The sequence below is a fragment of the Schistocerca gregaria genome, chromosome 1 (assembly GCF_023897955.1).
Source record: "Schistocerca gregaria isolate iqSchGreg1 chromosome 1, iqSchGreg1.2, whole genome shotgun sequence".
Classification (NCBI taxonomy): Eukaryota; Metazoa; Arthropoda; class Insecta; order Orthoptera; family Acrididae; genus Schistocerca; species Schistocerca gregaria.
The window spans coordinates 734,299,987-734,372,075 of record NC_064920.1 but is presented as its reverse complement, the minus strand read 5'-3'; positions in this window follow the sequence as shown (position 1 = coordinate 734,372,075).

Here is a 72,089-nt window from a genome sequence, read left to right as displayed (position 1 = left end):
TGCCATAGTCGATGTCTTGAAAGCAACTCTCAAAGATTTGTCAGATATAAGATTATTGGCGAAATGTCTTCAGGGCCTACTCAGAATCCTAACGAGTCCATCAGCAGCATAATCTAGGCCAGAATTCCAGTGTTTGTATCAATTAGTATATTGCATCTTAGTGTCTTTGAGGCATTGGCAACGTCCAATGAAGGAAATGTTGCAACGTGTGAAAGACTGAAAGGCCTGCTACAAACTGTTAGTTGTTTCGCTGTGGAACAAATATTAAATTTAGAAAAAGAATGACTAAGGGCATCATAGAGAGCCGTCAGAGACCTTGGAACAAGGGCAAGACAGCGCAGACGAGCATGCAAAAGAAAATTGTAAGATGAGATGCAAGAGGATGCAGACGACCCATCATATGGAGTCGGATGCATTGACAACTTTTATGCTGTTTCATGAGTTGTGTTTTTTTACGAATAAAGTGTACTTTTTCTCAGCTTCTACTAGCCAGACTTTGTTCAAAATTACCGGGTATACGCAATGGAGTATTTTAACACTGTTTTCTTATTTTTTAAATCTGAAAGAAGTTTGTTAGAGTATTACAATGAAAAGGGTAGACCATTTTTATGTCGACTTGTTACAAAAATAATTACTATCTAAAAACCAATTAATACTTTTAGGACTTCCTCCTTTAAATTGTTTAGAAATGTAGAACATACCAGTCCTATGTCTTTCAAATTTTTATTTCCAATAATTTCTGAGCCTCGCGGGGTAACAGTGCGGTGTAGGGCATCTTGTCGCGGTCCGGGCGGCTCCCCCCGTCGGAGGTTCGCATCCTCCCTCGGGCATGGGTGTGTGTGTTGTCCTTAGTGTAAGTTAGATTAAGTAGTGCGTAAGCTTAGGGACCTATGACCTCAGCAGTTTTGTTCCATAAGACCTTACCACAAATTTCCAAATAGTTTCTGAAAAAAAATCCATTTCACTTTGTTTAAGGTAGAAATTTTCCAACCTTCTCGGCACTCCTTAACAGTAACTAAGCACATGTACAGAAAACGGATCCCCCGGCCCAGAAGCAGACATGACGCAAATGTAGCATAATATACCCCCTCAGGCCTCGATAGCGCCCTAAATTCATCGAAAAGAGAGTCCACATGTTTCTTCGGGTATGCCATATCCATTTGAAGCACGCATTAATTATTAGATTCCATAGAGCTACTAAATTGCAGGGATGTCGCTTACTACGTGTCACCTGCTGTCCCGGACAGTCCTAAACATGCCTGACTATTTGTCAAACCAGTAATGCGAATACGGCTGTTGACAACTTACGAGACGGGAGTGTCCACAGCAAACTTATCATGCTAAAGTGCAAGAAAAGGCAATTCTTGGTCTCCTAAAATGTTAAAATTAATATCCTGGTTTATGTTCGCGGAAACTTGATTGACTGGGCCAAGACACGGTACAAAAAACACCTCAAAAACATCACAGAACCACCTCCTGTCTGAACTCCCCCCCCCCCCCCCCTCCCCCGGCCTAACATGCGTAACAAACCACTCATTGGGCCGTCGGTGTACCCGACGCCTTGTAGCGTTTGAAAACCGAGAAAATGGGGACTTTCCTGACCACACTGTTCGTCTCCAGGCAATTACTGTCCAAGTTTTCTATTATTTGGCAGCTGGGTGACGTGAGTCTTTATGTACCACTGTCAGAAATTCTCTTTCTCAAGGTACCCGACTTCAAATGTCCGTTTCATGTTGCTTTCTTCACTGTGCTCTCCAGAAAACCTGCGTTCAATGGTGGAAGCAATTCCTGTCAGGTTTGAAACCTACTGGTCGTTTCAGTTGTCTCCAGCTCTACAGCTTAAGAAACTGCCGCTTCTGCGCCACGTTGCATGAGTGCGGGTGGTAGACTATCAATTGTAGACATGTTATACAATCGGCGGTGATACACCAACAGAGAGAGACCTATGTTTCCTGTTACACAGTATCTTTATTTTTTCAATTTCGTTACCTTCTCCCAAGCTGTCTCTCCTCCTTCTTTCCAATCGTTTCCTATTCGGTCCATTGATTAACTCTTCATCTTCTTTTTAAAAAGTTCAGCAGTGTGATGATGTGATATGTTTTGGGACTGTACACTGACCTGTTTACAAAAGGAGGAGACAGTTTTGTTAATGTAATGTTGATTATAACAATAATAATAATAACTGTGAAAGACGACCTGCTGTTAGTTCTAGAGTGTAGGCCATGTGTAAAAATAGAAACAAATAAAACAAAATAATTTTGGCGGTGTAACTTTTCTCACATATCTGTTTCCTTGTCAGTCCTATACATTTAATACTTAAGTTCTCCAATGTCTATACTCGAATTGTACACATTTTGGTCACCGAGTATCAATGACTATGGCCACTGTGGTGGCTATTCTGTCACTGAAACTTACCTTTTTAGGACATCTGAACATTAAGGGCGACTCTCAAGAATTATCTCAAGTCTCACACAGAATCGCTTGAGTGCTAGGTCGCAAGTTCAACGTCTAGTAAGGCACAATTGGAAGAGTTGTGTTAAGAATTTTGATAGAAAAATACAGCTTCTAATGGCTCACCATATGCATCAGGAAGGCGACAGAGAATAAGTGGACATCGTCGACATTCATGATATGTTCAAAACAAACCATTAACTTTCACCATGTACACCAAATGATAAATGGCGCGCCACAGTGATCACAAAGTTTCGCACCGTCGAGATCGAAGGCAAACTCCTTGTGAGTTACAAACCCTGCAGGACATTCAGCTAGGTATCCAATCTTAACGAATGCGTGTAGAATCATACTGGCGTAACGGGGTGAAGAGAACTGATGGAATGTGATGGCATGCAACCGATTACAAAACAGTCTGTCATGAAACTGGATATCCTTTAAGACGTAGCTGCAGATAGTGCGATGATTTGTTTTATAGGCACGGGGAAAAAGAACGCTGAGAGGGTCATGATACGAATTGCAACGTCGCACATTTTTCAGGAGGGATAGTTTGCTCTAGATGTGCATGTTTTTTATACGCAGTCCACGAATCAAGCAAAGGCAAATTATTTTGACCAGCTATTGGCCTAAAGCAATACTCCTACCATGGTTGTAGTTCTCTTAAGCCCATTTTCCCACTCTTGCTTGCTGTGACGTAACTATCCCTACTGCTCTTACAAGATCACACACACGAGAAAGAATTGTAGGGGCAGAGCACCTTCAACTCCTCGCAGCACAATAAATGACTTTCCAGCCAATTTATCACCCAGATTAATAGACGCCGTGATTGTATACGAATGCGTGAAGCCATTAATGCGAGTTGATCTTGATGCAACTCTCTTGGTACCTCTAATCTCCAGGATTTGTTTCATACGCGTTTCCTCTTCGAATTCCGATTAGTTGGACTTGAAAACGAATTGTTTACTGAACAATGGGATAAGTTTGTTTAGCTCATCTACTAGTTTTCGTGCCGATCCCGCAGTTTGCTGGCATCATCAAGTTGACGCTTTGTTTGAAATGTCGTAATCTTACGTCTCCCACTTCTGTGGTACTGTTAGATGTTATGCAACCATCCACCGTTTGCCTTGAAAGAACTGTAATCCAAGTCGAGCGCAATTTGATGTGCGTAAAGTAGAAGGGCATTGTCATGAACATCCAGTAAATTGCATCGAGATTCTTTAAAACGCACTAACACTAATTTTTGTAACAAGTGCGCCTTATTCTCTCTTGAATATCCGTAGTTTTTATTATGCGTGCTGCGATCTTATTCGAATCTGTTCCTTTTTTTTCACTATGCTGCGGGTGATCATGCATGTATATAATTATGTTTCATACGGGTTCGTTGAACAACGATTGTCCTTTACTACGTTTCGTTGGAGACGGAGTTTGTGGCTCCCTGTTCGACAAGAATCATGAACTACATGGCTTGACGCCTGTTTCAGTCTCGTTTTCCCTTGTTAAGCACTTATCGTCATCATTGTACTCCTCATTTACATCGACCGCATTGTCGAGAGTATACGACACCACAAATTCCACTGACTAATCCTGCAGAAACGCTATTTCATCTGTCACTTCTTCCTCACTCTTCGAAATTCCTTGAGTTCCTTTCTGACGGTATATCAGTTCCGGCAACGGTTGTTGTAGACATAATGCAATGATTGCTTTGTTTATCGTGGCCATTAATCTGCTCTGTATCAACACCACTAGCTCTGTAGCTCTGTTGTTACTCGTCGACAAAGCAGTTCAACTACGCTCCGTAGGCTCATGTTGTGCTCACCGTTGGATACCTCCCGTCCCGGCCCCTGTTGCCATTAGAAGCCAATATTGTTGCATGGCAGACTATGTGTGGGACGTCGAATGCCGTAAACATTATAAATATTATTGCCCTTTTGCGACCTCGCTCTCTAGTGATTTCTTGTTAGCCAGCCAGTAAGTTTTTACGTCTGTCCTACTTTCACCGATTACTGAACATGGGGCAATGTATTGGCAGAGAGAGAGTCTCCGACACTGAGTCATTCCTAGATATCGCCAGTGGCAGATAACTATACGTCAGTGTCAAATCTCAGGGGCCGGCTGTTGTGGCCGAGCGGTTCTAGGCGCTTCAGTCCAGAACCGCGTGATTGCTACGGTCGCAGGTTCGAATCCTGCCTCGGCCATGGATGTGTGTGATGTCCTTAGGTTAGTTAGGTTTAAGTAGTTCTAAGTTATAGGGGACTGATAAAACCTCAGATGTTAAGTCCCATAGTGATCAGAGCCATTTGAAACAAATCTCAGGGTCCACGTTTATGTTCTGCATGTTGTTCTAAAGCGTCCCGCCAAAAGTGGCTGCATCAGATCTCCAATTTTTTGGGAACAGGCAGCGCAAAATCGAGATTTCTATTACTTATACATGAGAGACATCGAACAAAAAAGTGCAAGTGTAATACAAAGAAGGGAATATGTACTCAAAAGTTGAAAGTTACTAATTTAGTTGCGCGAAAGGAAGTAAGAAGTAACGAAAAATGAAGGAGAAGATGAATAAAAGAAAAAAGGGAGAACAACAGACATTGGGATAGTCATTACGAGCAAAGTCAGGCATTGGAGGAATTATAATGACAGTCATGAAATATAAACTGACGTGGGAGGTGCATACCCCGAACAGAAAACCAACAAACACAGACATTGTTATTCGTTAAGTCCTCCAAACATCCCAACTCACAGAAACAAGCTGAATTCAGAGGATTTCTTATGCAGAGGACAGAAATTCGCTCTTAGTTCTGTTGGTTATGAGATAGAAATTAACAAACTCAGATCCGTTTTACGGAACAGTGGCTATTATAAACATGGAATAGGTGGACTTTCACAACAAGGAACAAGAAACAAAAGCAAAGAGACTGAAATAACCACCATCCACAACACCAAACAAAAGCCATAGTATATAATAGCACTAAATTTATAGATCAAAGCAGCTAAGCTGTTTAAAAACACGGATATCAGCATCACTTTCGTTACGGCCAATAAATTAAAGGAAGAAAGTGGGGTATGACATGTCACAACCATCTGAGAAACTGGTCAAGTCAGGAACTTATAAAGTTCCTAAACCTACCGTCCAACAACCTTGACATCCACTTATTGGATAATCTTAGAACATATTCCGAGCTTAAACATAATGAAGTATTTCGAACGGAATGACCTCCTCCATACCAACCATCACGGATTCCGACAAGACCAATCACGTGAACTCGCACTTTACTCACGAAACCCTCAGAGAGCCATGGATCAAGCCACCCGGGCAGATTCAGTATTCCTCGATTTTCGAAAAGCATTTGACTCAGTACCACATCTACACTTATTATCAAAAGAACGATTGTATTGGGTATCACGCGAAATTTGTGATCAGATTGAGAATTTTTTGGTAGGGTGGACGCAGCAAGTTATTTTGGACGGAAGTCATCGACAATGTCGAAATAACTTCGAGTGTGCCCCGCCGAAATGTGTTTGGTCAATCTTAAATATTACGATATTTCAGCGCTTGTGTTTTTCAGAAATATCATAAAATGTACGGTTATATACGTAACTGATGTGCGGCCGCACGTTGTAGACACATGGTTGACGGCATTTGGAAGTTTCCGTCTGACCATGATGCATACACGTATATCTTAATTGTAATGCGGCATTCTACGAGTCGGCACGGGGAATGTCAGTAGTTTGAACGTGCTAGGAAAGCTATAAAATCTGAAAAGGGGATGCTAAGGCTAATGCGGGCTGGTGAAGTGAAATGGAGGGAAGACAGGGATTTCTACTCACATGAGTATAGAGTAATAACAATAGCAGCACAAAATGATGTGAGTACGATTCGCTATGAGTAGAAAGGTAGGGCAGACAGAGTGTTACTGTGAACATTTCAGTTATAGGGTTGTTCTTATCAAAATCGGCAGCTAATCAACACCGACAACGGCTGTTCAGGTATAGATGCCGACGTCGCTAGCAGAAGTTGATAAGAAAGAGAAAGTATATGAGGATATTGTGCAGGTAATTCAGTACGGCCGCGCGGGATTACCTGAGCGCTCTTAAGACGCTGCAACCATGGACTGTGCGGCTGGTCCTGGCGGAGGTTCGAGCCCTCCCTCGGGCATGGGTGCGTGTGTTTGTCCTTGGGATAATTTAGGTTAAGTAGTGTGTATGCTTAGGGACTGATGACCTTAGCAGTTAAGTTCCATAAAATTGCACGCACATTTGAACATTTTGAATTCAGTACGTACTTGTAGATGAATAATAGTCATGGTGGATTGGAATGCGATTGTAGGGGAGGGAATAAAAGAAAGGGATACGGGGGAATGTGGGATTGGTAGTAGAAACGAGAGAGGAGAAAGAATAATTGAGTTCTGCAATAAATATCAATTAGTAATAGCGAATATTCTGTTCAAGAATCACAAGAGAAGGAAGCACAGGGGATAGGCAAAATAATGTGAACACCTGTACTTACTTGGGAATGGTTTATTAATACGGGGTTTGCACGTAAAGCAGCTGCGGTTCTTCTTTGAATACAGGCATATAATAATTGTATAGTCTCCAGTGGAGTGTTATGCCACTTTCTCTTCGATCAGGACCTCTTCTAACCCCTGTAGTGACGAGGGAGACGGAAGTCCGCTCCGGAGTCAGCACTCTGATACCTCCCACAAGAGTTCGATAACTACAAATGGATTCGCAATTGCGAATAACGTCTACCACCAGCTGTAGAATGGAATGCACGCATGTCCAAAAGAAGATTGCATCGTAATCAGAATAATACAGGCACTGCAATATCGTAGAGTTCGATAATGTTCAAGTCGGGGGACCGTGCTGACCAGGGACGACGCTGCATTTCAGTTGGAAGCTATTCATACCACAATTGCCTGTCCTGGCTGTGTGAATATGTGCATTATAGTCCTGAAATACGGCGTAATTGTTGGGGAACAACATTGGAATCATCGGGTGTACCTGATTACCTAAAATGTTCACTTAATCACTGGCTGTAACACGGCCTTTGAGAGTAAAGATGGGACTAGCAGGATACCATGATATGGTTGCCCACACCATCACACGTCCACCTCCATGCTTAACCGTTGGAATCAAGTGGAAACGTTCACTCGTCGAACCATATGCGTGTTTCCACTAATCAGCCGTCCGGGCTTTATGCTCCTGACACCATGTTTTACGCTTCTTTGCGTTGGTTGTCGTCACTAATGGTTTCGGTATAGCAGCTCGTCCATAAATATTCGCATTATGGATTTCTGGTCGGATAATTTCGATAGATTCGGGGTCTCGAAGGTGGCTATTGAGCTCTGCAGTCACTTTACTCACAGTAGTGTTGTTTTGACACAATTCTTGTTAGTGTACGACGATCTCGGACATTTAGTTTTGATTTGCGGCCACTATTACATTTACACGATGACGTCTTTCCATGTTTTATGTAGGCTGTCATGACTGTTGAAACAGTTGCTCTAGGAACATTCAATAACTTGGCTGTCTTGGTTGCTGATGATCCAGCTAATGTGCCCCACACAATCTGCCCTCTTTGGATCTGTGTTAGGTGTGCCGTTGCACGTCGACCTAGGCCTCTGGATCAAATACGAAGTGAGCGCTACTCGTAAACAATCTGCAGTGATGCCCAGTCCGTACAGAACATGTACAGTCCAACGAAACACGTGTCTTACTAGCTTTGTTGATCTTCAGACTCAACCACCACATTACTACTTTTGTTCACATTATTTTGCCTATCCCGTGTACGTTTGGAAACGGCCAGGAGACACGGGAAGATTTCAGTTACATTACATCATGGTCAGGCAGAGATTCCGAAATCAGATATTCGATTTTAAGGGGTACCCAGGAGTAGATATAGGCTCAGATCACATTTCAGTAATGATGAAGAACATGCGGAATTTTAAGAGACTAGCCAGGAAAAGCTCTTATTTCGCACACCTCGAATGATGTCGATATCGAAGAGATGATCAATTCTAAAATAGCTGTTTACTACTTTGCACCTATATAGATGAGATAAATAAGTTTGTTAGTGCTCTTTAAATCTCTGCAATATCCAAAATTGTCAAAGGCATGTTCAGTGGAATTTAAAGCTGTAAATGATGCTTTCAAGTTACCAACTAACATCTAAGATGCGACTAGTGTTGTCCAATGGCGCCACCGTGCACCAGAACAAAAAAGTAGGAGGAACTTCATCCTGAACATTGCATCGATCAGAGAAATGTTCCAGATGAAGTAGAGTTTAGTACATCGGTCAACGGTGACTCCAGTGTTTACATTCCGCCGCCACCTCAATATGGGTGTGTTTTCTCTTGAGAAATAGTTGTTTCGTAACTCGAGGAGTGAAGGCCTCAATTGTCAGATGCGACAACAAAACACAGCTTTTTTAGGCACGTCCTCACACCCACATAATGCCTTCGCTTTGTATTTCAAACACTACAGTGTCGTGAATCGTTTGACCTGCCACCAAGAGGCCACCGTCGTTATAATGGTTGCTGGCTGTTTGCGTTTTGAATATACGTACTGTTGTTGGTTTAAAGCTTCGATGCATTTGAACTGCGTTCACTCTCCTGTTTCTGCAGGCAGCGACTAGGATATAATGGACCCCGATCATTAAAAGTGGAGTAACTTTGAGGTTCGCCGATGACGTAATTCTGTCAGAGACAGCCAAGGACTTGGAAGAGCAGTTGAACGGAATGGACAGTGTCTTGAAAGGAGGGTATAAGATGAACATCAGCAAAAGCAAAACGAGGATAATGGAATGTAGCTGAATTAAGTCGGGTGATGCTGAGGGAATTAGATTAGGAAATGAGACACTTAAAGAAGTAAAGGAGTTTTGCTATTTGGGGAGCAAAATAACTGATGATGGTCGAAGTAGAGAGGATATGAAATGTAGTCTGGCAATGGCAAGGAAAGCGTTTCTGAAGAAGAAAAATTTGTTAACATCGAGTATAGATTTAAATGTCAGGAAGTCGTTTCTGAAAGTATTTCTATGGAGTGCAGCCATGTATGGAAGTGAAACGTGCACGATAAATATATTAGACAAGAAGAGCATAGAAGCTTTCGAAATATGGTGCTACAGGAGAATGCTGAAGATTAGATGGGTAGATCACATAACTAATGAGGAGGTATTGAACAGAATTGGGGAGAAGAGGTGTTTGTGGCACAACTTGACAAGAAGAAGAGAGCAGGTGGTAGGACATGTTCTGAGACATCGAGGGACGACCAATTTAGTATTGGAGGGCAGCGTGGAGGGTAAAAATCGTAGAGGGAGACCAAGAGATGAATACACTAAGCAGATTCAGAAGGATGTAGGCTGCAGTAGGTACTGGGAGATGAAGAAGCTTGCACAGGATAGAGTAGCATGGAGAGCTGCATCAAACCATTCTCAGGACTGAAGACCATAACAACAACAACAACGTGCCTATCAAAAGATACTGTCAGGGTCAACTTCACAAAATGGGCTGCCTGTGGTGGACAGGAGGCAAGTTCACTGGCATGAGAAAAACGACACCCTAGTTTAGTAAATGAGGAATATGTTTCATCAATTTCATTCTGGCAATGAACACCGATTGACGTGATATCTCTTACAGACAGGGGAGAGTCCTCAAACTTTCCTTTCTGACACTGACTAATCGATATCCACTGAACTGATGTTATTTTAGAAGAGCATTATTTTAGAGAAGAAATTTGTAAATTTAAAATGGAGCTGGTTAGAATTTCATTAAAATAATAGCCACAGACTACTGAGCAATTCCATACAGGATTAAACAGCAAAATATTAGATATTGTCAACATAAAGCACATGTACTCGCACAAATTACATTGGCCTTCACATGCGATGACATGACCAGTGTGCAGTAGTGCACGAGGAAAGCATCTTCCTAAGTGTGCATAGCTATTTAGAGTGCCATATTGCATCAGGGAGCTTACAATAGGCATGTGATAGTATATATTGCCAGAGCATAAAAGGAATGCAATCTTATGTTTGCATATTTAGCAAACAATGTTCTAAAAAGAATTGTTCTCTTCTACTAATCAGGGTTAAGGAATCCTCAATAGAGAAGCTAGACCCCGTTTCTGGACAGGTGCCACTGATTTAGCACACGGGCATGTGGTTGGACATGACCAAACTGAAAAAAATTAATTAATTTCGTATCTCGGAATAGAATGAGAATTGATTATAGGTACAAGTATTAAACATGTTCAGAAAGTTGAGTTCTATCCATTCACCGGCCCCTGTGGCCGAGCGGTTCTAGGCGCTTTAGTCTGGAACCGCGCTGCTGCTACGGTCCCAGGTTCGAATCCTGTCTCGGGCATGCATGTGTATGATGTCCTTAGGTTAGTTAGGTTTAAGTAGTTTTAAGTCTAGGGGTCTGATGGCCTCAGATGTTAAGTCCCACAGTACTTAGAGCCATTTTTGAGTTCCATCCATTCAGTAACACTGCAGGAACCTTCAAACACTCTGATGGACTTGTGGCTGGAATGAACAAATTGTGAAAACAATATTAATTTCAAATCTTGGAACAGAATACAAATCGACTATCCGTACAGTTATCAGTCAGACTCACAACGTGGTGTAATATCCATTAAAACTCCTTCAGCAAAATACGGAAATGGCGTGCAAGCACAATAAGGTGTGTGATCACAACGCTGTCGTGGGAGGGGTGAACAAGGCATTGGGTGATTACTCAGTGTGGCAGCATCCGTTGCGGGTATAAGTCCGTTAGTGTGTGTTGTTATACAGCGGCGATGTAAGAATAAGATTGTAAATATCATCCTAAAAGACGTTTGGAAGACCAGTTGTTGATGATTAATAGCGTATCAGTGTTGTAATTACATTCAGCATTCACTGTTTTTGTCCCCATCCAATAGTATCCCATGGTTTATTATGTTTCTTTTTTTTTCACCAGTATCATGTACGGTCCATGATCGATATTGTTTTGAAAACAGCTGCATCTCCAGCTACCGATCGTTCTTTTTTGTATAGTGTAATATACGAATGCATTGCCACACACTCTTTGAAGTCTCTCAAGAAATAAAAATCATAACAGGAGCTTTCAGAAAGTGTTAATAGCTTCGATAAAAATGCGATACGAAGGCAAGTTAGCAGACAGGAATGACAATTTTTGGAGAATCATTAAACTGTTGGGAGGTAAAGGAAGGTCCATTTACTATTTGGACGAGGCATGGTCGAATGCAGGACATATCCGAAGTAATGTATAGGTAGATAACGCCACAGAATCCTCAAAAACGAGTTTCTTGCCCGATTATCCACTGAAAACTACGGCTCAGGGGGTAAATTGAAACGTCTGATTGTCACGCACATTGGTAACAAAGCAGGTTTCCCCTAAGTCTGTTTGTGGGATTTTGAATCCAAAAATGGTGGAGATTATCACGAGAAGACGAGTGCCGAAACGTTCAAGAAGTGTTTTCAAGATGTTCTTCCTTAACTTCAGGAAAACGCAGTTATTGCTGTTGATAACGCGTTGTACCATTCTCATAGAGAAGAAAAAGTTACTTATGCAAACTCCAGTAAAGAAGATATATCTGAATAGTAAAAATTTAAAATATCGCTACTGAAGATTGTGTGTTGAAAAAAGAACTACTAGACGTCGTTAAAAAACACGATAGCGCACAACGAACATGTAGTAGATGAAATGACTAGAATGAAAGGAAAACTGTTCTTCGAATTCCTCCAGACCAGTGCGAATTAAACGTCATCGTGTTAGTTTGGACCATAATGAAGGGCTACGTTGCTGAAAAAAAAACAACAGAAAATACTAAATGCATGATGTTAAAGAATGGTTAGAATAAGCAGTAAGACTAGGGACTGCAGAAGTGCGGAACAAATGTGTGCTCCATGTGATGGAAAAATTTGAAACTCTAATGTGTAAATTAGACTGCATTGTACAGGGGAGAGAAGAGCGTTTTGTTATAAATCTTAATGAAAATACACACATCAAAAAAAAGTTTTGCATCACCTCTGTTCCGAGAGTTCTGGAACCTGTACAGAAAATTGGAATATAGATCAACATAAACATCATTTCCGCCCGTCTTATTGCTAATGAAAACCACAAATTGCGTGCTGCACTACCACACAGCGAGACCTTCAGAGGTTGTGGTTCAGATTGCTGCACACACCGGTACCTCTAACACACAGTAGCACGTCCTCTTGCACTGATGCATGCCTGTATTCGTCGTGGCTTACTATCCACATGTTCACCAAGGCACTGTTGGTCCACATTGTCCCACTCCTCATCGGCGATTCGGCGTGGATCCCTGAGAGTGGTCAGTGGGTCACGTCATCCATAAACAGCCCTTTTCAATATTTCCCAGGCATAATGAGATTTTCACTCTGCAGCGGAGTTTGCGCTGATACGAAACTTCCTGGCAGATTAAAACTGTGTGCCCGACCGAGACTCGAAATCGGGACCTCATATCAGCACACACTCCGCTGCAGAGTGAAAATCTCATTCTGGAAACATCCCACAGGCTATGGCTAAGCCATGTCTCCGCAGTATCCTTTCTTTCAGGAGTGCTAGTCCTGCAAGGTTCGCAGGAGAGCTTCTGCAAAGTTTGGAAGGTAGGAGACGAGATACTGGCAGAAGTAAAGCTGTGAGTACCGGGCGTGAGTCGTGCTTCGGTAGCTCAGTTGGTGGAGCACTTGCCCGCGAAAGGCAAAGGTCCCGAGTTCGAGTCTCGGTCGGGCACACAGTTTTAATCTGCCACCAAGTTTTTTATCCCAGGCATGTTCGATAGGGTTCATGCCTGGAGAACATGCTAGCAAGTCGAGCGATGTCATTATCCTGAAGGAAGTCATTCACAAGACGTGCAAGGTGGGGGCGCGAGTTGTCGTTCATGAAGACGAATGCCTCGCGAATATGCTGCCGATATGGTTGCACTGTCGGTCGGAGGATGGCATTCTCGTATCGTACAGCCTTTACAGCGCCCTCCATGACCACCAGCGGCGTACGTCGGCACCAAATAGTGCCACCCCAAAACAGCAGGAAACATCCACCCTGCTGCACTCGCTGGACGGTGTGTGTATGGCGTTCAGCCTGACCGGTTTGCCTCCAAACACGTCTCCGACTATTGTCTGCTTGAAGGCATATGCCACACTCATCGGTGAAGAGAACGTGATGCCAATCCTGAGCGGTCCATTGGGCATGTTGTTGTGCACATCTGTACCGCGCTCCACGGTGTGGTTGCAACGATGGACGTCGCCATGGTTGTCTGGAGTGAAGTTGCGCATCATGCAACCTATTGCGCACAGTTTGAGTTGTAACACGACGTCCTGTGGCTGCACAAAGCATTATTCAACATGGTGAAGTTGCTTACAGGGCTCTTCCGAGCCATAATCCGTAGGTAACGGTCATCCACTGCAGTAGTGGCCGTTGGGCGGCCTGAGCGAGGCATGTCATCGACAGTTCCCTTCTCTCTCTGTCTCCTCTATGTCCGAACAACATCGCTTTGGTTCACTCCGAGAAGCCTGTACATTTCCCCTGTTGTGAGCCCTTCCTGGCACAAAGTAACAATACGGACGTGATCGAATCGCGGTATCGACCGTCTAGGAATGGTTCAACCACAGACAATATCTGGTGGAATAACTGAAAATGATAGGCTGTCGGACCTTCCCCGTCTAATAGACGGTGCTCATCTATGGTTGTTTATATCTTTGGGCGGGTTTAGTGACATTTCCAAACAGTAAAAGGAAACAGGGGTGATGCAAACGCTTTTTGTTGTGTGTAATTCAAGTGCGACGTAGTGAACTTTGTTTTTTTCTCCTTGAACAGTAACTGGTATCGCTATTAAAATCACTTGTGTTTGAATCTGATATGATGGCTGCCGGATTTTTTACGCAACGTTTTTCATAACATCGTAGCCCAAATTTATAATACGGGTTCTTCTCAAGGTATTCGTGCTCGACTGTGACGTCAGCCTGGCGGTCAAATGCACGGCTTGCACAAAGGATTTTAGACATCCCTGCGTATTAAGTGATTATTGAGTACTTACACTGGAAGAGTTAGTGATTGGTCATGTAAAATTGTTTCTGTTTCGACCCACCTCTCGGTCAATAGGCTATCACAATTTATAAGAATCTGGATAGTGTGATGGACATGAGATTGCGCACAACCGAACTGCAGAAAAACCGTTAATTTCAAATCTCAAAACTGAATAAAAATTGACTATACATGCACGTATTAGATAGACTCATAAAGCTGATTTCTACTCATTTAATCGTAGTATAGGAACCCACACATAGTATAATGCACGGTGGTTCACGATGAGCAAACTGTGGAACAAAAGAGCTAATTATTTCACCACAATCTTGCGTTAAAAATGGAAACCTATACGTTTAGTTGGCAGATACAAAAAATACGACGATTTCTTACAGATTTAAGAACATACAGCATGATTTCTAACACTGCTCAGGTGACACAGATGCAAAATCTTCGAAGTTCCCTAACATACGAAAGTATTATGATTTTCAGTCGCTTGTTAAGTGCATTTACCTTCTTTAATGTTCCTTAGTGCAATGATAGCTAAGTTACTTAGAGAGTAATTTAAAATACGCTTGGTTCTCTTGTACTACTGGAGGTCATGGTCAAAACACGTCCTCCGCACGAAGTTGCATTAATTAATGCACATACATAACTGAACTCGATCTGACTACTGAAGTCTCTACTAACACTCTAACACTGAAGAAAGAAATCGGTGATCAGAACATTAACTTACTTAAATAGCATTCCAGTACCTTCATCATATCATTGCAGAGCGAATTGTAAACGCATCTGCCTTAGCTAGTACCCAAGAAAGAGTAATAGCCAGTGGTCTACGATTTAAAGTTGTGATGGATGAAGGTGACCCACGAGGATCTGTGCACCCTCACCAACTTAAACGGGCCACGCTTGATCAGAGCAATCCGTCATGTTTGCACAGCTGAACTTCTCTGCCTATCCGCTACATCCAATAGACTGGCAAACCTGGACTAGCAGACTATCAATTCTCATCACTCAATCCACATTTTATTAAAATTTATCATGCATTCAGTTTTACACATGGTATTAAGGTAGAAAGATAATGATGGTATTCTCTATAGAGTGGTAAAAATAAAGAAAAAGATTATTTTTCATCCTTTAGTCTAGCTACAGTCGAAAACAGGCAGACATTAATTTTGAACAACTCGTTAACAGAACAATGTATGTGAAAGACATGTGATCGATCCCTTTCATTACTCTCTTCCTAAAGAGAATAAAATGAGCCAAGAGTATTCTTGCTTTGGAAGGCTAGTACCAAACATCATTATAATGTGTTCTCTCGTGGCAGTTTTACCAAAAAAATCCTCATGAAGGGTACGAAAACCTTAATATATTACAGCGTTGTCTAAAATAGAACCAACATAATTTTTAGGACAAAAATTATTAATATATATAACATCAGAAAAAGTAAACATAAAAAATATCCCTTTTCTTAAATAGAAGTCGAAGTTTAACATTGTTACCAAAAAGCGATGCAATAGTAGAATTAAAACCCTCCCAATGCTGAGAGGACGGCGCGCCCATCCCATCCACAACAATAGGGGGGGGGGGGGGTTACTGAAGGGGAATGTGTTCGTCGAATAGATTACCAGTAGCAATCTAGGATTAAACAGCTTTGCATAGCCTCGCTGACCGATCTCCCTATGCATTCGAAGAACTCCCACACGAGGTGCATACCAGCTAACTCTTCACAACTGAACCTATACATACTGGTGTCTTTTCGCTGTTAACGTTCAACTAACATCGCCAGAAAAACGAACCCTAGCTAGAATCGAAATCTACTGAACTCATTCGTGAGACATTAGTGTTATCAACACCAAGTACCGTCGGTGAATGGAACAAGTTTGTTTCCAAACAAGATGCAAAACGAATATCGCTGACATTTGCATTGTTGGGCAGAAATTTTCAATGCAGTACAGATACAAAAAGACAAAAAGCTTTTCAGTCCAAGCATACTATAAGAAACGCGCCAGGGATTCCAAGGTAAAAGTGAATAGGTTCCGCGATAAAAATTGATGTTACAAAAGAGTGCCATTTTCCTGCAACATCCGTAGTTATATTAGCTGTGTTCGGGTTCATCCTGAGTAGGATCAGACCTGTATAAACGGCATTATACAGGCTGCAGATAACGGTGTTGTAAGCCAATCATAGGCAAACCGCGGCTCGGGAACTACGTGCAGCACTTAGGTCCCTGTGAGTGTGGCTCTTGCACAAAGTGTCACGTGCAGGCAAGTCAAAGACCTGGAACTGCTTTCAGCTTTACCAGTAGCAGTTGAAGAATGTTGTGACCATGATACTGTTTCCTTTGTACGATTTATTTCATGTCCTAAAGAAGAAATTTTGGGATTACTGCACTCAAAGACAATACAGCAAAGGCTGCAATTGAATGCATTGAAAAACATCATATTCCACTAGATAAAATCGTGTCAGTTTCAACTGAAAAGTATGGCTGGAGTAAGAAATGGGTTTGCTGTTTTTTTTTTTTTTTGTTTTGTTTTAAATCGTCGCGAGTTTCTTACCATTGCATCATTGCATTATGGAATTGGTGGTTATGTATGTCAACATTATATCTACAGCTCTTAATATTGCCATTTTAATGATTGTCTAGTTGAAATAGTGAATATGCAACTCTTCTGCTTCGTAACTAGGTACGTTCACAACAAGAGGTAATAGTTTGAAATGTTTTGAATCCTTATTAACTGAAATTAATGGATTTCTCCTTTCGAACGGCGTTCAGAGTCCAGTAGTAATGTACGACCAGTGGAAATAAAAAATTTACAGCATGGTAGGCCGTACGTCTCATCTAAAACTGCAGGGGAAAGGAAATACTATTTTTTCAGTGTTCTAAGAAGTTATTTCATTCGAAAGCAAATTGTCTCTTTTTGTTCAAATTTTTGAAGGAGAAACTGATTCACTTTGCAAGCCTGCTGAAGCATCAACAATAAAGTAATCCTGATATTAACATTTGCTGTTTCAAAACAACACTTTCAAGCATGGAGGTAGCTTTCGCAAACAGGTTTCAGGAATTCATAAAAAGCGGAACGTCGTTGCCTTTTCTTAAGGATCGTCCTAATACTAGAGTAAAAGTTTTTTCCCTTTTAATGTTGACAGTGACATATATGAAATGCAATTCGCTGACTTAAGAAAACAGAGAACTGAGGAGTTCGATGTTTGAATGTCTTTATGCTTACTCAGGTATGTTAGAGTGATTTTTTAACAACTGGAACAGTATTCCTGACTGATATAATCAGCTGAAAAAGCTAGCGTTGTGCATGAATCGTATCAAGGGTGAATTGAGAAGCCGTCTTATTGATGAAAATCTGGGATTGTGCCTGAAATAGAAAACTATAACACAAAACTTGGCTTCCAAGGAAATGCAAGGCCATTTTTCATCTTAGTGTTTGTCATTCATTCTCGTGATCAATTTTTATGGATACCTTAAGATTTAATGTCATCAGTAAATATTCTGGCTACTGAGTAATGTGGTATTAAGTCTATTCAACGTATCTGCAGTTTAACTAATACTTAAAACTGTAAGTAAATTTTGTTAAGTTAATTTTAGGGAGCTGTGTGGAGTGAAAGGAGATGTGGTGTCGAGAATTGAGAAAGGTATATAAAGGCGAAAAAAAGGAGACATGCGAAACAAGTAATCAACAGAACTTTAGATGGGAGAGTTGGAAAGCGTTGATCTCAGCAAATGTATCTCAACCAGACTATGGAAGTTTTTAGCAAAGGCCAGCTTAAGAGTATTAAGTTAATAATAATGCACCTACCAATACAGTTTAAACAAGCTGATTCTTAAAAGAAATTTCAGCAATTATGCTATTGGTATTTGGCTATTTTAACTAACGAGTTTGCCTACCACTGTTTTAAGCAGTACGTGACAGTACAAAATGTACTCCTTAAGTATGTGTCTTCTGATCTGGTAGAGAGACGCCTTGTGATGGCCATTTACGTTGCATGTTGCAATAATTAGTTAGACTGTAACAATTGGCGTGGTATTACAATGCTGTCAGTGCTCAGTAACGTCTTCACCATCTATTACCTTAAACAGGATTAATAATTCATGTCAAAATGGACTGCGTACGGACCAGGTCGGTTTTTGGGCATAATAATAATAATAATAATTATTATTATTATTTTTCAGAGAACCGTGTACCTGGCATTCATTCCTTTTGAAAAGGTCTTTGACTCCGTGAAGCATCAAGTGCTGTGTCAAGTGTTGCGGAATTATGGTGTATCACAGAAAATTCTGTACATACTTAAGGATCTCTATGATGGCTACATACGTTGTTTGTTCCACAAGGGAAATGTCACAGAGCCAATAGAAGCAACAACCTGAGTGCGGCACGGATTTTGTCGTCAACACTATTGATACTCGTCGTCGACTCAGTTACGAGAAGCGTCACAGGCGGCAGGAGAGGAGGAATCCAATGGAAAATCCATGAACGGTGGATTTGGACTTCACCCCCAAGACATAGTTTTGCTAGCTCAAAGGCTGCTAGGTATGAAAGATAAATTAAAGTGTCTGAAAAAAGAAGTGGAATTTGCCGGCTTCACATAAGTATAAGTAAAAAGAGAGGAAATGAGAGGAAATTCTGGGATCATGGAAGAGACCCTGTTGGTGTTGGAGCAGTAATTGCAGCTCTTTGGCTTTAGATAGTGTGGCGACAGAAGATGGTAGAGGCGGAGAACATATGAGGAACTTCATAAAGAGGGGAAACTGCTGAATTTGTAAAGTTTATTCCGATGTGGAGAAACAGACACACCACATGTAAAATAATAATTTGTATTTTTACTGCAAACGTGAAGCCTGCACGCCAGCGGCAGTCAGTAACTACACAAGAATACGAGGTGTTACCCAAAATATTCTGGACTGGTGCTGCCATTTGTTGAAAACCTTACCTTTGGGCTAATGGTCACCATCACCCTCGAAGTAGTTCACATCGGCACTTCCACACAAGTCCCAGCGCTTCTGCCACTGGTCAAACGTTTTCTGGAAGTCCTGTTCTTTGAGGGTGTTTATCAAGGCCAGCGATGCTTCTTGAATCCACTCTAGAGTGTCGAACCGACGGCCTTTCAACTTGAGATTCAGTTTTGGAAATAGCGCGGAGTCGCAAGGTGCCATATCTGGTACGGTGGGTGGGGTACAACCGCCGTGTTGTTTTTTTTGTCAAAAAGGTCCTGGTGAGGAAGGACGTGTGACAGGACCCGTTGTCGTGACGCAGCAGCCAGTTCCCTTGACGCCAAAGTTCGGGCCGTCGTCGCGGCACGTTTTCACGGAGCCCTCGCAAAACGTCACAGTAGTAGGCGGAATTAAGTGTTTGGTTGGGTGGGACGAATTCTTGGTATCAAAGAAAACGGTGATCATGCTCTTCACTTGGCTCTTCACCTGCCTCGCGTTTTTGGGTCTTGGAGAGACTGGACTCTTCCACTGGGATGATTGTTGCTTTGTCTCTGGGTCATAACCATAAATCCAGCTCTCGTCGCCGGTGATAACCCGTGACAAGTAGGTTGGATCATCAGATGCGGTCTGACGAAGGTTCAAGCACACTTCAACACATTGTGCCTTCTGATCGACAGTCAAGATCCTTGGCACAAGTTTTGCGGCGACACGATGAATGCCCAATTCATCACACAACATTCGTTGACAAGTCCCGTAAACAATACCTACTTCAACCGCAAGGTCTTGAATGGTTCGACGTCGACCCGCACGAACACTTGCTGAAATTTGGCAACAATGTCAGGCGTTGTGCGGCTAACGGGACTTCCAGTGTGAGGCATCATCTTCGGCTTCTGTACGGACTGCCCTGAACCGAGTATGCCACTCAAACACAAGCGTACGGCTCATGCACTATCCCCAAACACTTGTTGAATCGTAGCAAGGGTCTCCGTAGCACTTATCCCGAAATTCACACAGAATTTGATATACACGCCTTTTTCTATTCGCAGATCCATCGTAAAACCGCCACGCACCAAATACCAAGTACCCTGGGCATATGAAAGCAGATACGTATAGAAGAGCAGGTATGTGAGAGTAAGTGGAGGTGGATGGGAGAGACACCGAGGAAGACAGTAAAAGGGGACACAATGTGAGTCATCAAGGCCTGGTCAGAATTGACGGAAATGCCAACAACAGACGTGGATTGCTGATTCTCGTGGAGGCCAATGCCCAAAAGGGGTGCAGACGTGGATAGCTGGTTGTCGTTGACGGTCCTTGCCGTCAAGAGGTAAAGAGAATTAATGCAGGTGAAGTTGCGGCAACGACAAAATAAGTTGGTGCCAGTGTCACGGTATAATATTGGTTTTCGTGTGTTGAACTCTTATCCGCTCCAATCTAAGTCTTTGAGATGAACTAGGGCACCGATTGAAGTTCATGACAGCTCGCCAAAGTGATTACTGTGTAGAGCCTTCAGTTTTCCAAGACAGTGGAATGTCTCCCACCCTCCCCAAAGTGTGCTGCTGTAACAGCAGAAAAACGAGGCTTTACACGAGGGGCGATCAATGAGTAATACAACACTTTTTTTTATTGAAAGCAGGTTCGTTTTATTCAGGATTCCAATACATCATATTATTCCCCACTCTTTTGCCTACAAAACACAATCTCCCTTCAATGCAATTTCCTTCCGTCACCTAACTGGGAGTTCCTCTATACCTGCTTGGCACCAGTCTAGTAGTTGACGTCAGAGCCAACGTCATGGTGCAACAATATCCTTCCCATAATCGACATACTGCTTCGCTCGGAGTGCATCCTTCATTGTACTAAACAAACAGAAACTGGAAGGTGTGAAATCCGGGCTGCAATGTGGATGACGAAGAACAGTCAAATGAAGCTTTGTGGGCTCCTCTCGGATGCGCAGACTTGTGTGAGGCTTGCACTGTCATGGAGAAACAGAAATTCGTTTACAAATCCATGGCGATGAAGACACTAAATTCGCTTCTCCAAGTTCCTGAAGATGTCGGACAGGTTTGCGCGACCGTTTTGCGTTGATGATAGACATCTCACCTGTAAATCTAGCCATGCCTTTGTTCATTGCCAGATCTCCGTAAACATTCTGCAAGCGCCTGTTTATATCCTCGATGCTCTGTTTTTTCGCCCAAACAAAGGCAGTGAGAACTCTCTGGTTGAAATGCACCTTCGTTACAGACGGCTTTCTGAAGGATGCATATGGCGCCGCCATCTGGAACTTAATGAAAGCACAAGGGCTGAAGCGAGAGCATTCCACGATGTTCCATAACAAATCCCGCATTTTTCCAACTGAAATTGACCGAGAGAAAAATGTTACTTACTGAACAGCCATCGTAAGCTGTTAGTTCGAGATGCGGCATCTTTCGAGCGAGCAGAACGGCTGTCCGGTGGCGGTCAGCCGCACAGTGTAGCTGCGTTGCGACATGCGAACACGTCCCCTAATATTGGGCCATGCCGGATAACTAAACAGCAAGTGGCCAATTGCGGCCGGAGGGTAAGATAAACGCGACCGCATTTGCATTCCGGCCAAATTGGGGTACATTTTTACAAGTGGTAGAGCGAGCGTGCAGTATGTAGCGGCCGCTCACCGCATGCGGGAAAAGCGCAGCACGCGGGAGCCGTGGCTGCGAGCGCCGCGCAGCCCTGCTCGGTGCGACACGCGCGGCCGCTGCTAAAATTGCGCGCCGCATTATTTTTACAGAGGGTCGCAGACCGCCGCTGCCGCTGCAGGCGCGCTAATCGACTCCCTCCCCGCCACGCCGCATAAAACTTCCACGGAAATTGTGAGCGCCCCGCGGCACACGTAAAAGTAACATGTGCTGGCGAATTATTCCGCGCGATATCCGGTAAAACAGCCGGCGGCAAGCGTCGAACACGATACCGCAGCGAGCCCTCCTCCATAATGCACGGCCGCGCCAGCGGTTAAACATTTTCAGCGATGTCGCGTCCGCCCCCCCCCCCCCCCCCTGCTTCTCCCTCCCGCCCCGCTGGGTGCCGGCGCACTCTTTCGACTGGTCCTGCTCTGTAAGCCTGACACCGCGTCCTGCGTACGGTGCGGGCCGACGAGCGCTGTTTTAAAATTCCCGCGGCGTTGATTATGACGCGAGCTTAAAATGAGGCACGGAGCTGTGGAAACTCAGTGGTAGGGTGTTCGTGCATGAGACCGAGAAATTTAGGAAATGTTGCTCTTTATTGTGTGATTATAACAGCGCTTTGATCCTGTCACCGGGGAGCTAAAGCGTGTCACCGTGTGCAGGTATGTCATGTCTCTGCCCCCGTTTTTCACATTCTAATAGCGAACATGAAAAACAAGGTCGTACTTACTGCGTTGAAAACTGTGCACAGAGCTAAATTCTAACTTTCCTTGCATTGAAAGCATTCGTTCCGACAGAGAGGAGAAAAAATATTCTCCGGATTTGCAAAAAGTGGTAAAAATGATTGTGAGCACTATGGGACTTAACACCTTAGGTCATCAGTCCCTTAGAACTACTTAAACCTAACTAACCTAAGCACATCACAATCATCCATGCCCGAGGCAGGATTCGAACCTGCGACCGGAGCAGTCACGCGGTTCCGGACTGAACCGCCTAGAACTGCACAGCCACCGCGGCCGGCCCGGATTTACAATTAAATCCAAATATTATAGGTGTTTCACTTGTCTCTTTCATAATACACACAGAGGTGGCGAAAGTCATGGCAGACCTCCCAATATAACGTCGGACCTCCTTTTGCCCGGCATAATATAGAAAGTCGACGTGGCATGTACTCAACAAGTCGTTGGAAGTTCCTTCCATGGTGGGTCTATAGATGTCCATAATTGTCAAACTATTGTCGCTGCAGGATTTTGTGCACGAACTGACCTCTCGATTATGTCCCGTAAATGTTCGCTGGGATCCATGACGGGTGATCTGGGTGATCAAACCATTTGCTCGATACGTCCAGAACGTTCTTCCTACCAATTGCGATTAATTGTGACACCGTGTTATGGCACATTGTCATCCGTAAAAATTACATCGTTATTTGGGAACGAGACGTTCACGAACGGTGGCAAATAGTCTACAAGTAGATGAACATGCAGAGGACCCAGTCCATTCCACGTAAACATAGCCACCAACAGCTAGTGTAGTGCCTTGCTGATAACTTGGGTCGAGCGGCATTAGCCGAGCGGTCTAGGGCGCTGCAGTCATGGACTGTGCGGCTGATCCCGTCGGAGGTTCGAGTCCTCCCTCGGGCATGGACGTGTGTATTTGGTTGGTTGGTTGTATTGGGGAAGGAGACCAGACAGCGTAGTCATCGGTCTCATCGGATTAGGGAAGGAAGTCGGCTGTGCCCTTTCAGAGGAACCATACCGGCATTTGCCTGGAGTGATTTAGGGAAATCACGGAAAACCTAAATCAAGATGGCCGGACGCGGGATTTGACCGTCGTTCCCCCGAATGGTGTGTGTTTGTCCTTAGGATAATTTATGTACTGTGTAAGCTTAGGGACTGATGACCTTAGCACTTGAGTCCCATAGGATTTCACACACATTTGAACATTTTTGATAACTTGGGTTCATGGTTTCGTGTGGTCTGCGCCACACTCAAACCCTACCATTAGCTCTTACCAACCGATATCGTGACTCATCTGACAAGACCACGGTTTTCCGGTAATTGATGGTTCAACTGATATCGTCTCAAGCTCAGGAAAGGCGCCCCAGTTGATGTCCTGCTGTTATGTTAGTAAAGGCACTGGCATCGGTCGTCTGCTACCATAGTTCATTAACGCCACATTTCGTTGCACTGTCCTAACGGATATGTTAGTCGTACGTTCCACACTGATTTTTGCGGTTATTTCAAGTAGAGTTGTTTGTCTGTTAGCACTGACAACTCTAAGCGAAAGCCGCTGCTCTCGATTGGCAAGTGAATGCTGCTGGCCACTGCCCGTCGTGCGGCCATACTTACTCCGTATACCTTTTCACATGAATCATCTGAGTTCAAATGACAATACCGCTAATGCACTGCTCTCTTACACATTGTGTACGCGTTACTACCGCCATCCGTATGTTTGCATATCGATTTCTAACGACTTTCATCACCTCAGTGTACGCCAAGTGTTTACATTCTCTCTCTTTCCTAGCGTTTATCCTGTGGTAGTAATACCGCAGTTTTCATAGTTCGCCATATTTCTTTTAACTTTGTGGCTGCTGCCCTCTTGGTAACGAGTCGTCAGTTAAAGCAATGGAGGGAAGTTGTGTACAACAGCAGTCTGTCAATCGTATTAATTTTGTTCTATTGTTTCCGTGTATTAACTGTTTGCGTGTCGCATTTTCTGGTGCAGTTGCTGGGGACGAGCATTGAACACTTCTAAAACATAGGAAATGTGGCTGGTTAACCAGAGCAACGGGTCACAAATACCTGCAGACGTCGCATGGTGACGCGTTGAGGATTAAGCATAACGAGCAAGTTTCTTTTGAGTATTAACAAACAGATAATCAAAATTACATTACGTGAAAAACAGTAGAAGCGAAATAAAAATACCAGGAGAAAGCACTATTTGCCACCGATCCATTTACTGGTCGCAAACGTCTTCCAAAAGTTCACCTTCCACTTCTTTAGAAATTATCCCGTCTGACATGTAACTACTTTGTTTTTATTTCACTTTTCCGGCAGCCATTCCTGTCGTCGTAAACGTCACTTACATCAGAAACGTCAGTTACCGTAAGAGACGAAAGTACGAGTTTGTACCCCACAGCTCTCTGAATAGTGCAATTTTTGTACAGTATTTATACCTATTTAAACCAATCCGGGAAACCAATCTGGAATTTGCCTAGAAAACTGTGGCACACCACATAAGTTCATCTCCAGACTTGAGTTGATAAGTGTAATAGACGAACAGTTGCGAGTGCGGACCTCAGATTTGATGTGGACATACATCACCTGCCCATCTGGCAAGCTACTGTGCACCGTCCTAAGCTATACTTACAAATCAGTAAAATACACTCCTGGAAATGGAAAAAAGAACACATTGACACCGGTGTGTCAGACCCACCATACTTGCTCCGGACACCGCGAGAGGGCTGCACAAGCAATGATCACACGCACGGCACAGCGGACACACCAGGAACTGCGGTGTTGTCCGTCGAATGGCGCTAGCTGCGCAGCATTTGTGCACCGCCGCCGTCTGTGTCAGCCAGTTTGCCGTGGCATACGGAGCTCCATCGCAGTCTTTAACACTGGTAGCATGCCGCGACAGCGTGGACGTGAACCGTATGTGCAGTTGCGGACTTTGAGCGAGGGCGTATAGTGGGCATGCGGGAGGCCGGGTGGACGTACCGCCGAATTGCTCAACACGTGGGGCGTGAGGTCTCCACAGTACATCGATGTTGTCGCCAGTGGTCGGCGGAAGGTGCACGTGCCAGTCGACCTGGGACCGGACCGCAGCGACGCACGGATGCACGCCAAGACCGTAGGATCCTACGCAGTGCCGTAGGGGACCGCACCGCCACTTCCCAGCAAATTAGGGACACTGCTGCTCCTGGGGTATCGGCGAGGACCATTCGCAACCGTCTCCATGAAGCTGGGCTACGGTCCCGCAAACCGTTAGGCCGTCTTCCGCTCACGCCCCAACATCATGCAGAACGCCTCCAGTGGTGTCGCGACAATCGTGAATGGAGGGACGAATGGAGTGTCGTCTTCAGCGATGAGAGTCGCTTCTGCCTTGGTGCCAATGATGGTCGTATGCGTGTTTGATGCCGTGCAGGTGAGCGCCACAATCAGGACTGCATACGACCGAGGCACACAGGACCAACACCCGGCATTATGGTGTGGGGAGCGATCTCCTACACTGGCCGTACACCTCTGGTGATCGTCGAGGGGACACTGAATAGTGCACGGTACATCCAAAACGTCATCGAACCCATCGTTCTACCATTCCTAGACCGGCAAGGGAACTTGCTGTTCCAACAGGACAATGCACGTCAGCATGTATCCCGTGCCACCCAAACGTGCTCTAGAAGGTGTAAGTCAACTACCCTGGCCAGCAAGATCTCCGGATCTGTCCCCCATTGAGCATGTTTGGGACTGGATGAAGCGTCGTCTCACGCGGTCTGCACGTCCACCACGAACGCTGGTCCAACTGAGGCGCCAGGTGGAAATGGCATGGCAAGCCGTTCCACAGGACTACATCCAGCATCTCTACGATCGTCTCCATGGGAGAATAGCAGCCTGCATTGGTGCGGAAGGTGGATATACACTGTACTAGTGCCGACATTGTGCATGCTCTGTTGCCTGTGTCTATGTGCCTGTGGTTCTGTCAGTGTGATCATGTGATGTATCTGACCCCAGGAATGTGTCAATAAAGTTTCCCCTTTCTGGGACAATGAATTCACGGTGTTCTTATTTCAATTTCCAGGAGTGTATGTATTACTACAGTCAGTTTCTTGCAGAACCAAAGACTCTCTGCAAGATCACCGTGATCATCAACAGCCAGTGTTATTTCTTCCTACAGTTTTGCTTTAGGAAATAGAACTGGGGTCCTATGTTTTGTGATCATAAAATCTACTAAGAAAACGAAGCATGGTCACCAAACAAGAAAGTGAACTCTAAACGAAGGACGTATCGAGGTCATTATCGATCGAAGACAGCTCATCGGGGCGGATACACATATAGTCCGACTGAGAACATCTTGACGTGCACTTGAAGTGTGTTAGATGACGAATGAAGTCTGTATCTTGTCACAGTGGAATTTCGCTCCATGTCATTTTTAAAAAAAAAAAAACCATCTTTCTTCTCACTAGCCTGTTGCGGCCCGCAAAAACTTCATCTCATGTGTCCGCTTCTTCACCTCAGAGTATTACTTCGACCCATCATCCTCAATGGTTAGTTCGCTATACCTCAGTCTCTATCTTTTACTGCAGTTTCGCCCTCTACAACTACCTCTCGCGTCATGGAAGTTATTCCCTGATATCTTACCACATGACTGTCATTCTGCACCTGCTTATAGTCAATATTATTCACATATTCCATTTCTTGCAAATCCTGCGGAGAATCTCCTCACTTCTTTATCAGCTCACTTGATTTTCAGTATCGATTCATAGTCCCACATCTTAAATGCTTCGATTTCCCTTTTTTTCAGGTTTTCCTCAATCATGATTTGTTTCCACACAATGCAGGACGTACATTCTCAGAAATTTCTTCCTGAAAGTAACGCATATCTTAGATAATAGCACAATGGTTTTAAAGAGGAATACCTCAGCCGCTTCCCCTAGTACGCTTCTTATGTACACCTTGCTTTGTCAGTCGTGCGTTATTTTTCCTTCCTTCGTAGTAGAATTCTTACACTCATCTCTTTGATATTAAATGTATCGTTAATCTCATTTCGGCTATTCCTCATTACTATCGAATATCTCTGATTTAGTCTTAATTCACTTAATTCATATTTTGTGGTCACTGGATTACTCATTCGAGTCAGCAAGTCTCACTGGACTGTCCATTCCAGTCAGCATGACCTGTCTCTTTCACACTTTCATTGAGAATTAACAAATGTCGTATGCGAACCTTATCATTGACGTCCATTCACCCTGAACTTTATTCTAATACCTAAACTTTTATTTTCATTACTTCTTCTTTGTACAAGCGTATGTATGTATGTATGTATGTATGTATGTGTGTGTGTGTGTGTGTGTGTGTGTGTGTGTGTGTGTGTCAGTGTCTGTTTTTGGAACATACGGGCGCTCAAGGGCAAGTTTATCAGCGTTCTGACGCAAATTAAAAGAAACAAATGTCGATAAAATTACGAAAACTCTATCATACAAATAGGAGAAAACCCATGAAATGACACTCATGAATTTACTTCCACCTCACTCACATTGATCACGTAATCATCTATCTCACACGTGCGAAGACAACGGAGAAAGCGAGAAAGATGCCGTACATGGAATTAAAACGGAAACGAAACAACAGAAGACCTAATAGAAAGCCAATGGGAAATGTGACTGGCTGACCGCTTACAAAAACATAGGTAAGCCGGTCATCCTGTTGTCACACTAAAAACAGCGCGTTAAAATTTTCGGAAACGTGCAGGATATATCACAAAACCTTAAAACTCTCACGGCATTCGTCGGAACGTTACCTAAAATAGAGGGCAGATCTATAGGCAAATGCCCCGCTTTCCGCTGGTCGGAAATTAAAACACAGTCTAACAAAACGTGGCGCACAGTGATCTGTACACCATAAGCACCGCACGTTGGGAAGGGGGGGGTTGTCCCCTCCCCAGAGCCAGAAACCAAGAAGCCATGCGTCATAGGGCTAAGCCCTATGCGAAGACGAGTAGGAAGGATATCGTCCTGTCGACGAGGCTGGAAGTAAGTACGCCACAGCCGCGTTGTGTTTTTACAAGACGCAGCGTACAATCTGTCACTGCCAGCCACTTATCCTCCCTTTGACACAAGACTCTGTATCTCAACAGCGACGCTATAGCATGCGGAGGGTTTGGCACACTGAGCTAACTGAGGATCGCGACACGCCTCCTTGGTTGTTACATCTGCTCTTTCGTTCCCCGCAATACCTGTGTGCCCTGGTAGCCAGCAGGAAGACACCTCCTTCCCGAGCTGTTGTTGTTGGTGGAGAGCGTCCTGGATGTTCTTCTGGATTAAAATGGTTCAAATGGCTCTGAGCACTATGAGACTTAACTTCTGAGGCCATTAGTCCCCTAGAACGTAGAACTACTTAAACCTAACTAACCTAAGGAGAACACACACATCCATGCCCGAGGCAGGATTCGAACCTGCGACCGTAGTGGTCGCGCGGTTCCATACTGCAGCGGCTAGAACCGCTCTTCTGGAATACTTTGGCTTCTGGGTGCAAGTGTTGTAGAGAGTGAAGGACACTCAGAAAATTGGAACAGACAAAGAATTTAGTACTGGAATCACATCTCATCCTCTCCAGTGCCCGCAAGATCGCTTCGCATCGAAGACCGTAAAGTCTTAAGGCAGTCAGACCTTGCGAACAAGATCAAGGAAAACAGCAGGGCAATCATCAAAGTCCCTCTGTTTCGACCCATCCATAAAGACAGTTGTAAAAGTGCGGCGCTCAGTTACAACGTTCCTAAAACATATGCAAGAGTGGAACTTCTCCTGCACTGCGCTAAATCTAAAATTATTCTGGGTCCCTTAGTAACCGGGATGGCAGATGGTTAAAACCATAGAACTGGTGTTGTACTTGCTCCAAACCAAGGGACTCCAGCATATGCCGCACATGGATCCCAAGTGCACTTGATGCTCGTGAACGACTGGAAAGAGGCGCCCCAGAGGCGGGCAGTTTAGCATGCAAGCAAATTCGGAGCAACGAGGAACATACATGCGTGATGCTCCGTGAGAATTACCGTTGGATTGTAAGTGGCGGTTCACTAGCCTCGAACAGACTGGTTATGGGGCTGGTCCTAAAAGCACCCGTACCAACATAATCCCCTCACGTGGATAGCGTCAGTGTTCTTCAGACAAGAAGACCTCTTCGATCCATGCACTTTGCACCCGTAGTCAAGCCGCGAACGCACGAAAGCCCTATAAAATTAGAGTATACGCGCCCTGTCTGCTCTCCAAGACCTATGGCTAAGGCATCTGGTGATATCCAGTGCCTTCAGGGCTCTGGCTTTCCAGTCTCTCAGGTGTGATAACCACGACGACAATTTGGAGTAAAAAAATGAGGCCCACAAACCTCACTGCATCTTAAAGTAGAATGGTGCTCGTCATATGCAAGTCGGGTAAATTAAAAATATGACGAGAGCTGTTAAAGTGGACACACACACGCGTATCTGTGGAAAACTGAAAACCCGTCTTTGCAGTCGACTACTCTAATCTCTGCACTGTAAGTTGCGATTGGCGAGTCACTGTAGCAACACTGGAGGCGGAATAGAAAACAGCAAATCGTTCACAAATAAGGAACACTGTAAGGAATTCCATACCATAGGCGTGATACTGTTTATTGCTATGGAAAAGATGGTTACGCTTAAACCACTGTCCTGAGCGACACATTTATCTTGCTTAAAACGATCTGAAAGTCTGTCACCAACGTGGGATCTAAAAATCGCTTGGACAGGAAAGACCTTATGAAGATGGGGGGGAGGGGGGGGGGGTGCCACGAAAGCACCACTGATGAAGGTGTGCCAGAATACTGTGTCTCCATATAGTGTCGTGCGCCTTACTGATGTCAAAGAAAATGCTGACATACTGATGTTTAAGAAGGAAAGCCTGCTGAATAGCCGTTTCTAGCAGGGTCAGGTTGTCGGCAGTGGACCGAAGTTTCTGGAATCCTTTTGCTGAGAGCGGCTAAGAAGTTGCCTCGACTCTAACAAACAGACCAGTCTTTGGATAAGCATTCGCTCAAGGGTCTTTTCGACACAGTTCATTAAGGCGATATCTGGTAACTGCTGAGACATGTGTGGTCCTTTCCTAGTGTGAGAAGGGGGATCAAAATTGCCTCTCTCCAAGAATGTGGAAAGTGACTTGTCCGCCATATCAAATTAAAACATGCAAGGACGATTTTCTTCGACGCTGCTGCAATTGTTGACGCATTCAGTACCGAATTTTTTCGTGAGTGGATACAGTATACGAATGTCAGATAGTGCTGATTCCAGTCCCCAAGTGGAGAAAGGGGAGTTGTAGGTCTCAGAACTGTAGGATCTGAAGCCCAACTCGCCCCTCTCTACTGTCACACGGTAGCGGCGAATCGCTGGATCCTGTCTAGTACTGGCACTAGTCTTGCAAACAGCTCTGCCATCGTCTTAGCGATGTCTGAAGGCGTTGTTTGGAGACACCCCTGTTTCAGCACTGCTGCTAGTGTTAAACGATTGTGTTTACTGGAAATCCTCTTAATGCCTCCCCATTCTCTTGTAGAACAAGCAGAACAGTTGATGGAGTCCCTAACGCTTGCCATGACCTTCTCTGGCTCTCCTTAATTACATACTGAGTTCTGGTTCTCGCAATTCTAAAGGCCATGAGGTTGTCTGCTTCTGGGCGGCATTTAGACTGTCAAAGTGCTCCACACCTGTCCCGAATTGCAGAAAGGTATTCATCAGTCCACCAAGGTATAGGTTGCTTTTCGATGTGATCTGAAGAATTTGGGATGATGGATCACTCGTGTCACGTGGTTCACCCATTCCTGGACGTTGTCACAGTGTTCAAACACAGCCAGCTGGCTGAACAGTGTGCAGTTAGCACTGATGATAATCCATTTGGATGGCTTCTGTTCGAGCAATCCTCCATGCAGTAGGTTGGTACACAGTTGGAAGTGGTCACTGGAGTGACAGTCATCAACTGTTTCCCACTATGCTGAGTCTTCAAGGCTGGAAGAGCCTGAGGACCAGCTAGTAGCAGCTAAGAAGGGTGTGGGACTGCCTGTATTTTGGGTGTGCAGCTCTTGAGACATCATGAGGTTCTCCAAGACTCGACATCTATGGCAAGTATAGCTCAATCCCCATAATACTCTACGGGCACTGAAGTCTCGCAGTAGGAGAAATGGTTGAGGGATCGTTCTGTAAGATCTGTTAGACCCTCAGAGTTAATCACATCATTTGGAGGTAAATACAGTGTACAAACAATAATCGTTGGACATGCATGAACTTCAGCTGCCACTGGTTGTAGGTCAGTAGCTAGGGAATAGCCTAGGAGTGGTGGTCACTATCAACAAAGTGTCACCTCCTTGGCTCTTTCCCTAGTCAGTTCAAATGGTTCAAATGGCTCGGAGCACTATGAGTCTAAACATCTGAGGTCATCAGTCCCCTAGAAATTAGAACTACTTAAACCTAACTAACCTAAGGACATCACACACATCCATGCCCGAGGCAGGATTCGAACCTGCGACCGTAGCAAAAAATGGTTCAAATAGCTCTGAGCACTATGGGACTCAACTGCTGTGGTCATCAGTCCCCTAGAACTTAGAACTACTTAAACCTAACTAACCTAAGGACATCACACACATCCATGCCCGAGGCAGGATTCGAACCTGCGACCGTAGCAGTCGCACGGTTCCGGACTGCGCGCCTAGAACCGCGAGACCACCGCGGCCGGCCGACCGTAGCAGTCACGCGGTTACGGACTGAAGCGCTTAGAACCGCACAGCCACCGCGGCGGGCTTTCCCCAGTCAGGCTATCCTTGTGATAGAATGTATATCCCCATAGTACAAGGTCACCGGATGCTTTAAAATGCATTTCTTGTAAACACAAGCAGCTGGTGCTTCGTGTGTTAACATTTTCAGTCCCTCCACATGTGTCCTGAACCCATTAATGTTCCACTGTAATGTGGGAGCCATTTATCATGTGACTGCACTTTCAGCCTGTCTTCCCACTGTGTATGTGAGCCCATAGTGGGTGAAGGTTTAGTATTTGGGCGAGATGTGTGGTGCAGACCATCATAAAGATCCATCGGCTATGTAGATGAGTAATGAGAGATGTCATAGATAGGGATCCCGACATAATCAGACTGCTTGCTTCCCATTTCCATTGCCAGCTGACTATTTGCTTAAGCCTTCAGTTTTCTTGCTGGAAAGGTTTTGAAACCACAGCTGCAGTAATGGTAGTGGCAGCACCGGATGGTGGACTAGTCTGAACCTGTGGAGGAGCAGGGAGCTCCGCAACCTTGGGAGCCAAAGCCTTGTCTGAGATTTGGGAGGAGGTACAGGCTTTGAAATAACTGCAGTAGCACAAGTGTATTGACAAACACAGGTCCTAGTTGTAAGACTAGTAAACTTCGTTTGTGTAGCTGCATTGGCCATCTCAGCTGGCTGTTTAAGAACATATGCAAAGAGAAAGCAAACTTCGGGGGCTGCATGGCCTTATAGATGTTTTTGGCCTCATTATCTCAGATACACTTAGTTGTTTTGATCTCCTGAACCTTTCCTTCTTCATGGAAGACACTGATGTCCCCTATTCCGAACAAGGTGGTTCACAGAGCAGTTTATACAGTTCAGAGGAGATGAAGAACCAAGTCGTTCGTGGGAGGCCTTACCACATTTGTCGCATGTGGTTTCTCCCTTACATTTTAAGGTGGTGCGCCCAAAGCACTGACAAGTAAAACAGTGCATAGGACTGGGAAAATAAGATCACACATTGGGCCCAATGAGACATATCTTAATGTACTCTGGAAGATCCGTGCTGCTGAAAGTCGGTATAAACGAGTCTGATTTCACAAGATCGGCATCCACCCTTTTCATTGTGTTTTTCTCGCCAACAATTCCTTCCTGGGACCACTCAACTTTGAGTTATTGTCAGGGGATGTCAACGAGGTCCCTGCAAGTTACAACACTTCTTATCTAGTCCAAGGTGTTGTGCAGTTCACTTTCAATTGCTTATTCCCCGAGGCTTTGAGCGTTCTGGATGTCCTTCGCTCGTTGGGTTCTGTTTCTCACGCGCTCGACAGATTTTAAAGTACCTGTGGCGCCCTCTAAACCTATTTGTATGTAGAAAGTAGAACTTCCTCAGAGCTACCCTCTTTTCGTTTAACTATAAGAAACACATTCTGGCCACCAGCATGTGTTCTGTTACTAGAGACTGAAATACTCTGTGTAATCCCCAAGTCTGGAGAGCTGGCGACACAACCCCTCTTGTTTGATCATGTGTTGGTACGTACTGGCGGCCCATCTTACCCGAGGTCTTGCTTCTGCTATCAAGAGAAATATAAGATTGGACTTTCTTGTGCTTTTTATTTCTTAGATCTAACAGATCTTTTAATTTTTTTTTCAATTTTTTCCATTGTCCTGATCAGCTATTGTGAAGCACGACCTGTTAAGCCGTCAGTGCGATATTAATCGTAGTTAGCGACCGTCGTTATCTTCGGGACTGCGTGAACGACATGCTTTAGAACTGCCGATGATATATCCTCAGTCTCATGGATCCCATACACCAACTTGAATGTTCGTTTCGTTGCCACTTCACTCAATGATTTTTGTAATTCCGATGGAATTCCTTTCGTGCCCTCCGTCTTTTTTTATCTCAAGTTATCCAATACCTCGTCATTCTATACTCTAATATTCGATCCCCCATGATTCCCATATCACTAGTCATTTTTCCAAATATCACACCAGCAAAGAGCCTCGCCCACTCCTCGTGCAGACGTTCACTGTACTATGCTTTTCCATATGGTGAATCTGTAATTCCGATAGCCACTTCTCTTTTGACTTCTCTACAGTTTTCCTGTTTTCTGCATCTCTTTAGCTTTAACTTCTCTGTATTTCCTGTCAATTTCATTATTAAGCGATTTGTATTGTTGTTCTTCCTTGTTCTGGTGAACATATTTGTATTTCCGTCTCTCGTCTATCCGTCAAAATGTATACCTTTTGTTACCCCTCATTTTCCCTGCAGTTGCGTTTATTATACCTACTAGTTTCTACTGCTTCCGTGACTGCCGTTTCTAGGGATGTCCATTTCCATCGAACTGAGGTGTCCACTCTGGTATTCATTATCGCAGTTTTTCCTAGCTTTATGAGAACCGACTGCCTGTGTCTTTGACGCAAGACCCTTTGATTGCTTTACTGCATTAGCGCGCTCGATTACAACAATAAATATTACGACGGCCACGAAAAATACCAAGAAAATTTACTGATCCTGAGTGGAATACAGTAGTTGATAGATTATGGATAGCGCAGTGTTTGACAACGAATGTTTCATGGTTCAGAAAATGGTTCAAATGGCTCTGAGCACTATGGGACTTAACATCTGTGGTCATCAGTCCCCTAGAACTTAGAACTACTTAAACCTAACTAACCTAAGGACATTAAAGAGATCCATACCGAGGCAGGATTCGAACCTGCGACCGTAGCGGTCACGCAGTTCCAGACTGAAGCTCCTAGAACCGTGTTTCATGGTTATCGTCAACGACTATTATAAAGACGATTGGTGTATCAAACGCTATAAATGAATGCGAATATTGCCAGTGTATTTGACATGACATTATGAGGCCTCTGGATGCATGGGGAGGGAGGGGGGACTGATTAAGAGTGCCAGCATAGAGAAAACAGTACAGTTGTCTCACCACGTTCCTTCAACTCATTCCTTGAACCGAGAAATTTGATGACGTGACACTTTGGCTATGTGAATCAGGGTGACTTTTATTTTCTTTTAGTCGTATAATAGTTATTTCAACGACAGAATGAGAAAATTGGAATTATGTTTGCCCTGCAGAGAAGTTAAGAGTAAGAGGATCGAAGGTACGGTTAGGAGAGGTCCATTTGTTCTCTTCCTATTCGTAAAGAGGTCTTGATATATTGCTGCCATAATGGTCGTTGGGTGTTCAATCCAGACACATGCATTAAGCAGTACAATGAGGTTAGTCGAGAATACGCCGAATACTACCAGTCTGACGACAGCCAATTTTCTGGAGTGGATACCATCCGCAGCGTCGCTAACTGTTTAGAACCTAACACAGCACGCGATGGCCGTTATGATTCTGCTGTGTGCGGCGTATTGTCGTCTCACGAAAATGACCTCTGTGCGAAACTGATATCCCCTAAGACTATATTTAGCTAACTTTAAGCCTGTGCTGCTTCTCTGTGCAAAGTCCTGCATGTGAACTGCTTTTTTTTTATTTTGCAATAACTTAAGATCCGATACTCCAGCACTGCAACAGGCGTTCATTGCACATTACTGTTACCACAAAGAGCTTTGTGTGCTGAAAGTTCTGCGGCATGTCAGCACCATTGATGCAAATACAAGGCTTAAGTTGATGCGGTAAAGAAAGGGTGTTACCGGTTTGTGAGGGACGGATTCGACGTAAGGAGGATCGGTTTCTAAGTCGTGAACTGTAAGACTAGGCTACTCGTGCTGACTTACACTACCTGATTCAAAGTGTCAGGACACCCCTATATAGTGCGAAACTGAGCGCTAGATGTCGCGAAAGGCGGAGCAGTCAGTGTGAAAGGAGGCAGAGATATTGCATTGTCAGCACAGAAGCAGTGTTTGTGCCGGCATGACCGTGCACCGCGTCATAAAGCAACACATGTGAAGCAGTGGTCTATGGAAAGTAACATTCCTGAAATGAACTTCCAGAATGCTGGAATAGCTGTGGGTCAGTTACTTCTGTTAATCAGTACAACGAAAAACCAGTCCAAAGTTGAAAATTTTACGTTTTTCGAGAGAATTAAAAATGTGTAATTGGCAGCTTTGGACTAGCTTTCGCTGTACTGAAATGGACTGGCTTACCCAGAGTCCTGAACGGAATCGAGTGAAACACCTTCATGATGAGTTAGAGCTTTCCAGACCCCAGCTTCGAACATCGCAACGTTCCCTAGCTTCCGCTCGTGCAGAAGAATGAGCTATATTCCACCACAGACAGTCAGTCACCTCACTGAAATAGTCCTCGGCAGAGTTCAAGTTTCCATGGACACACTAGTAGGAGTCCGGATACTTTAGATCAGATAGTTCATACCTGCAGATGTCCAGCGGTCGCCATTTTTCGGAAACTGCTAGCATGTTTGGAACTTTAGTTTGTAAAAGAACACTCCGGGACATGCAGAATGGAGTCGTCCCTTTGTCTGCTAGCAAAGCGTGGAGTGGCATCAGGCTGATTTGGAGCTGGGGCATCGAACTGATGAGTGAGTCTTTCCATTACCTGCCTACAGTGGGTTGTTTCGGAGATTTCTAGGGACCTCAAGCACCAGTGGCTTCCCCATGGCAGGAGGTGTTTTTCGGCATCTGCGGAGACTCTTAAAGTCTGTCCTCTGAGGCAGAGGTGGCGTTTCACTGTGTTCAACCTTTCTGAAGTCGGTACTTAGTGATCCACGTACTTATACGTTTGTGACCATTACAGAGCCGTCTATCATAAAGCGAAAAAAGTGGCCCAACTAAAACATTCATATTTCTTTACGTACTACACGAATATGTAATAGAAATGGGGGTTCCTATTTAAAAAAAACGCAGTTGATATTCGTTTGAGCTATGGTAGTGCCATAGTTTCGTTCTTTGTAGTTTTTTCGTTTGACTCTTATTTCGTGAGATGGACCACCCTGTATGTAATACAATAGATGATAGGTTTTGTGTAAATAATAACAACAAACGTGTACGGTGACGAATATTTTTCTTTATTCTGTTCGCATAAAAACAATACAGTTCCTGAGATTACAATTCAGTTCTTGTGATTGCAATTCAGTTCTTGAGGTGTTTTTGAGGCACAGTTTGACTCTGCTATTGTAATGCAGAGATGCTTTTAAATTACATGCTACAACAGTGACATTGCTTGAGAATATCATTTTTAAAATTATTTTCCATGAGCGCTAGATAAGAATGTTATCAGTTTTTCAAGGTATACAAATCTACGCTAAAGACTAATGTTGAGATACTTTTTTTCTTAATACTACTAAATTCCACAGTTCCAGTAGCATAAATGTTACAATAATCCTGATTGACTGTGACTAACCTGACTTGGATGGCTAGTGGCAGGTGAAAACTGAAAAACTAATCTACCTACAAGACACACACGGTGTGTAGATATATTTATTTTCTGGATACACATTCGTTGCATATGAATAATGAATAAATAAATATATAATTCGTTTCAGTTTCTTTTTAGTAAATATAAATATACTTTATTGTTTATGCTTATTTATAAATTTTTCACACGCATTATATATGTTTTTTATTCTTTATCACACGTGGTGTGTGTATATACATGTATACATGCTACACATAAATGAATAAATATTTACACAACAAACACAGACACGCAAACCCACCAACCCACCCACACACACACGCACCCACCCACCCACCCACCCACCGAGCCACACACACACACACACACACACACACACACACACACACACACACACACACACAACAACACACACCTACACAAAATTACTTACACTACAATAAAAGGGTCCCACTACTACTCTGGAGATACTCTCTCTCTCTGTCTCTCTCTCTGTCTCTGTCTCTCTCTCTCTCTCTCTCTCTCTCTCTCTCTATCTATCTATCTATCTATCTCTCTCTCACACTAACTCAGTCTCTCACTGTCACTGAAGCAGAGTCCCCCACCCCCTCTCTCTCTACAAGCGAGTATTGTGAGTACAGGAGATATTCAGTCACGTCTTCACAAATGACCCTTTTATCATAATGAGGTGGCAGGCCGATTTTAGACTGCAGCACAGTGTACAGCTCGTGTCCTCACGATCGAATACTGGTCTGCCGTACCATATGCGGTGCAGTACCGCGAACACCACTGCACAGGCACCACAAATAGTCTTCGATAGAGAGGGCTCTAGATGCCATACGACGCACACCCTTAGCCCGCCTCTGGATTGCACTTTCCTATGTGGGATATGCATACATTTTTGACCACAGACCTACAAACTCCACAATTGGCAATCCATTCAATTCGTCTTTAACAAGGCCAACACCCTTCTTGTTCTGTGGAACAATACCAAAAGGATTATCTACTACGTATGAAGATGCGTCGAATTCGTTACTGTGATACCTCAATACGTCATATGGATCACAGTCTTTCACTTGGTAGATGAAGCTGTCTGTATCCATATAAAGTAATTTAGGATTTGTGAAATGAGTTTTTACTGACTCATAATGAAAGCGGTGCATGTGGAGTTTTTATAGGTCTAGTATGTACATCCCCAAATAAAAAGGTTTTGTAAACTCTACAGCAACCTTCACAATCTCCACAACAACAAAGTTATTATTGCAAATGGTGATCTTAAAATTTAGTCTGGAAACGCCTTTTTTTCACGCCATAAAACCGATCGCATTCTGCTCTAATCTAAATTTCACGTTTTCCATTGTTTTGCCAAAAAATGAATTATTCATTAATCTACACAGATCTTTCTCAAAATCACAAGTCGCAGGAGCTCTCTGTCTCCTGTTCAAACCAATATAATCCTTCAACGAGGGGGACTGTTTGAAGGAGATAGCCTGGGTGCTTCTAACCAGCTCCATTCCCAAGCTGAGACACTGCAGAGACTACGATACTGAATAATGTATCTCTACTTATCCCCCAGCGTTGTCATTGGTTTTGGCATGGAGCCTCCTTATGGAACTAGTTGGTCTGGACACATTAGCAAATCGTCGTATGCATCGTGTAAACTAATAGGATATGAGTTCTGTCTCCACCACACACCCTACATTAGAATCAGCTGCCCTCCCCTCCCCCTCCCCCCCCCCCCCCATGATTTTTCCACCTATTCCCCTTGCATTTGTCTTTGGGCACCCACCAAAACTCACCAATTGGCAGTGATTGCTGCATGGCGTGTCCGTATAAGTTATTTACATCCAAGTATATTATGTGACTTGAATCAGGGGTATGTTGAACCTGTCACCCATTCATAGATTATTTGTCTTTGCATGCCTACGGACACATTGGCAAAGTCCCCCACAGATCCCTCACTCAAAGAAAATAAGAAGCATGTAAGAATCAGTCAATAATTCGATGCTGCACTTCGTTTTCTTGAGCACTGTGCCCCAAGACAACCCAGGTGTAATATTAGGCGGAATCCAGACAGTATGCGATCATCAGAAGACTCCGGAATTTCTCAAAAACGTCCACAAGCAAACGCACGTCTGTGTCCATGTAAATCCGTGCATACTCCCCTAAAGTGGAAGCGTTGAATTCTTACCAGAAATTCACGGCATGCTCATACTCTGCCTCTGTTGTGGTATCGCCTGTAAGATTGCTGGAGAATGCAGTTATGTTGAGTAGCCCGGTTTCGTTGAGTTTTGCCACACTGTCCACATACTCATATGGGAAAACCCCTTTCCTATTCACTAATTGAAACTTCTTCTCGTCGGTAAATGCCACTCGAGTGATATGCATATCCCCCCAAAATAGAATTTCAATGAGCTGCTGGAGTGGCACCTACGTAGGAAATAGTGCATCAAGGAAACAGAGCGTAATTCTTGGCCTCATTCATTTGCAGAATGAAATGTATTCCCGACTCTTGACAATAGGATACTGACCAGGTCTTTCCCCATGACGAAATCACCCAAGTGGTCAACTAGAAAGTGAGCATCATACCCACTTAAATCACGGAAGAAAACTGGTATATGCCTTGGTGGCTAGTACTTCAAATTGCATGTATTGTGAGCTGCGCCATGGAACTTCCTCTTAAGATGACAGTGGTCCCTGCTAGGAGTTTCCGCTTTTCTGTCTAACGGTAGCCTACAAATATGACAGTCAACCACATTATTGTACAAATCTTAATTTTCCTTCGATTTGGTCATGAGAACGTTGACGCTGTGAAACTTGTCAATTTCCTATGAAAGTTTTTCGAGCTCAGTGAGCAGACAACAGCCGGATTAGCTGCACGGGATTAGCCGAGCAATCTAAGGCGCTGCCGTCATGGACTGTGCAGCTCATCTCGGCGGAGGTTCGGGTCCTCCCTCAGGCATGGGTGTGTGTGTTTGTTCTTAGGATAATTTAGGTTAAGTAGTATGTAAGCTTAGGGTATAATGACCTTAGCAGTTAAGTCCCATAAAATTTCACACACATTTGAACATTTTGAACAGCCGGATTATCTCCAACATCAGATTTTTAGCAGTTACGATTTGAATCATAGGACGATACAATTTGGTGTGCTGCCGCATATTGCGCGTATTTTTCTGTAAACGTGATTTGTGAGGTCGTGGGTTCGCGTTCACAGCGAGTCAGAGGAGAGAGGAGGCATTCAAAGTCGGTGTACACTACAAATAGGTATCGTTCCTGAAGGTGATCATTTTTAAATTTTAAGAATTTGTTTCCTTCTGTGGGCATAATAACATGTACCGAGTCCTTGTAAGTGCAACCTACTAGAAGCTCTGCTAATAACCTGTCTGAGGAAAAGGCACTGAGTCACCTTAAACAAATATGCCATTTATCCTCATGTATACTCAGTTAGGCAAAAAAGGAGTCGGGACATGTCTTTGATCCAAACATAATAATAATTATCGCCTTCAGAGAAGAGTAGCATGTTTACATGCATTTCACACTCATCAGCAAATTTTGGGAAATGAAGGGGACTGACAAGTATTGTTTGTCCTGCTGATCAGGCTTGCTTTTCTTCTCCAAGCCATAAACATAAAACTATATTCGAGTATTCTGCACCTCAAATTTAGGTGCGTCCAATATCCTAACGGAGAACTCGATACCATCAAAGTCATAACACCCACGAATGTTCTCGCCTACACAGTATGTACCAAGATGCTCAGTATGATCCTTACGGTCGTAATTTCTCTTGCAAGTCAGGATTGACCATCCAAAGCAAACCTGATGCTTTCTGTTTTCGTCATTAATGCATGCCCTCTTATTATCTGTATTCTTAGGGAGATTGATATAGCTGGACCCTCTATTTGCTGGACCATAGACATGTGTATGGTTATGTAGAAGTAGTATATGGCTGAAACCTGTATCTGACACTCTCACTTCCATCTCAGAAAACTGGGACAGAATAGCACTCAAGACGGATTCACGAAACCACTTGGCGATTTATGTGCTCCGCATTATCTCGCCATTTCCCCCCTCAAAGATAATGCAGGCTTGTCTCTTCAATGCCAGAGGTCACTTTAGGGGGGGGGGGGCGAGGGAGGGGGGGCGGGGTAAGATAGCTCGATACAGCCCACCGCACTGCATTTAATGGTGGGATACTGTGGGTCATTGACTTCTTTGAGGAGCTCTGATTCCACGACAGGAAGACTCTTAGAGAGCCGACAGGGTCGCGGTACCCTCCTGCCAGACTCTCGAGCCCCGTGGACGAGATCCGCTCCTCAAAGAAATCCGGAGTCCCCAAGTATCCTCTCTCGTTATGTTAATGCAACCACGCTCGGTACCACACCATATGCCACACGAGCAAAATACGTCTTCGCTCTAGAGCAGCCCATACAGAATGGGTAGAAGAAGAAGAAGTAATCGTTATCGTTCTCCTTCGATACATGCAAAAGCGTGACTGTGGGCCTAAACACCTTATTGTCTATAGAAAAACGTTCTATACTGCAGACACAAGCAAACAAAATATAGAATTTTTTTCACTTATAGGACTGCTCTGCTGTCTCACTAGGTACCAGAGACGGCTGCTGCAGTTGGTGAATAGCATCGCCTACAGTTCGAGCTGCATTTTTACCACGTGAGTGTGAAATAGGAAATATACCAATGATGTAAAAACAAATTACACTTTTAATACTCTTCTGGCAGCTCCATTTGCAGGCTCAACGCAGGAGGCTGGACCTCGGCAGGGATAGTTCACTGTGGTCCAGCCTCGCCCTCCTCCTTCTCCTGCTCCTCCCCCCTCCTCCTCCCATATGTCCTCGCAGTCCAGGATAGAACCATGGACTTGCGCCGTAAAGCAAGGAAGAGAAATTCAATTACCTATGAGAATTCTCTTTTCTTTTAACACATTAAATTTTTTCTCGTTTCATCACCTTGATCCCACACTTACAAAACCAAATTATACACTTACGAGGCAGTTCATATTGTTTTTCTTCTACAATTCTATGTCGTTTGCCGCTAACGCTGAATATGTTTGACAGCTGGCCGGAGTGGCCGTGCGGTTCTAGGCTTTACATTCTGGAACCGAGCGACCGCTACGGTCGCAGGTTCGAATCTTGCCTCGGGCATGGATGTGTGTGATGTCCTTAGGTTAGTTAGGTTTTAAATAGTTCTAAGTTCTAGGTGACTGATGACCTCAGAAGTCACATAGTGCTCAGACACATTTTTGTGTTTGACATCGCCGAACGCTTCATTTTCAACAACAAATTGATGCACACACAACTAAAAAGAACAACCACACTGACGAATTAATGCTGGCAGAATGAGAGCGGGAATGGCAGAGGTATGGTTTATGCAGACAAACTGATTTGGCGGCAACAAATCAGGAAGGGTGACTGATGGAAGGTCCCAAATAGTATTTTCAGCGTTCCACCCAACGTTCCTATGAATGCTGGTCTGAGCACACAGGACAATTTGGTGCGGGGCTGGCACCCACAGATTTCTCACATTTTTGGATGTGGGGTTCCAGAAACACCAATTTGTTGTGCTGATCCATTCTTGGTGGTGGAGTGCCCCTGCTTCCAGTCGCCTATTCACTCTGGCGAGCTGGGGCCTCTGACAGATGCGCCGCCGCTTCGCCGGTCCTGAGTTATGACTGTACCTTGTGTAGCAAACTACTGTGATGGAGTATTTAACAATATTTTTTGCGTGATGTAGTATCGTATTCACAGTTTAGACGCAGTGTATTTGCCATCATTTATTTTGGTTTCAATTTATGCGCAATAATCCCATGCAATGTATTGTAGGCTGAAGCCGGCCGGTGTGGACGAGCGGTTCTAGGCGCTTCTCTCTGGAACCGAGCGACCGCTACGCTCGCAGGTTCGAATCCTACCTCGCACATGGATGTGTGTGATGTCCTTAGGTTAGTTAGGTTAAAGTAGTTATACGTTCTAGGGGACTAATGACCTCAGATGTTAAGTCCCATAGTGCTCAGAGACATTTTTTATTCTAGGCTGAATTTGCTGTAATGTATTTCCGTTACATGTGCTCCCGGGAATAGAGTGCAGAGTTTTGTACGTGAGTGTATTTGAAACTAATTGTTTAAAGCAACATTTACAAATGTATTGAGTTGTTATACATTGTACCCAATTTGTTTATGCACGCAAATATTCCCGAGCAGTGGACTAAGACTCAGAGATTCCACAAGTGTGCCGCAATCCTTTAGAGTCTGTGTTCAAGGGTGGCAGTATACACTGAAAAATTCAAGCAAACTATTGTGCAGCGATCTTTTTGAAAGTGTATTTAGAAATATATTCAATTGAATTTAATAACTCCTAAAGCAGCTAGCTCTCAAACACAAGGGAAGGATGTGGTATTTCCCACAAAAGAGCACAAAGTGTCTCACGGATGGTTCACATGTGTGCTGCAATCTTTCTTTAGAGTTGATGTTCAACTGTGGTGATGGCATTCCTCAGAATAACATGCGTAATTACACTGCTAATTGTTTAAATATTCTTGCATCTGCAAAACACTATCTCTCTTTCTGTCTATATGCAGTGGTGAATTTACTTACTGTGACACCTACAAGATATGTATGTGACAATAATCCGCACATTGCTTAAACAACAGCTCTAGTAACTCATGAAGCAGTTCGTGTTCAATCACAAGGGATATCCTCGTGCCACAAAGAAGGCTGAGGAATTTCCAGAGCGACAGGAAGTACTTTGTGTGTGGTCGCCCTACTGCTACTATGTGCCATCTCTGCAGGTCCAGCACGTGACCTCTTCCAGTGGATGTGGAGAATCTGTTGCACACAGTGCACATGCTGGAGTGGGTGAACATTTTGCCTCAGAGGACAGACTGGACTTCAATTGCATGAGCTTCAGTTACAACATGTGTGCTTATCAGCATGACTTGCGCAGTGTAAATCCATCCTGTTGCATCTTCACTATTCGATGAAGCATATTTGTCTTTTTCACACATTGACCAAATATTGTAGCTTTCCAAGCATTGTGGAGGGGGCTATGAACACAATCCTAAGCTGCATGATTACAGCTAATATACTCATCAAACTCCTCCTCCTCCAGCACAGACAACAGATCCGTTGAACGCATAGTACACAACCAACATTTATGTCGATCTTGCTGGGATGATCAGAACAGACTGAGTGAATTTCCTGCCATATTTTTCCCTGGCCGCAATCTTGGATCACGTCACAGGAGGGAAGTTGGGAGGGCCAACAGCGCCCTGTGGTGGTGGTGTAGCAAACTATGACATCTGGACTGCAGATATCAAGATAAACACAGTGAATGGAGATACTGTCTGTGACAACTCCAATTGTTTAAATAAACAATATACGAAAATGCATACAGAATAAAGATTTACGTCCATCCGATTTGGCAGCCTTGAATAGGCTGAATCCTTTTCCTGCCAATTTACAGATGGGGCAGTTGAGGGCAGGATAAAGGAGGTTAGGGGAGGGAGGAGGAGAGGAGAAGAAGGGGAGTGAGTTTGTGGAGATAGCCCAGTTGACCTATTTTCCATCCAAAATTTGAACTTCCCGCCATGACTTCAGTGCGACGTTGCCACATCTATCGCTGCTATCTTCGATCCACCATCTTGAATAAATTTGGCAACAATGCAGCGTGGAGCAACGCTGTGTTTGTCCTACTTCTAACAGGCATGCCCGGACACTCAGAGTTTGGCCACAAACTCGCTTTGAAGATTGCTGTAAAGTTCGCAGCCTGAATATTGCAAGAGAATGGTGGCCCCAAATATGATGGAATAGTCTGTACGCAGGGGGAACTTGAAGAATCATACGCCGTGACCCAGTAACACTTGACAAACAGACGCCAGGAGAGACTCGATCGCTCCGCGGGCCTTTTCTGTTGTCCAGAGATGTTATCGGAGCCAGATGCTGCGGGCGGCCCCGTGCTGGTGCACGGGCAGGGTCTGCGAGGCATGCTCCGTGCTTCATTAGCAGCGCGCGGGTGGTCCCAGTTTGAGCCCCGGTGGCCGCGGCCGTATAAGGCTGACAGCTGGTTTGACATCATCATCAGGCGCGCGCCCGCGCTGCCCGCTAGGAATGTTGACGGATGAATGACCGCGCGCCGTAAATCAGCCTCGCTAAAAACATGGCCGCACGGCCGTGGAGAGGCACATGGCGGCTGCCCGACTCAGCTGCCGAGAAGGAACAACAGAGACACGTTGTACGTTGTCTGCTAAACTGGACGTGATGACTTCGCTAGCAGTAGTGGACATTAAAGCTCTACTTTAAATTGTCCTGATTAAACATGCCCTTCTTACAAGTGAATAAAGCCTAAAGGAAATAATATTATTTCCCGGTCTGACTATCGCAAGAACAGTTTATTACAGACATACGTCACGCAACGGAAAATTTTTTTTGGCATGTAGGATCATCTACTATAGATTATGTTGTAATGCAACGTTGTCATTTAGTATGGTAACGATGGACGAAACAGCTGTTGACCTGGAACTCTTGATGCAAACTTGCCTTCTGTGATCAGAAAATCCATACCAATACCATAAATACGAAAGTGACTCTGTCTGTTATGCTTTCGCGACTAAACTACTAAACCGATTTTGATGAAATTTGGTATTTACATAGCATGAATGTTGAGGAATAACATAGGCTACTTTGAAAAGTGTGTAGTATAAGATTTTTATTGATCTGAAGAATATAACTCGAAATGTGGGGGCATAATAGCTCTTTGAGAAAGTTCGTTGCTCTTCGACTTTTCTACTTTATCATATTTGTGAAAATGTTCTACATAATACGATTCAACGTGATAAATGCAACGCTTATCCAGTGATCAACGTACTTAATTCATAATTCCATACTAACATCAGTTTCAAGCCCGTCGGATTTTAACCTCTGTGCATCAACGCGACTCTTATACACTCCTGGAAATTGAAATAATAACACCGTGAATTCATTGTTCCAGGAAGGGGAAACTTTATTGACACATTCCTAAGGTCAGATACATCACATGATCACACTGACAGAACCACAGGCACATAGACACAGGCAACAGAGCATGCACAATGTCGGCACTAGTACAGTGTATATCCACCTTTCGCAGCAATGCAGGCTGTTATTCTCCCATGGAGACGATCGTAGAGATGCTGGATGTAGTCCTGTGGAACGGCTTGCCATGCCATTTCCACCTGGCGCCTCAGTTGGACCAGCGTTCGTGCTGGACGTGCAGACCGCGTGAGACGACGCTTCATTCACTCCCAAACATGCTCAATGGGGGACAGATCCGGAGATCTTGCTGGCCAGGGTAGTTGACTTACACCTTCTAGAGCACGTTGGGTGGCACGGGATACATGCGGACGTGCATTGTCCTGTTGCAACAGCAAGTTCCCTTGCCGGTCTAGGAATGGTAGAACGATGGGTTCGATGACGGTTTGGATGTACCGTGCACTATTCAGTGTCCCCTCGACGATCACCAGAGGTGTACGGCCAGTGTAGGAGATCGCTCCCCACACCATGATGCCGGGTGTTGGCCCTGTGTACCTCGGTCGTATGCAGTCCTGATTGTGGCGCTCACCTGCACGGCGCCAAACACGCATACGACCATCATTGGCACCAAGGCAGAAGCGACTCTCATCGCTGAAGACACGTCTCCATTCGTCCCTCCATTCACGCCTGTCGCGACACCACTGGAGGCGGGCTGCACGATGTTGGGGCGTGAGCGGAAGACGGCCTAACGGTGTGCGGGACCGTAGCCCAGCTTCATGGAGACGGTTCCGATGGTCCTCGCCGATACCCCAGGAGCAACAGTGTCCCTAATTTGCTGGGAAGTGGCGGTGCTGTCCTCTACGGCACTGCGTAGGATCCTACGGTCTTGGCGTGCATCCGTGCGTCGCTGCGGTCCGGTCCCAGGTCGACGGGCACGTGCACCTTCCGCCGACAACTGGCGACAACATCGATGTACTGTGGAGACCTCACGCCCCACGTGTTGAGCAATTCGGCGGTACATCCACCCGGCCTCCCGCATGCCCACTATACGCCCTCGCTCAAAGTCCGTCAACTGCACATACGGTTCACGTCCACGCTGTCGCGGCATGCTACCAGTGTTAAAGACTGCGATGGAGCTCCGTATGCCACGGCAAACTGGCTGACACTGACGGCGGCGGTGCACAAATGCTGCGCAGCTAGCGCTATTCGACGGCCAACACCGCGGTTCCTAGTGTGTCCGCTGAGCCGTGCGTGTGATCATTGCTTGTATAGCCCTCTCGCAGTGTCCGGAGCAAGTATGGTGGGTCTAACACACCGGTGTCAATGTGTTCTTTTTTCCATTTCCAGGAGTGTAGCTTCAAAGACGCTTCAAGGGTGACAACGATGGCGACATTTAAATGTTGTGCTATGAACAGAAGGACGCCGTGCTTTCAGGTATAGAACGTTGTAGGGTTTTAATAAGGCTGCGTTTGATTAAGATATGCTAGTGCATCTGCAGGTAACAGGCAGAGATATGAGACAAGATGACGTTACTACATCTACAAATGTTATAAGATTGGCAACGCACCGAACTACAAATTATGTAGTTTCTTTCTTCTTGCGTTTAGCGCCCTTCAATAATTTTAGATACACCACATTTTATATTAGTGTTATCACAATCTTTCATCAAAACAAAACTATTGATATGTATCAACAGCTCGTGGTCTTGCGGTCCAGTCGACGTGTCATCGACCAATGTGCAGTCATTTCTCATTATGGCAAGTTACGTAGGGGAGGAATGCCTCCACGATTCCACAGTTTATTTTATACCAACAAGCGCTTCAGCATCCAGCAGTAAATCTACTTTGCAGGAGTTACCCACCGACAGACAGGAGCAGAGTTTGGCGAAATGTTCATCAAAAATTCCTACCGACTGATGTCAAATCCACTTTGTTGGATAAAATCTTTGGGAGTGAACTTGCACAACATCAATCTAATACCAAATCCCCTCTTCAGGAAGTGTCACTTACAAGATACGCTCGCACATAGATTCATTTGTTGAAATTAAAATTCAATTTGGTCATGGACCAATAAGAAAGTGTCTTTAATTACCAGAACGAGACACACCACCATCGACATGATGTTTCATTTGGACTATCACATGTTCCCAGGGACAAAAAACCTGGCGTATTCTTTCTACGTGGTTCATTTCATTGGGGGGTTTGGCTTTCGTAACATCTGGTGGTAAATTTCGCATTGCGCAGTGATGTCTCGATACTTTTCCTCAGTGTATGAGTAGGATTTCACTTCACTTACAAAACCTCTCCATCTACCGACAGTAGCCTTTAATTTTGTCTATAACAAATGAGGAACAATTACAACATCACTTACTACATGTGATCTTCAGGTAAACTTTTATTCTTTATCATGAGTAGGCACATAATTAATTGACAGAAATTATAGGCTCTATAAACATCCGCTACTCCTCTTTTTGTCTGTTGACAAACTGAAGATGACCACTGGCTGGTCAAAACGGCTGGCAGTATTGTGAAACATTCATGTGACTGTTTAGAGTGAAATGTAAAAAAATAAAAAGACCGTAACAAACCACTCATTCAGTGTCTACGAACAGTATGTAACTTATGTCAGACCGTATTTTAAGTTATGCAGAATCCATAAACCCTCAACAGCGCTGCAAGGAGACAGGCGCAGCAGCAGTTAAGAACAAGTTGTAAAACAGTATAACGGGAAACACTGCTTACAGCGGATGTTGGTCATATGACAGCGTTCGATGGTAAATTTCTGAAGATAGATCCATCCGCCAAGTTACAGACTTTTTCTCAACTCGCAAACTTAGGCACCTTCACTTCGCGGCGAATAAATGTTGTACCATTAGTGTTGCGAGCACGGTAGTATGGATAACTGTAACGAGAACTCGTAACCCGCTGAGTTGTGATGACAGATCAACACTGTTTACAAGACCGGGAATGCTACCCGGATTCTTGGCTCTCAGAGGCCAATGCTCTTACCGACTTGGGCATCCAGGCACGCATCGACCCTTCCATTCGCTGCTACCTCTTGCACTTCTTTCCGTGTTCGGTGTTGTTGGAGAGGCAAGGAACTTGGCGAAGGTTTGACTTCACCCCTCAAATAGCGTAAAGGCCGCCGTGCGGAACATGTCATAATCTGAGACATAGCACAGTACTATTAATCTGAAGCCATGGGATTAGTGCAGTCTGGGGACCAGGTACACGCCTCTGTTCGCAATCGCATTTTGTCCCTTTCCCCTTCAAAGTGTAAATATCCAAATTTCTACGGATACATGTATCCCTAGCAGCGTCGTTAACTTTTCGTATAGTTGCCTCGCGACCTATGTACAGAAATGGTTTTAGTGTGGTGAGATAGTCTAGATATGGCTGCACTCAACTACATGAGACAGTGTACGCAGGGATGCTTGAATGATTATTGTATGTGTACACGGAGTTCATTTTAATTGAAGACATTGGAATATCTAAAAAACTACGTGTCGGATCAAAAAAGTTATAATTCTAATTTGTTTGTCTCGCACGAGAACATCCGAAAATCCCACACTCGACCCCTTATCCCATTTCGTGCGTAGGTGGCGAGGGGGGCAACTTCGAAATCTTTGAAGGGAACACCAGTTTTGATCGTAGATTACGACTCTACGGCAAAATCTACATACGTTTTGTCTGAAGCATTTTCTTCATTTCCCCCGCCCAGATGGCGCTGTAATCAGAGAAGTAGAAATGGGCACACAGTCGTAATTTACGACATGCTACTCAGTGGCCCTTGAATATACAATGGTATGTGGGACCCCACATTCATGCTGTGAAGGTAAGACCGGTCAGTATCTCATAGCTTCTAATTGTAAATCCCACTGGCAACGTTTTATTCCTCCGACATATGGAACAGAGGACTACTCGAGGCATTACTCCAACCAAGGCTCGAGGCAAATGCTATTCTACTTTTCCGATTAGATTACGTGCTCAAACGTAGTACCGCCAACTTTAATACACTTACCGATCCGCTTTTCAAATGGCCATACACAGGACAGAAGCTTATCTGTGGGAATGTCAAAATGGTTCATATGACTCTGAGTGCTATGGGATTTAACATCTGAGGTCATCAGTCCCCTAGAACTTAGAACTACTTAAACCTAAGCTAAGGACATCACACACATCCATGCCCAAGGCAGGATTCGAACCTTTGACCGTAGCGGTAGCGCGGTTCCAGACTGTGGCGCCTAGAACCGCTCGGCCACACCGGCAGGAGCGGGAATGTCAGCATAGGCGCTTCTGATGCGGTCGGTCATGTCTTCACAGCCTGTTGGCACTTGGTGGTACACGTTATCTTTTAAAAACTCGCCACAGGAAGAAATCCGATGACGTATTGTCCGGTGACCTAGCGGGCCTGGCGAATCACCGAAAGGGGTAAACACAGTGTAACACCTCCAGTGCTACTATTGCGTAATGAGCTGGACAACCGTCTTGATGAAACCATATACGTTGTCGACCGTCTAGGGCAACATCCTGCAATAGTACAGGTAATTCCTGTGCCCCCGATAAAACAAGGAGTGTGTTCCACATGATGACACACCATATTTTAACCGTCAACTTGCCGCAATCAGTGGGGATTATCTCCAAAGAACGTATGAGTTCTTTGCATTTGTTGACGTGCCCATTCAGAAAACACTACCAAGTTATGAAATCGGCATCATGAGGTTCTTGAAGCACTGGCACGTGGTATGGATGATACTTATGACGAAGCAGTATTGTGACAGTACTACCTACGTACACACCGCAATCACGTTGTAATTCCCGGGCGGTTATTTGTAGCATGTCGTAAGTTACGATTCTGTACCCGTATCTATTCCTCCAATCACAGGGCCACTTGGGGTGAAACGAAAAAATTGCTTCAGAAAAAACGTATGTAGATTTTGCCCTAAAATCGTTCAGTAAATGCATTATTCCCCGGCCAATTTCGGTCGAAAAAATGCAGAATTTGATGTGGGACATCGTGGAATCGTGGAATATTCCCACTTCGGCTCCTATAGTTTCATGAGGTTCTGATAGGGGCGGTGCTATATGTAGCCTTCAGAATGGCGTCTGTGACGGAGCTGCCTCCCAAGAAGAAAGCCATCATGAGTTCCTTTTCGCGGAAAATCAGAGCATCAGAGACACTCAGACCGGTTGCAGAATGTCTACGATGACTTGGCAGTGAACAAGAACACGGCGAGTCGTTGGGCGCGGCATCTGTCATTTTCATAAGGTCACATAAACTTGTTCGATTTTCCGCATGCTGGCTGGCCGCACACAGCTATGACTCCTGCAATGTTGGAACGTGCGGACACTCTCATTCCAGATGATCGACAGATCACAATCAAACACGTTGCTGCACAACTGAACGTCTCTGTCGGTATACGGAACTGGGGTACTCATAGGTGTCTACCCGCTGGATTCCTTGCTGTCTAACAGAAGACCATAAATACCAACGGAGGATCATCTTTGAGGAGTTGCTTACGAGTTTCGAGGCTGACCGTGACAATTTTTTGTTAATCATCGTCACAGGTGGTGAAACATGGGTTCATCAGTTTGAACCGGAAACAAAACGGCAATCCATGGAGAGGCTCACACCACCTCTCCCCGGACGAAAAAGTTGACAGCCGCAGCTGCAGCCGGTAAAGTCATGGCGACCATCTTCTGAGCCTCTCTGTTTTATGTCCTCCCTCACGGTGCAACGATCAACTCTGAAGTGTACTGTGCTACCCTCAGGAAGCTGAAGAAGCGACTTCAGAGTGTTCGTCGCCACAAAAATGCAAACTAACTTCTACTTCTCCATGACAAGAAAAGGCCTTACACAAGTCCACGCAGCCGAGAGCTGCTCACAAAACTTCATTGTACCGTTCTTGCCCCCGCATCCTAGAGGCCCATACCGCACCTTCCGACTACCATCTGTTTGGTTCAACGATGGATGCACTCCACGGGAAGTAATAGGTGCATGATGGGGGGCTTATTGAGGTTGCAAGACGTTGGCTCCGACGCCAACCAATAGAGTCGTATCATGCGGGCATACAGGCCCTCCACGTAAGGTGATATAAGGCGGTCACACTGAACGGAGATTATGTTGGAAAACAGGGTTTTGTAGCCAGATGAGAGTGGGATAATATGTTATACTGAAATCCTAAATAAAACAAATCTACTTTCATACAAAAAATGTGTTACATTACTTAAAGAACGCCCCTCGTAGATTTCTCGTTACTTCCTAGAGTCCAGATATTGGAGCTCTTAAAACAATTACCTCTTCTACACCCCTCATCTCTCTCTCCCACCACCTCGCTCTCTTTTCCTCTTTCTGTACTGTTATCGGTAGCAGAGATAGAGGATATTAAAAAAACGCAGTCAAAACTCCTCGTTAGCAGCAGAGCATGAGTCCACGTAAAATCTCTATCATGTCGTAATTTATCTCTCTGCTGATCGGAACACCAGCAGCCACGGTGCAGTTTGGACGAGCTACTGGGTCGTACAGAGAGAGACATACTGCAGCGCGGCGCCGTGATTCGCCCGTGGCGCCTAGGTGTAACTCGCATTCACGGACTGATAATGGAGCGGCAGCCTACAAGTCGGGCGGCGCGTAACGTTAAAAGCGAGTGCCCGTAAAACGCGGCGGGCGCGTGTTCGCTGCTCGTAGGCGTGTTTTATTCCTGCGGTGGCGAGCGAGAGCAATTTATGCCCATTTTTAGGAGAGGCGCCTGAGTGGCCGTTCCGCCCCCGTGGCCCGCCGTGTCGGCAATAATTGTCCGCAGCTGCGCCTAACGGCCGCGCCCCGCGCAGCCGAGCCGCGCACTCAACCTGTCCCTGTTATGACGTCAGCTTCGCTCCGTTGTAGCCCTATTCTGCTGCGTCGCTTCTCACAGGTACTCATCTCCTGGCGAGCGACTCTGAAACGGAGTTGAGAGGAGGAGGAGTGGCAGAGGAGATATTATTACGAAAACTAGCTTGGAGGTTTCCCTATGTTGTAAATCGCTCCAAAATGCAAGTACGGAGTTTTTAAGCGAAGAACTGTACAAACAACATTAAAGTACAAAAACAACATTTCTTGACCCGTGTGTACAGAACTAGGTAACTGTATTAATTACCATACTAAGAAGGAGACCATACGAAATTCCTCTCGTCGATTTGATTAATTTTGATGGGGTGTGTAGGACACGGCTAGGACTTTAAAAATATGCAAGCCGGAAGAAGCAACTCTCAACCATCTTCAAGCAAACCTTGTTTGAAAATTACCGCTAGCATTTACTTAGTCGTTTTGCAACAGTTCATCGCCCTACAGTTAGAAAAATATCGACCATGGCATAGTTTTCCAGCAAGATAGAGCACCGCCCCCCCCCCCCCCCTCCGTGGCCTTTGATAGTGCGTTATATCCTGGATAAAACATTTCCGGATCGGTGGATTGGAAGGAACGGTCCAACACCCTGGCCACCCCGCTCTCCAGACCTCGCGCCCCTTGACTTGACAGGAACTGGAATACACCTCGACATTCTCCGATCTACCAAGGGAGCACACGTTGAGGTTTACTAACGTAAGTGCTCTTAAAAAAATAGTAACACTAACCTATGTAACGGCATCAAATGTAAATTATTATGTCAAACGGTTATTCTGTAATAAATTATTGTAATCAGGGCAAGACTTTGTGCTCACCCTGCAAATTGCAGTTTTTCTCCTTGTACCGTTCACTGTTCCTATTTTGCTTTTTTTTCACAGTCCACTACATCTTTTTCCTGTTTCCGTGCCTGTTATGTATTCAGTTTCCGACGGGCTGTCCACTGGGCCCTCTTACCACCAAATCTGAGGTGGATGTTCCTTTGAGTTTTAAAGTCTGAATCGGACCACACTTGCTGAGTATGATTTCGAACATCATGTAAAGGCACGTCATATGTTTCTTTTATCTATTTTATTTCTTACTTCTAGGAAAATGGATTTACAAAACGTTTCATAGTTGTTCCAAAGTTTTTTTGTTTTGGTTTATTATTTCCCAGTTCCGTTCAGAAAACATGAAATATAATATGCATAAATGTTGGTAAATGTTTATGACTGTTATTATTAAGAGAACATATATCAAGAGAAGTTTCATTTTATGGTGAGATTTTGTATTTATTTCTGTTTTTTTTTTCAACATGAGAAAAATAATTCCTCAATTACTGTGACGAAAAGTGGAATTCTGACAATATGTTCAGCTCTTGAGATGGTCGGCCTTCATGTTCAGTACTATCGTGGATAAAGAACGCTTCGTTGGTACAGTAGGAGTCGTTGAAGTGATAAATGTTTGACATTTCAATCATATAACTAGCAGCAGCTGTTCGTGAAATATTTCGATTTTCTCTGAAATCACGAAGTTCTACTTAATTACCATTTTTACTTTCAAGTAATTAAACCTTTTTCCTGCAAAACTACACCTCATGTTGGTGAATTTGATACGCCAATATCTTGTTTCTTGTTCTTCATCTGAATATGAAAATTCGGACAAGGATCCACAGTGAAACTTCTAGGGAGTCTTGTTTTCGCTCCGCTCAAACGTATGACCGATAAGACAATTCTACCACTTCCTACACTCCTGTGTCGTTTTCAAGTTTTATGTTCGACTTTGCTCCGTTTATCATTAAGCTAAGTGTGTTCTTTCATTCAACACGTCTTCGAAGTCTTGGTCACACCTACCAGAAGTGTGATGCCGTCAGAGCTGGCATCTGTGTGCTCCATTTGCATCTGTTTCTCTAGAGAAACTTTCTTTTCTTTCCTTTGTTGCTTCTTCAACGTGCAACCTGTCGTATTACAATTTAATTATGAACTCAGTCGTTTTTGATTATAAATTTTACATAGAATATATGTTAATGCTTTATTTTTTAAACTTGTAGATCATGATGCCTGTTCAGCAAAAAACAGTTTGTTAAAGAGAGGTTGTTTTCTAGCACTTTCCACCAGTCTGAACGAGAGGGCTTAAAAATCAGTGACTAATTTTCATTGTCTAGGCCAGTGTTACTTGGCGATCGTAGTTGTTTCTTGTTTCTTGCATGTCGTTTTATTTCACATAGTTAACTTTTTTGTGACAGATGTCTGAAATATACTAGGTGAAATTGAGCGTTTACTCGTGGTATATTTGATGTTGTTATTATTGCATCGTTCTTTGTTCAGTTTATTATAATTTGCTTATCAGAGGTGGATGGTACTCACTTGCTACTGCTGTATGCCTAATGACGTCTTTCAGTTTTGTCCTACAAAGGCAGTTTGAATTCTCTGTGCAGCACATATATGTAGGCTGAAAACCTGTGTGCCGATAGGTGACATTGACAGTGTTATTGTCTGTTTCAGAGTGCTTTCTATGGATGCTAACTTTTTGATCGCTCTCTACTCTTGAAATATGTATCTTCAGGAAAGCTATACAAACGTAACGTTCAAGTTCACAACTGATTTTAATATTGTGATACATGGTGTTCAACGTCTTCAAAATTTCTTTAGAAAATTTTCAATCCTTTGTCCTAACGAAGTTCATGATGTCTTCAACATACCAATGGAAGCTTAAGACGTTTTGAAAGCATATGTTACAATGATGCATTACTTTTCCTCAAGTTGATTAAGGAAAATGTATGCAGCTGTTGCAGATATTACAGAGCTTTTTCAGAAATCTGGATACTGTTACTTCAGGAGAAGTAATTGCAGCGCAGAATTAGATCTAGAACTGACTTCCTGGTCACGAAACTTTGTCAGTGAACTGAAATTAGAGGCAGATTTTGCAAAATTTCTCCTGCCCTCATCCATCGTACATCTTGGGTATGTTAAGTGAAAACAAGAAAAGAGATTCCGGCGCCTGAGGGGAGACCGCCATTATTGTGTTCATACTCAAATGAAACAGGACGGGAAACAGCTGATGATAGTATAGATTTTTTTCACCGTGTGACGTGCCGTGACAAGAGGGGTATAGATGCAAATGTACGAGGGCGCACTGAAAAGTCTTCAAGTTTTTAAGGAAAACAAACTTTATTAACACTCTAAATCTTTATTCTTCATATCTGCCTATTTCTTTCTCAATATTTTCTGGCGAAGAAGACAGTTCTCCCACTGAAACACCAATCTGTTGATAGCGCCACTGTAGAATGTTCCACTTTGTTGAAGGAACCACAGTCTCACCTCTGCTTGGGCCGCTTCATCACTATCAAAGTGAAGTCCCCGGCCGGTCGGTGTGGCCGTGCGGTTCTAGGCGCTACAGTCTGGAACCGCGTGACCGCTACGGTCGCAGATTCGAATCCTGCCTCGGGCATGGATGTGTGTGATGTACTTAGGGTAGTTAGGTTTAAGTAGTTCTAAGTTCTAGGGGACTAATGACCGCAGATCTTAAGTCCCATAGTGCTCAGAGCCATCTGAACCATTTTTGAAGTTCCCGTAGACAATCTTTAAGTTTTGGAAACCTATGAAAATCCGATGGGGCCAACTCGGAATTGTATGGAGGATGATTGATGACAGTGAACCGAAGGAGTCGGATTGTTGCAGATGTCGCGACGCTCGTGTGCGGTCTGTATTGAAGGAGATGTTGCTCCCTGTGTGGATAAACTCTTCGAATTCGAAACTCGATTGCAGCATGTTTTCCAGACACCGATATGGTGATGTGTTACACTGCTGTTAAATCTACAATTTCAGGAGCCCTCTAGCAGAAAGGATTGCAACTTGCGTCAAGCTGGAAAGTCCACCGAGTAATATGCGTGACGTGTAATATCTCAACCGAGAACGGAGTAATACACCCTCGAATAGCAACCACAGACCGAGGTAAATGGAATCACACGTATACTGAAGTGTTTATACAACTATGTCACGGACACAAATAATTTATATAGAGAGACAGTAACCGAGAAGGAGTGACACACGATTATGGTCTACCTTCATGCTATTCAGTACGTACGGTACATCAAGCCAGCAGTAAAGGAAACCAAAATGAAATCTGGACAGGATTTAAAGACTAGGAAAAAAATGAAAGCTTCATGGATTGCCGGTGCCATGGTAATTGTATAAAAAGCAAGGAAGGGCTTGGAGGACCAGTTGAACGAAGTAGATAATGTCTTGAAGAGAGTATATAAGCGAACATAAATTGAACTAGGATAATGAAATGCATTAGAAGTTAGATTAGGAGGACACGCTGAAAGCAGCAGACGTATTTTACTATTTGGTTTTAAAAATAAGAGATGACAACAGAAATAAAGATGATATAATGCAGACGGGCAAAAGCGAGAAAAGATTTCCTAGAAAAAAAAACCCTGTTAACATCAAACATAAGCGGAAGTGTTAGGAAGGTTTTTCTAAAACTAATTGTTTGAAGCATTGCTTTGCACTGATGTAGAATGTAGACGATAAGTACAGGCAAGAAAAACTTAGCTATGAAATATGATGCTACAAAAGAATGCTGAAGATCAGATGAGTAGTTCGAATGCCAAATGTAAAGTCACTGAATGGAACTGGAAAGTAAAGAACTCGATTAGAAGAAGGGATAGATTGCTCGGACTCTTCCTAAAGCATCAAAGTATCGAAATGTGAGAAGGGACCTACAAGTGGGAGTTGTGAGGGAGACCAATGTTCTATTACAATAAGCAAACCCAAATCCAAGAAAGTTGCAGTATTTGCGGTGATACTAATAGGCACGCACAATATAGACTAGCGTTGAGAGGTGTTTCAAACCAGTCTGGAGTAAAGATCACAGCAAGGGCTACAAGTATGCACAAAACAGAGAATAAATTTCCAAGCAGTGGGTTTTAGTCGGTATTGTATAGGTTAATGTAGTGCTTCAACACAACAAGAGAACAAAGCTTGTAGTATCTCCTGTACACTACGGAAGTGTTGCTTCTATATTTTTTTTTTTGCGTGGGATGAGATACGATTCGAGAAATGCTTATTACTGCCTATAAATTCTTATGTCTTTACAGAGAACTTGCATTAATGGTTTGATGACAGTTTACACTAGTCGTTTCTTCCCATTTTCGCAAAAGCAAAATTCAGTTGGATAAATCAGTATCAGAAGGCTGACGTAAGTCATTGGTGATTACTGCAATGATTATCTGTACCGCACACAGTCCTTGTATTTGGAAAATACCTCGAATCCGACTGCTTGCAGACAACATCAACAAAGTATTTGCGTCGTAAGAAAACAAAAATCACAGTGGCAACGCTATCCATGATTTGGCATCGTTCCTCATGCTCTTAAGCTGACTAAAGGACTTGGTGGCGTCTGTTAACTCAGAAAATTCTTCCGTGACGGGTGGGAATGCTTTTCACTGCAACCACAAAAGAACGACGAGTCATCGGGGGAACGTTTTTCAGGGGCGCGATCCGTGACGAGAGACCTGACAGCAGGGATCAGAAGTCTATCGGCAATATACACTCATTCAGAGATTGCTTTCAAGACACACGAGCAAACATAACATTCACTGCTCCACAATAAGAACTCACAAGTCATCCAACATACTTGCCCAGCTCAGAAATCAGAGAACGCTGGCAGTCATAAAGAATATCAGTCATTGTGAAATCCCATACACTGTTTTCCCGTGTGCTCTGTAGACTGGAACATTTCATTTGAACCATCTACTAAGAACAGAATTTTTGAAGAGACCTTTAACCAGTCGAAGAAATAAACGATTCGTAATTTGGGTTATTATATTAGATCCACGAGCAGAAACCATTTACTCTGCTACTTTATATTTTGCTAGTCATTATAGTGTTGTTCACAATATTTTAACAATATTTCTTAGTTCCGGAAATTACATACTTATGAGTGTAATTTACCTGTCTACCAGGAGTGTTCAATAACTAATGTAAACATTTCTTTCTGAAAGCAAGTTGGTTTTATTTAGGATTCCAATACACCATACTATTCCACACTCTTTTGGCTACAAAACCATTCCATGCGACGACCTCGCACTGTCTACTGGAAGGGCCCGACCCTCTACTAGCTGACGTCGGAGTCAACGTCTTGCTGCATAAATTACCTCTCCGTCATTCACGTACTATTCCCCGTGGAATGCATTCTTTATTTGGCCAAACAGATGAAAGTTGGAAGGTGCGAGATCCGGGCTGTAGGATGAATTTTTGTGAGATCGTCTAATATTCGCATACTTGTATGAGGCGTTGTGTTGTCATTGAGAAAGAGAAGTTCGTTTACATTTTTGTGGAGACGTACACACTCAAATCATTTATTCAATTTCCGGAGGCTGTGGGCAGCAGGCTGGCACTCAGAAAATCGGATAGGTGTGCGAGACCGTGTTTCGATGTGACAGACCCTCGCCCAACGACTCACCGTGCTTTTGTTCACTGCCAGGTCTCCGTAGGCATTCTGCAAGCTCTTATCAATATCTGCGATGCTCTGGTTTGCCACCAAAAGAACCCAGTGACAGCTCTCTGCTTCGATCGCAACTTCGTTACCGACGCCACTTTGAAAGCTACGTGTAGCGCCGCTACCTATCTCAACTTCCTGAAACTGTAGATGCTGAAGCGGGAATATTACACGGTGTCCCACAACAAATCCCACATTTTTTCAAACGAAATTTGACAAGGAATAGACTGCTGAGCAAAAGCATTATGGACGCAACCAGTTGTGAGATTGAAAGCCATTTGGTGACGTTTTGCGCGTGCGGTAAGGAGAATATACACTACTGGCCATTAAAATTGCTATTCATTGGACAAATATATTATGCTAGAACTGACATATGATTACATTTCCACTCAATTTGGGAGCATAGACCCTGAGAAATCAGTACCCAGAACAACCGCCTCTGGCCGTAATAACGGCCTCGATAGGCCTGGGCATTGAGTCAAACACAGCTTGGATAGCGTGTACAGGTGCTTCGACACGATACCACAGTTCATCAAGAGTAGTGACTGGCGTATTGTGACGACCCAGTTGCTCGGCCACCATTGACCAGACGTATCCAGTTGGTGAGAGATCTGGCGAATGTGCTGGCCAGCGCAGCAGTCGAACATTTACTGTATCCAGAAAGGCCTATACAGGACCTGTAACATGCGGTCGCGCATTATCCTACTGATATCTATGGTTTCGTAGGGATCGAATGAAGGGTAGAGCCACGGATCGTAACACATCTGAAATGTAACGTCCACTGTTGCGAACAAGAGGTGACCGAGACGTGTAACCAATGGCATCCCATACCATCACACGGGGTGATACGCCAGTATGGCGCTACGAATACGCGCTTCCAATGTGCGTTCACAGGGATGTCGCCAAACACGAAGGCGACTATCATGATGCTGAAAACACAACCTAGACTCGTCCGAAAAAACGACGTTTTGCCATTCGTGCACGCAGGTTCGTCGTTGAGTACACCATCGCAGGTGCTCCTGTCTGTGCTGCAGCGCCAAGGGTAACCGCAGCCATGGTCTCCGAGCTGATGGTCCATGCTGCTGCAAACGTCGTCGAACTGTTCGTGCAGACGGTTGTGGTCTTGCAAACGTCCCCATCTGTTGACTCAGGGATCGAGACGTGGCTGCACGATTCGTTACAGCCATGCGGATAAGATGCCGCTGGGATCCAGCACGGCGTTCCGTATTGCCCTCCTGAACCCACGGATCCATATTCTGCTAACAGTCATTGGATCTCGACCAACGCGAGCAGCAATGTCGCGATACGATAAACCGCAATCGCGATAGGCTACAATCCGACCTTTGTCAAAATCGGAAACGTGATGGTACGCTTTTCTGCTCCTTACACGAGGCAGCACAACAACGTTTTACCAGGCAACACCGGTCAACTGCTGTTTGTGTATGAGAAATCGGTTGGAAACTTAATCTGATGTCAGCACGTTGTAGGTGTCGCCACCGGCGCCAATCTTGTGGGAATGTTCTGAAAAGGTAATCATTAGCATATCAGAGCATCTTCTTCCTGTCAGCTAAATTTCGCGTCTGTGGCACGTCATCTTCGTGGTGTAGCAATTTTGATGGCCAGTAGTGTACAAGAGGAGTCACAGTCTCGGGGGGGGGCATTTGAGCTGCAGACGCTGCTTCTGATGGAGTTGGTCGCCGCCGTCTTTGTTCGAGTATCTGGTTGATATGCTTCTTGCACATGAGAGGTAGTATTAACTTAATATTCACTCATGCTATTGCACATTTATTCCCCGTTTAATTATTGGAATCTATTCTATAATGTAATTCATGATATCTGAAGAGTAATTTTTTAGAGTGAGACTGCTCAAAGTTCATGCGCCCTCTCTTTTAGTATTACCTTGTTAGTTTACTTCATAAATGCTTTGCCTTGGAATGTTTCATGTATTTCGGTACGTGTAATGTGTAGTAAATTACCGTGCCAAGACGTTGGCTGGAGTTTCGTTTGTGTGAGCTGTGGTCGCATCTCGGCTGGGTGTTTCATAACTGTTCTTGGGATATTCGGGATTTGGCGTACCACGTCGCGACTAACGAGTACTAAGTCCTTTGCCTAATCAGGTAGTTAATGACGACCAAGTCCGTGTGGCTTTTACGAGATAAGAGAGATAGTTCATATGGTATCGGAATTTCAGTCAGCTTCGAGATGCTTTTATTTTTATTTTAACTGTGGGAAAACGAGGCCTTTGTGGCACATGTGTGTAGAATGTGACAGAGTCTGAAGGTTTGCTTTATAGTAAGTATTATCTGTACATTGTTTATCGTGTAATTTTAGTTATTAAATCGATATTTTGTGTATTCAGTCGAAGTGGAATCAGACCATGATTTTTGGTTAGAGATTTACGTTGGTCCTAAACAATTTGTCCTGGAGAGAACAGTGTGAGTTGTGATGAACACGTGTGATATGAATGTAAAGTTAGCCTATTTCGAGTAGCCTATCACTTTTTCTTCATGCGAATTATGCCCGTTGAGTACCCATACGCCTTAAAAACAACAACAATGATAGTGAATTATGCACTCGTATTTTGCTCTTGTGTTCCATTAACCTTTTCTGTACGTTTCTCACTTGTTCCTCACATGCCTCCTATATCCACAGCTTTGATCCCTTTTTTATTACAACACCCTATCTTTGTTAATATCAAGCCATTATGTGTAAATAGTTAGTGCAATATGATGTGCTATAGAAGATGCAAGAGTTGTGGTGACCACGTGGTCAGAACCAAGTAAGTCCATTGCACGATCACTTGTTACAAGGTGTAATACAGATCGCTTTCTTTCAGCTTTCTGATGCATTATGAAGCGTGTGGTGACTGACATCACACCCGGGTTCCCGGGTTCGATTCCCGGCGGGGTCAGGGATTTTCTCTGCCTCGTGATGGCTGGGTGTTGTGTGCTGTCCTTAGGTTAGTTACGTTTAAGTAGTTCTAAGTTCTAGGGGACTGATGACCATAGATGTTAAGTCCCATAGTGCTCAGAGCCATTTGAACCTTTTTTGATCTGACATCACAAGTAAGTCTCCCTCGTCCGATAATTCCATTTCAAGACTGCTAGCATGCTTAAAGCTTCGTTATATAGAGAACAATACGTTCTCTGTGTCAATTTTAGTTTAAATAACAGTAAATTCCTTTGCCCTTAATTATTCCTTATGGTCAGACGCATATTGATTATCAATCTGCTGCGCTTGCATATTTGACATTCGTTACATTTCATTCAACAAACAGATATAGTCAGACGTACCTTTGCAGTCAGCACCAGCAGAGTGTCTTTCTGAACTGAACCTTAATCAGATGTGCGTCAGTAAGAAGTTTAATCGGGAACAACCACAATCCAGTCGGCCTTTCAATGGAATTGTGGAGCATGAACGTTCAAATGGTGGAATCGTATGGAATCATATTTGTGGATGTGCAGCATTTCTGAAGATCGTATGATACGGACCTGTGGTTGCAGCACTAGTTTCGTATTCGGCAAGAGTGTGGCTAGAATACACGTCCGGCCCTCCACATCTAGGATTTCCTTGGTTTCAATATACGGCTTCAGATAACTGCAACGACGATTTCTAAAGCCAGCTACTACAGCTGCCTTTCTCCATCCTTGTACAAATAAAGAACCGCTCCTTGTTTAATGCACTAGACACCGACGAGCCGTTATAAACTAACAGCGTTTTCTTAGCTTTTCTATGAAGACACTAGAACAATTCGAACCTTCAGAAGGCATACTTAGACGTGGTCACAAACTAATTTCCGTAGTCTAGCACAGAAAATGTTTAACTAAACTGAAATAGCTGTCACAATCTTTTTGATAATATAATAATTGCAATAAAGTTATGTTTCACACATAGAGGAAGCACATGAACGCTCTACTGAAACGTTTCGAAACAAACATCGAGAACAGCTTTCAGCAAATTCACCAAGAAAATGCAGCTGAATCTAGCCAGTTAATCCCGGAATGGTTTTCGAACCATACTACTGGTCTGATAGAAGGAGGATATTACGGTTCATAGTGACAAATTACGTGTCTGAAGTTGGGTCGGTACTGCGAAATGTAATCTACAATGCGCAACACAATTGTAAGATCACTTTCTCGGAACCCCGTAACAGCCTCCCACTGCGGCGCACACATTTCAAGTATGTCTGAAATGGCCTACGCTCTTTCTTTGTAATTCTGCAAAGCGTGTCTTCCTGTGGCGGGATCAGCGACGTTTCAAACATCAGGTTGCCATGTGAAAAAAGAGGCCAAAGCTCAAAAGTTCATGTGAGTTGTGAGGCGGTTTTATGATGTCACATGGCCACCAAATTTCTGCCCAAAGGCACCGTGGGCATGTTACGCGATGAGAAGGTCTTCACATCTCCTATTACTCTCATTTCGCTCCTTACTTTGACGTTTCTGCGATGGGGATCGGAGTCGCGACAGCCAGCGTGGAAATCAGGCAGTTCTCTTATGAGTGGCTGAGGAAAACATTTCAGTCCCACCGTCGCCCAGAATCGACACGACAAAGCCTAACTAAGGGTGTGGGACGAAGGGTATCAATGAGACCACCCCTTCCCTTGTGACGTCGATTCCCACACATTTCGCTGTCGAAAACGATAGTTCGCGTTGCGATGAGTAAAAGAAAGATATTTTTGAAAGCTTTTGACACTTCTGACACCCTCGGACGTTTTAAACATTCTATAAGGATATGTGGCGCTGCATCATGTGAGCTAACGAGTATTCTGTTCTCATTTAAGTATATGGCCGAAAGAGTCAGACTTTAGGAAACGAACCCTGACGTCCAGGATCGGATGCCACAAAGGGCTCAGATTCACCACGATGTGGGGAAACTCACAGGCGTCTATTGTTTATTGAGGCCTAAGCGCTGTAGTGTGCGAGTGAGACAGAAGAGAACCTACTTCATAAGGAAACCCAGTAGAAGGTTTTTGTAGCCAAGGAGACGTAGCAGCGTTAAATATGCCGGTCCTAAGATTGGCTATAAATGGAAACATTTATGAAAACTATTTAATTCCGTAGTAGTGCAGGGAATCAAAGCACAGTAATTTTAATCTTCCATCCTCCATAAATTTTCATGATGATCCCAATAAAACTTGAATGTTGGTCATATCTCTAATAGTTTAGAATTTACTGTTAAAGTGAAATTAACAAGTTTTGTAATAAAGACCTGAATGCTAAAATTAGAGCGCTTTGGTCGACCTTAACGATCGATATTTCATATCGTAGAAGCGGATCATCAAAATGACAAACTTTGTAAATACCAACTCTGTAAAGTTATTTGTTTAAACGATATAGTAAATTTAAATTATCATTATTTACAGTTAAGCATCAGATCATCATTTCCTCCATAGAAAATACATTTAACGATGACAGCATGACACCTTATTGAATCATTAGGTAATAGAATATTTGTTGTAAAGCTTAGTGTACAATAGTGACTTCTATTCTTTATTTATTTGTCAGAAAGCACATTGGTGCAAGGCTACTGGCCATGACATTCAAAGGTAAGAAGGAAATTGTATTTGTTTTATGTAAAAGAAGTTAACGTCTATTATGTAATGGATACTATTGTTACTTTACTTAGAACGTGAAAGTGGTCAAGCTTTGATTACTTAAATATGTTAAAATGTAAAATAATGTAGAATACGCTGCAGCCAATCAGATGGACGGCTTCAAGAAAGGGAACTGCCCTAGTCAGTTGAGCGATATTCGGCGCGCTGGAAACACGGCCGGGGACGGGCAGACGCGAAAGAGGACAGCACAGTTCGGCTGGAGACACCAAAGTGCACAGCGCTGGTGGAGACGCGAAAGCGGACAGTGGGTCTTTAGGTAGCTAGGAAGTGAAACGACTTAGAAAATTTCGCGTTGTGTGGTATCAAGGGACTTAGTCTCTGAGAGGTGAGAAGCCGCGCGCCTAGTGTGAACTCAAACTCTTCGCGTATTTACGAAGGTGGAGTATCGAACTTGTATTTCGCGATGAGATTGTGAATGATCGAACTGTGTGAAATGTATATGCGCTCGATTGTAACTCTAACTCTAAATACGAGCACTTTTGCTATTAGTTAGCTTTCTGAATAAACATTATTCTAAACAAATCGCAACTGTGTGGCCTACATCATTTATGGGTCATTAATTTAGTTCCCGATATTACTATTGGCTCTGAGAACTATGCAACTTAACTTCTGAGGTCATCAGTCTATATTATTATTACTGTTATTGCATGTTATATTAACTTTGTATTTCGCACCCTTGCCATCAGCCAGACAATTTAACCAAAGGGACACATGTGTCTAATTTAGAGCGTGTAACGAGACACGTACGGTACAACCCCTAGACGAGTTTGAGCCAAGGCATATCGACGAAGAGGAACCGCATGTGAACCTGAACATCCTTGGGTTGTTAGCTCGCAATCCCCATCGAATGTGATCGCACTGCTTTGGAGTACAATGCGATCACAAATTTTGATTTTGTGTAAAGACTGGAACCATTAGGGACCGTTCAAATCCATTCAACGAAATCTGAACGTGATCCGAACATAAAAGGGTAGATATGCTTTCTCAACCCACCTATTTCCGCCCGTTTGTGGCATGATCATGCCGCAGTACAACATTAACATGTTCGTGAATAAAACGGCATAGGGTCCCTGTACGAACTCCTTATTCGGGCAAAAAGCTGGATTCCACCCACACATCTTTGATGAGCAGATCACAAACGTATTTTCAGGAATTTCTACGCCAAATCAGCAATTGCTCTAATGCCTGAAGCTAAGACAACCCCTTCGACACCCCGTTGACGTGGTTTGCCTACCTTCAGAGGCTAAAGCAGCCGCAGGCTAAATTAGTGACGAGGTTCCTGACAGGTACATATGCAAAGTGCTCAGTACAGTTTTGTGGGTGACACCGGGGGTGTTGTTGAACGTGGGGGTCTTGGGGGGACGCTTTGCCGTTTTATTCATTAATTCATTTATTTTTATTAATGTTGCAGTGCTGTGTAATCACGTCAGAGGAGGGCGGAAAACAGGATGGTTACAAAACCGTGAGTACGCTTTGATGCTTCCGATCACTTCCAAATTTGGCCGAATGGTTTGGAACGGTCCCTAATGGCTCCAGCCTGTACACAAAAGCAAAATTTGCTGTCGTGTTGTACGCCAAAGGAGTGCGATCACGTTCAATGGGGATGCAGCTCCACGTATCATTAGAGAAAGTTTGAAACTTGGACTGTGTCAGCAAGTCTCCAAGGTTGTCAAGAACATGTTCTCCTTGCTCATCGGACAGCGAACTCTCGTTTCCGGCAGCGAAATGTTTGGGAATCAACGGCGCACGAGAAGGGGTGGTTTCTTTGACGCCATTTATACCACCCGCTTTGGAGTTTTCATGAAATTTCTGAACTGTTTTCCTCGGCCACCCATAAGAAAATCGGGTGATTCCAACACCTGGTGTCATGGTTCTGACCTCCATCACGGAGTTGTCAGAAGAAGGGGTGAAACGTGGGTAAGAGGAGTTGTGACGACCTTCTCTTTGTGTGACACGTCCACGTGGCGTTGGACAGAACTATTGCGAAGTTTGATAACAGTGTGACATCATTAACCCACGTCACAACTCACTTGGACTTTTGAGCTGTGGCCTTTTCTTCGCATGTCTCGACACCCTGCTGCATGAAGCGTTGTCGAGGCGGAGGGAGAAGTCTTAGGGCGATATGCTTTTGCATCATTATGGAGGGCGATTGTAGGCACCTTTGAGACAAATTTGAATCTTGTGTGTCGCAATGGAAGACAATTACGGAGTTTCGAAAAAGTGGTAGTTAATTTTGTTGCGCAGTGTGATATTCCATCTTTTGAGAGAAAACTGAAACAAAAAGCTGATGGTTTGGCCATTGTCTGAATGAAAACAATATCAATTGGATTAAGATCTCCACAGTATCAACCCATGTCAGGAAATATCATTTTAAAAGTGGACAACAACATTATGAAACGTTAAAACACATTACTTGTTACGTTTATTTTCAAACTCGGTAGTGAAGGTTTGTCAGAAGAATACTTGCTCAAGTCGAATTTCGGATACAGCAGAACTTCATCAGAGGATGGCGGAACTAAACTAAGCAAGTATGACAGTAAACCTGCAGATTAATTATAGAGAGAAGAAAATAATGTAATATCAATATGCCGATAGAAAACAGTAAATATTAATTGTGGACACTTAAGGAATAAAAATAAGGGTAAAACTGCTTGAATTAATTGGAGAAACTGAATAATGTATTCAGAGGTAAATTGCTAATGTGCCTTAAGTGAAAAGTCAACAGCGGAGTGTACTTATAACTTGCAGAAGCGAAACGTTGGTTCTGAATCCACAAACTGTCCAAAAATGAAAGTTTGCCCAATGTGCAATGGAAATATGCATGTTGGACTTAACAAGAATGATAAAAACAAGCAAATGGAGAAAAGAAAACCAAGACTCTGAGTACATACTACCGAAAGTTGAACAGTGCGAAGCGTGGAGAAGTCTTGGGAAAGTTCTACATAGCGAAGGAAACGATAATTACCTGTTGTTGATGATGATGGTATGTGGTACAAGAGATATTAATGATTACCGGGATGTGCATAACTGTCTCTGGGTCTTTTGGTAGACAATGCGGGTTTTATGAAAGATGGAGAGGGTTTTTTCGAGATCAGAGCACAACGTGTCACCTGAGAAAGTTCTCAATTCAAGGTGAACTCAGTACAGGAGATTTGGGACGATCGAGATTAAAAATGGACTGTCAGCAATGTATTTCACACGCCCATTGGTCGGGTCTTGAGATTTCTCGAATTTCAGTTTCATTGCTACAGGTCCGTGGCCGGTAATGTCAGGCAGGGTTCACGTCTCGCAGGTTAAGACAAAGCCGCGGATTATAAGCAAAAGCAGTTTCAGTTTTATAGCAGTGAATACTAACCAGTAATCGATTAACAGTTCATTCGCCGACGGGGGCGTTGTTAAGTGACGTACGGTAGTCTGATGGAGGTAACAAAAACACGCAGCGCTTGAACAGCAACGCAGATGTTCTTCCGCGATTTTTATAAATAACAAGGGAGGAGTGATCAAATCTGCCGATACATGAAAAACTTAGTAGATACAACTCCTCTTCCAGAATAGTACAGTGTAGGACCGTTGCAACAACCGAGATTCCTTTAGAACAGAAGACATAATGCACCTTTCCTTATCCCGTAGCTGCCAGCGTGGGATGTCGCAGAGCAGCAGGGGTCCCGACAGTTTTGGGAAGGAACTCCGCATTAACATACAGAGGCAGCCCGCCGCGTCGCGCCGGCCTCTGGAGAATGTCTTCTTCTGGTAGCGCGTAGCACGGCTGGCCGGCCTCTCCTCTTCATAGACACCGGTTCCATTTCTTTCGGCAGTCACCTACTGTTGTTTCTCGGACATTTCTGGGTGTCGCAGCACGTCGGACATGGAACAAGCGGTGAAGAGTGTCACACTTGTATTACTATAGCATCACGGGCAAAGTAATAAAATCCATGCTCCTGTTAGGATTCCCGGTGGACACTCTAAGACAAAAAATTAAAAAAAATTCGTCCCTCGAAGAAGTTATGGAAAGTGGCCACAAATAGCGGCCGATGGATGTGTAACGTTGCAGCGCAATCCACGCAGACGACATACACTACTGGCCATTAAAATTGCTACACTACGAAGATGACATGCTACAGACGCGAAATTTAACAGACAGGAAGAAGATGCTGTGATATGCAAATGATTAGCTTTTCAGAGCATTCACACAAGGTTGGCGCCGGTGGCGACACCTACAACGTGCTGACATCAGAGAAGTTTCCAACCGATTTCTCTTACACAAACAGCAGCTGACCGCCGTTGCCTGGTGAAACGTTGTTGTGATGCGTCGTGTACGGACGAGAAATGCGTACCAACGCGTTTTCGTCTTTGATAAAGGTCGGATTGTAGCCTATCGCGATTGCGGTTTATCGTATCGCGACTTTGCTGCTCGCGTTGGTCGAGATCCAATGACTGTTAGCAGAATATGGAATCGGTGGGTTCAGGAGGGTAATACGGAACGCCGTGCTGGATCCCAACGGCCTCGTATCACTAGCAGTCGAGATGACAGGCATCTTATTCGCATGGCTGTAACGGATCGTGCAGTCACGTCTCGATCCCTGAGTCAACAGATGAGGACGTCTGCAAGACCACAACCGTCTGCACGAACAGTTCGACGACGTTTGCAGCAGCATGGACCATCAGCTCGGAGACCATGGCTGCGGTTACCCGTGACGCTGCATCACAGACAGGAGCACCTGCGATGGTGCACTCAACGACGAACCTGGTTACACGAATGGCAAAAACCCAGGTTCTGTTTACAGGATCATGATGTTCGCATCCGTGTTTGGCGACATCGCGGTGAACGTACCTTGGAAGCGTGTATTCGTCATCGCCATACTGGCGTATCACACGGTGTGATGGTATGGGGTGCCATTGGTTACACGTCTCGATCACCTCTTTTTCGCAATGACGGCACTTTGAACAGTGGACGTTACATTCCAGATGTGTTACGACCCGTGGCTCAACCCTTCATTCGATCCCTGCGAAACCCTATATTTCAGCAGGATAATGCACGACCGCATGTTGCAGGTCCTGCACGGACCTTTCTGGATACAGAAAATGTTCGACTGTTGCGCTGGCCAGCACATTCTCCAGATCGCTCACCAACTGAAAAGGTCTGGTCAATGATGGCTGAGCATCTGTCTCGTCACAATACGCCAGTCAGTAATTTTGATGAACTGTGGTATCGAGTTGAAGTTGCATGGGCATCTGTACCTGTACACGCCATCCAAGCTCTGTTTGACTCAATGCCCAGGCGTATGAAGGCCGTTATTACGGGTCCAATGAATACCATTTTATCATCTGCATTTCTCCTTGGTCTTGTAATTTTAATGGCCAGTAGTGTAGATAGAAAACAGGAGATATATCGATACCAGGGCATAAAGTATTCCAGAATTACATTTCGTGTACTTATCTGGACAGTAACTGTCGGTCGCAGACAGGCACGTGTACAATAAATGCAGGTTTCACCATTCGAGAGAGGACGTGTAGTTGGGCTCAGAGAAGCCGGTTAGAGTATACGGCGAATCGCTCGACATCTGAGTAGGAGCAGTGTCACTATTCGGCGGTGTTGGCTGTAACAGGTGGACCACGGCCGAGCACAATTTCAGGAAGGAATCGGTGACCAAACGGAACGTGAGAACCGAGCCATCGTCTGGGGGGCGCTCACAGCCCCGGATGTCTCCCCAGCAGTTGATGTTTGAAGCGTTGTGGCCAGGGCTCTCCAACCAGCGGGTGATTTAGGCGCTTTAACGCGCCTGTTGGACAGAATAAGGTACGATATTCTTCATTAGGACAACCAACAACTCTGCCAGTCAATGTCAAACCGAATAACTGCTTGCAGAATGGGCAGAGATGAATCAACGCGTTATTGACTTGTTCAATTTGTGGAGCTGTTCTCTTGAATATATCGTCGAATTTTTTGGGATTGTGGTCGTTTACCCCAAATCTATCGATTTCTGTCCCATTTGGGTAATTCCTCAGTGGCGTGTCGTTCTTATTTTTTTGTTTTTGGTCTGCTAAGAACATTTTCACTCTTTTGGTTTGTTACTGCTCATCAGCAGCCATAATTTCCTAATGGTGATTAGTAACAATCAAAGCTGATAGTGCAACATGGTTTTCGACAGTATGTGAAAGCTGTTGGTCACCAACTATTGAAAATATTTACCACTGCTCAC